The sequence below is a fragment of the Esox lucius genome, chromosome 17 (assembly GCF_011004845.1).
Source record: "Esox lucius isolate fEsoLuc1 chromosome 17, fEsoLuc1.pri, whole genome shotgun sequence".
Taxonomy (NCBI): Eukaryota; Metazoa; Chordata; class Actinopteri; order Esociformes; family Esocidae; genus Esox; species Esox lucius.
The window spans coordinates 8,211,042-8,271,143 of record NC_047585.1 but is presented as its reverse complement, the minus strand read 5'-3'; the positions used below and the strand labels follow the sequence as shown (position 1 = coordinate 8,271,143).

Sequence of the window (60,102 nt, the reverse complement as noted above, 5' to 3'; positions counted from 1 at the left end):
GCAGCAGCGCCACCGTGCCATATTTCCACAAGTTCCCATATTCTCACGAACACATCCCGGACTGTCACATGTTTCCCATCTTCCACACCAGGTCCCAATCTAGCTCGTTTGTATGTGTATATATGTTTCCCCTCTGCTCCCCACATTGTGGATCATTGTTGCTGTCGCTGTCATTGTTGCTGTTTGTTAGTTAATCGGTGAGTGTTGTTTAATGTACTGTTTGAATGTTTATTGCTAAGACGCATGTTGCGCACTTTTATTTCATTCAGTCATTAGTATTGTTTTCTGTTCGTGTTTGGTTTGTTTGTTGAGTATTAAACCCACAAACGAGATTACTGCCTGCGCCTGGTTCCTAACCAACACTACACCACGACAAGTGTTACAACATTTATATTTTGATTAGCATTAAGAGCATTCTGAGCAACTTTGAAAAATAAAATGTCAACTCACTCGACTATGCTGTGAAAGGAAAACATTTAATATTTTATCAATTCTGTAAGACGTCAGATATTCCATCTTATGGAGTTGACATCTATGCTGACAGAGGTGACATAACACTCAGTTCTCTTTAATAATTGAATAATATGTTTGTAATTAGTACTTTATTTTCAAATAAGTTATAAGTTAAGTTATCAAAGACTAAGAAGGCTGTTTACTTCAAAAGGTTCCAGGGACAAATGGTTAAACATAACCTCTCATTATAGGTGAAGAGGGACAGAAACATCAGAGTATCAGAGAAAGAGAAGGGACAGGATAAATAATCGGCCTGACAGAAATGTGGAAGAACTACAAAGGGAAAGAGACAGGTGGAGAAAAAGGGTTGTAGAGGGAAAATAAAATAAGTAGGAGACATGACTGAGCAAGCAAGAAGATTAAAGAGGAGGACATGGAGATGTTCTTAGAGGAGGTAAAGAAAACGCAAGGAAGACATTCACACATTCACACTTTTGGCCTTCCACCAGGTAGTCCATTAGATGAGGGCCTTGATGAGGCAGGTGTTAGCAGACAGTCCCTTGCAGGAGAGAGAAGTCTTGTTGCCCATTCCAGCCTTGTGTAGGTCTACAATCTTCCCAATCGTCCCTGACATCCTTGGACAACTCTTTGGTTTTGGCCTTGGTGGAGAGTTTGGAATCTGATTGATTGATTGCTTCTGTGGATAGGTGTCTGTTATACAGGTCACACTCAGATTAGGAGCACTCCCTTTAAGAGTGTGCTCCTAATCTCCGAACGTTACCTGAATAAAAGACACCTGGGAGCCAGAAATCTTTCTGATTGAGATGGGATCAGATATCACTCATTAAAATGCAAATCAATTTATAAAATGTTTTACATGCGTTTTTCTGGATTCTTTTGTTGTTATTCTGTCTCTCACTGTTCAAATAAACCTACCATTAAAATGATGGACTGATCAATTCTTTGTCATTGGGCAAACATAAAAAATCAGCAGGGGATCAAATACATTTTTCCCCTCACTGTATATACTAAGTAATGCCAAACCTGGAATCAAAAATACATGCCTAAGGGCATTCACTTCTCTAAACATTCTGATTGACCTATGTTATACAGTGGGGAGAACAAGTATTTGATACACTGACGATTTTGCAGGTTTTCCTACTTACAAAACATTTAGAGGTCTGTAATTTTTATCATAGGTACACTCCGACTGTGAGAGACGGAATCTAAAACAAAAATCCAGAAAATCACATTGTATGATTTTTAAGTACAGAAACCTTTGTTTGCAAGTACAAAGATCATATGTTTCCTGTAGTTCTTGACCAGGTTTGCACACACTGCAGCAGGGATTTTGGCCCACTCCTCCATACAGACCTTCTCCAGATCCTTCAGGTTTCGGGGCTGTCGCTGGGCAATACAGACTTTCAGCTCCCACCAAAGATTTTCTATTGGGTTCAGGTCTGGAGACTGGCTAGGCCGGTCAGTTCGTGTTGGAAAAAGGATGGTTAATATTCAAGAGAAGAAAATATCCAATCAGAATATTTCTTTGTTAGTATCTTGGTAGACATTATCTAGCTGTGGCTCATTGGCTAGGCGCTGAGGTTTGAATAGTTGGATTTCAATTCAAAGCCTGGGGTCATTGACAAGTTCAATAAGAGCAGCATTTTGGAATGACAGTAGAATCAATCAATCACAATTGTCCCACGTATTACAATACGATGTTTACTTTCATAAATCCAGTTCTATGAGTGGAGCGTCACCCATAGGGGCTTCGCTCCTATTGGTTTACCCCTCTGCCAATAGGCAGGCACTGAAAATTTTAATATGCAAATCACACCTCTCATGGCCATCTGCCCCATGGCTATAAAAGAGGTGGTCATACCCCATTCTGTCTCCCGACATACCTTTCTTCATGAGAAAGGCAGTCAGTGACTGGTCAGGGTATGAACCCTATGGGCAACGCTCCACTCATAGAACTGGAGTTACGAAAGTAACCATCGTTCTATATCGTGAAGCTTTACCCATAGGGGCTTCGCTCCTATTGGTTTAGGGCAAAGCGAGTGAGCCAAGATGTACTCCCTGCCGGTCTCCTACCTCACCAATGAGATAAGTGCCAAACAGGATGGCAGAGGCGTGGAATAACCACGACACAGAGCCGCTTCCATCCCACTCACACCAAGCACAAACATTTGCGCACTGACACACAGCCCCAAACAAATGTACACACGGCACCAACCCAACCGGTACCTCCTCAATCAGCCTTGACTGAATCGGAGCGTCCAGGGCCAGCCCAGAGAACACGCCAATACCCGGACTCAGCGCACAAGTAGATGCTCAAGCACACCCAATGCGAGCGTCACAAACAAAACCACACAGGCACACCGGAGCAACGGATGGACCCATGTCAAATGCACCGTCCCAGTAGCTCAACAGACCCAACTCACACCCCAGACTCAGCCACACTGAGCACAGAGTGAGCCAACGTGCCCCCAGCCATGTCACTCAAGTAAAATACCTCCACCCCCACGCCTCTAAACAGAGCGGCCGAGGCCGCCACCCCACGCATGGAGTGGGCCCCAAACCCCGTCGGCATAGGAGTGCCACGTCACTTGTAGGCCAGATCAATCGTCTCACACAACCAGTCAGACAGACGCTGTTTCCATAACGGCTGGCCCACCTTGGGGACACAGTGACACACAAAGAGCTGGGGCGCGGTCTGCCACGCAACTGTGCGCTGCACATACTGTGCCAAAGCTCGCACCGGACACAAATGATGCAACCTCCCCTCCCTCACTCCTGCATGGGGAAGAGGATTAAACACCCACAACGAAACAACGCCTTGATCACCTTGGACAGAAAGGCCGGATTAGGGAGCAACACAGCCCTACTACCATCACGGTTGATGGCGAGACAGCCAGGCTGTCTTAGCAATCAATCAATCAAATGTATTTATAAAGCCCTTTTTAGCACAGCGGTTGTCACAAAGTGCTTTACAGAGACACCCGGCCTTAATTTAGAAATGTATCTGGGCTAAATCCAGAGTCTATTTGATTTTAGACTAGGTCAGAAGTATGACCAGATGGACAAGGACAGGGACAGTAACGGTCCCCCCAAACCAGGTACTCCGCAAGTGTGGAACAGGACCTCATCTCCTCCTAAAATGTTAAACTGGAGGAGACTGAGAAAAGTTAGAAAGTACATTCCTCATACCCCCCCAGCACAATAATATAGCAGCGTAACACCTTGGAACTGAGACGGGAATTCTTAGCAGAGGTCAGAGCCAACAACAGCGCCGTTTTAAGGGACAGCATCCTCAACTGTATCTGATCAATCGGTTTGAACAGCACGTCACACAGTGCCCCCAGAACCAAAGCTAAATCCCACTGAGGCAACGTCTGCCGGGCCACCGTGACCTGGCCATAAAAAGTTTCACCAAGGAATTACTAAATACAGACACTCCATTGAACCCTTCATGACACGCTGAGATCGCACATGCGTATACCTTGAGCGTGCCAGGGGATCTTTGCTGCTCAAACAGACGCTGCAGGAATGACAGGACACTGCCCCAACGGGACTAGGGACACCGCCTCCTTTTCCAGAAGGTCCGCAATCTCTTCCTGTAGGGCAGCAACCTCCAAAGGAGACACCATTACGGTCTCTACGACCCGTGTGAATGGGGGAGGCTGGCAGTGGAACTGCAGCGCGTACCCCTTCTTCAGCGTCTTGTCTAACCAGCCCGGCAGCGCATATTGCCAACGCCACTCTGAGTAAAACAGAGAGAGCGGGCAAGCACACAGCTGGGGAGCTGTGGCCAGCCACTGACTGAACGCGTCCATGGTTTACATCTGAACTACGCCAGATCAAAGTAAAAGATTGTCGCTTGGAACGCCTTTACAAGAAACCTGGAGTCATTATGCACAAAGAAATGTATAAGGACTACATTCTAATAACTCCTATACTTAAGAAACCTGGTGCCGACCCCAACAATTTCAATAACCTCTGTCCTATTTCTAACATGTCTTTTCTAACCTAAAATCCTAGAAAAAACTGTTGCATCTCAGGTTCATGCACACTTGTCTGACAATAACATCTATGAAGAATTCCAATCTGGCTTCCGCCCCTGCCATAGCACTGAAACAGCACTGGTAAAAATCACTAATGATCTTCTCATTGCAGGTGACTCTGGACAATTAACCACTCTCATCCTCCTTGATTTGAGTGCGGCCTTTGACACCATCTATCATAACATCCTCCTTGACAGACTAGTCTCTATTGGTATAACCAACACACCTTTGGACTGGTCGAAATTCTATCTCTCTGGCCGCACTCAATTCATTCAACTTTTGAATCACATCCATCTCCTGTCATTACCGGTGTTCCCCAGGGGTCTGTCTTGGGGCCCCTTCTGTTTATTATCTATCTACTTCCTCTTGGTCATATCAAAACTGATGTTCTCCTCATTGGTACCAAATCCACTCTGACAAAAATGACAGTTTTTCGCTTTCCATTGATAACTCCTCAGTTTCTCCCTCCCCTCAGGTTAAGAGTCTGGGCTTCATCCTCGACAGCTAACATATTAATAATGTCACCCTGTCTGTAAACTTCCATTTACTTAACATCAGTCGTCTCCGTCCGTCTCTCACACCCACTAGTACAGTCATTCTCGTTCCCACCCTGCTTACATCCCTTATTGATTACTGTAACTCTCTTCTCTTCAGTCTTCCTCTCAAACTTATAGAAAAACTTCAACTGGTTCAGAACTCTGCCGCTCGTATCATCACCAGAACATCTTCTATTAATCACATCACCCCTGTTCTTCAGCAGTTACATTGGATCCCAGTAAAATACTGCACTAATTTTAAGATTCTGCTCCTCACCTTCAAGACCATTCACAACCTTGCTCCTCTGTACCTCACTGACGTCATTCATATCAGCATACCAACCCGTACTCTCAGGTCTTCTTCTTCTATTTACCTCACTGTACCTCCTGCCCGTTTGACCACTATGGGGTTTAGAGCCTTCAGCCGCTCTGCCCCTCGCCTCTGGAATTCTCTTCCACCAGACATCCGTAACAACAACTCACTTTCCATTTTCAAAACCTGTCTGAAAACATCTTTTCACACTGGCATATCCAACATGATCACTTTTCATCTACTTAAAGCAATGTTCATCGTCACGATTCATTCTGCTTTCAGAATTGTTCTTTATTTTTGTCTTTATTGTGATTTGTGTCTGGTATGGTGACCTTGAGTGCTTAGAAAGGCACCTAAAAAATGTAATGTATTATTATTATTACAACTTGTCTCTCTCTGACAGTATAGACTGTCTGCGGTCGTGAAACAATGTGAATAGTTGTGTGTTTGAATTTATTCTGCCACTATTTGAGTGACAAATGTTTCTTTGAAACGGCACAACCGAGTGTTAATATAATGTGGTTCCTGCTATCAATATTTGCAATTGTTGAGTAGCCTACGTTTGCTGCTTCTGTGAGCCACAGCCGAGGCGTGGCTTAGGACCGTTTGACACTGTTATCAAGGAATTTCTTCTCTTATTTAGGTCTGCAAAAGAAAGGTCTCAAGTCATGCTCTGTACACTACCAGTGTACAGATAAAAGCAATTTTGAGCGTGGCATGGTTGTTGGTCCCAGACCGGGCCGGTTTGAGTATTTCACAATCTGCTCAGTTACTGGGATTTTCATGCACAACCATTTCTAGGGTTTACAAAGAATGGTGTGAAAAGGGAAAAACATCCAGTATGCGGCAGTCCTGTGGGCGAAAATGCCTTGTTGATGCTAGAGGTCAGAGGAGAATGGGCCGACTGATTCAAGCTGACAGAAGAGCAACTTTGACTGAAATAACTACTTGTTACAACCAAGGTATGCAGCAAAGCATTTGTGAAGCCACAACACGCACAACCTTGAGGTGGATGGGCTACAACAGCAGAAGACCCCACCGGGTACCACTCATCTCCACTACAAATAGGAAAAGAGGCTACAATTTGCACAAGCTCACCAAAATTGGACAGTTGAAGACTGGAAGAATATTGCCTGGTCTGATGAGTCTCGATTTCTGTTGAGACATTCAGATGGTAGAGTCAGAATTTGGCGTAAACAGAATGAGAACATGGATCCATCATGTGCAGGCTGGTGGTGTAATGGTGTGGGGGATGTTTTCTTGGCACACTTTAGACCCCTTAGTGCCAATTGGGCATCGTTTAAATGCCACGGCCTACCTGAGCATTGTTTCTGACCATGTCCATCCCTTTATGACCACCATGTACCCATCCTCTGATGGCTACTTCCAGCAGGATAATGCACCATGTCACAAAGCTCGAATCATTTCAAATTGGTTTCTTGAACATGACAATGAGTTCACTGTACTGAAATGGCCCCCACAGTCACCAGATCTCAACCCAATAGAGCATCTTTGGGATGTGGTGGAACGGGAGCTTCGTGCCCTGGATGTGCATCCCACAAATCTCCATCAACTGCAAGATGCTATCCTATCAATATGGGCCAACATTTCTAAAGAATGCTTTCAGCACCTTGTTGAATCAATGCCACATAGAATTAAGGCAGTTCTGAAGGCGAAAGGGGGTCAAACACAGTATTAGTATGGTGTTCCTAATAATCCTTTAGGTGAGTGTATATATAAAGTAATCCCTTGCTCTGGTCAAGATGCCGAGCCATAACCAAGCCTCGCATAAACCCCCCGGAGAAGAGCTAAGTGTTTCCCGGGTCGGCTCACCGCAGTCCAATTCATCTGATTTGTCTGCGCAGTTGGCCTGGCCATCACACACCAGGTGTTCCTAATAACCCTTTAGGTGAGTGTATGTAATCTACATTTCAGAGTTATGTAAAGGCATTTTTTCAGGGAACATGAAATGGGTGAACAAAAACTGTGTTGGAACAGACTGTGTTACTACACCCTCGTAAGTATTATTTGGACAGTTTTGCTAAGACGGTAGTATATTGCTATCATAATGGTGAGAAAAAGGTTATTAACTAGATAAGACAGACATAACCCATAAAAGTGTAGGTAAAAATTTATTTTAGAGAAATTGCAAAGAAAGCCAAGGTGTCAGTGAATGCAGTTTCCTGTGCCATCAAAAGAAACTCTGGCAGGAAGAGGTCTGGAAGATTTTAGTCTGGAAGATTTTGAGCTGCAGGTTTGATAGGTTGGTTGGCAGTAATCAAGTCATTGCAAAGATGGCAAAGTAAGAACATTAGGCTGAAGACTGGAAGATGGTCTTATGGACCTAATAATCAAATTTCATCATGCAGGGTTTTTGTACGCGGTCAAGTAGGGTAAAAGGACGGTTTCTAAGTGTGTGACAAGGCTGTGTGCTGAGCCCTCTCTTGTACTCTCTCTTCACCCACGACTGCGTTCCTGTACACCATTCAAAAACCATCGCCAAGTTTGCAGACGACACCACTGTGGTAGGCCTGATAAGTGACAATGACAAGTCAGCCTATTGGGAGCAGGTCGAACGCCTTGCAGCATGGTGCACTGACAACAACGTGGTCCTCAAACACCAAGGAGCTCATTGTAGATTACAAGAAGTCTAAAGGCTGTAGTCACACCCTAGTTCTCTTCGATGGCATTGAAGTGGAGCATTTGTCAAGCTTCAAAATTCTGGGTGTCCACATCTCAGAGGACCTCTCCTGGACCCTCAACATCTCAGCCCTGGTCAAAAAGGAGCAACGCCTGTATTTATTGAGGAGACTGAAGAAAGCCCATCAGTCCTCCAAGATACTTGTGAACTTTTACCGCTGCACAATCAAGAGCATTCTGACTAACTGCGCCACAGTGTGCTTTGGTGGTTGCTCCGTAGTCGATCGGAAGAACCTGCAACGGGTGGTGAAAACCGCCCAGCATATCAATGGTACCCATCTTCCTGCCATCATAGACCTCCAGCGCAAGCGGTGTCTGGGCAGGGCATGTAGGATCATCAAGGTCTATGTCTGGGCCAGGATCATTGTCACGTCTATCCCAAAAACTGTTTGCCGTCTCCAGACCCCATGGAGCTAGTTTGGGATGATTTGCGCAGAAGGGTGAAAGCAAAGCAACCAACAAGTGCAAAACATTTGTGAGAACTTCTTCTACAGTGTTGAATGGAAGAACTTTCCGAACAGTATTTGGTTTCCATTGTAGAAAGAATGCCATAATTGTATTGGGCTGTTATATTTCCAAAAGGTAGCTACTTTGATTAGTCAAAAGTTTAGATAAAATGTTGTTAAACAAAATAATTCCATAATTTTTTTGTCTCCAATTGTTTATTTGTTCTGTTTTAATTTCTGAGTAAATTAAGATATTAAACTGTGTATATTTAAATAAGAACTGGGAAAAAAAAAATGTACAATGAGTTATTAAGTCAGACATTTTACGAGTTCCTTTATAGATTTACATTCAATATTTACCTTCATACTATCTTGTATAGAAAGATACAGGTTCAGTGTACATTGCATAGTGTTGGGCTGAACTTGCATGCATGTAAATGTAGCTAAGAAAATGAACAGACACTGATGCTTAAAAATAACAGATTTTAAAGCTAAATAAGCACACTTAAAAATGTAATACCCCTTCCTCAGACAAGCAAAGTACAAAACAGAAATTTCCACCTGATGAGAACAGTAAACTCTTCAAACTGAAAGTGATCTCTGCCTGACAGATTATAGGGGGCTAGTTAACAAATCTGCTCTGATGTAGGCCCTGCAATCTGTTAGATCATGCTCCACACTGTTTTGGGATGGCCGTCATTACCCTATATCATGAAATTCATCAAAGCACTGCCATTTAAAATATGTAAATATATGTTTGCATTTTTGGCCATTCAAAAACAATGTTGGACCTCGAGGCAGTAAGTGAGACTTTCATAGTTAATGATGTATTTGTCGGGCACCCAGTCCCAAAATGACCCCTTGTCCAGTTCTCCAGTTATGTCCCTGTCAGCCCACTTGGCTATTCTGACGGTAGAGGTCATATTCCCGGTAAAGTATGTAGTCTTTGAGTCGATCAGGTAGAGGCAGGAAATTCATAAACACTGGGGCCCTGAGTCGCAGTCGGCCCAGGCAGCTTCGGATCTTCAGACGACAGAGATGCTGAAGACTGCGAGCATTCTCTGTGGGGGACAATTAGGTGATAGGCTCTGTCGAATATGACCTAGTCAGTTTCTAGACTGTGAAGCAGGCCCAATTCCTGAGTGACATGTTTTAGGGCCCTGTGTACCTCCTGGTGGATTGCATGTATATTGACAATAATTACAACTCAAAAGTTTTCCCCTGGTTGCACGGTGAGAAAAACAACAATTCCTTAGCCTAATCAGTCATGCACGATGTAGAGAAATGACTGTGAACATAAATAACAGCTTTGACAGCATAAATAACTAGTTTTGCTTTGTTTAATGCTATCCACCAACCTTGGATTTTGCAGATATCAGTCCACTGTTTAGTTTCCATAAGGGTAGCCTTGAGTTTCGAACAGAAGGTGACATGATCAAGGTAATCCATCAGGATGCGCACCACGTGTCCTGAGTGTTCCTTCAACCAGAACACTGAGATTACTTCACAAAACTGCAAGGAGAAGCATATTTAATATATCTCATTGTTTATCATGAGGCATTAGAAATGTTCCTATCCAATTTGAGACAAACTGCTAAACATACTGGCATTCCATTAACCCCCCTACCATGCTATCTTTAATGACAGCATTACTCCAGCCTTCATAATCATCAGGCACATGGGGCATTTCCCCGTAGTTGCAATCGAAGCAGCGCTTCACATCATAGCCGTAGTTACACAGCATGCGTAGAATGATCTCGTCCTTTAGGGCGTACTGCAAGGCGGAGGGGAAATGGGTGGTGTTGATGCGGGAGAAGTAGTTGACATTGGCTCCGAACCTCAGCAGAATATTGATCATTTCCAGGTTGCCTGACCTCAGAGCCACCTGTAGAAAAAATTCAAATTAAACCCTACTAGCACAAGATTAGATTAGATTCAATTTTATTGTCATTGAAGAAGTACAGTACATCAAAATGCTGTTAGCATCTAACCAGAAGTGCAAATAGAATAGAGCAGAAATGTACAAGTGTTAAGTATATGTATATTACAAGTGGAATGTATAGATGTGCAATGAAGGCAAATGCAGTATGAATGGGAATAATAAATGTGCCATTAAGGAAAATAGAGGAGGGCAGAATGTTTACATGTATTGAGTGTGGTGTATGTTACAAGTGGGATAATAGTTGTGGGTGTACAAGTGGCATTGGGTACAAGACATTGAAAAGATATCTTTCTATGATTTTGCTCAGTGGGAAGAGTCTGTTGATGAGTGAACTTTATTACTAATGTGAATGAACAGGGATATACAGAGACAAACAATGGATCATGCCTCTGCATAGCTTCATGCTATGTTTCTCAACTTGATCAGGGTATTTAACAAAGTAAGCCACCTGTCTGACCACTACGGAAAAGTATCCAAAAGTATGCACGCGTTAACGTAAGCTGCTGTGAATAAAAACATTGGCAAAATTAGTTCAATGTAAATCACCTGCAGGCACTTGACAGGGTCCTGGTTAGGCATGGCCCCAGCCTCCAGCAACATCTTGACCGACGGGACGTCATCATTGGACACTGCAAAGTATAGGGCAGATTTCCGCTCGTCTTCATAGTTACGTCGGACCCAGGGGTGCAACATGAAGTTGGGGTCATAACCTGCCTTCAGCAGGGCCTGGAGACACTGGGTGTGGCCGCCGGCAGCGGCGGAGTGTAGGGGACTCATTCCACTCTCATACACGGCATCACAGGTGGTCACAGGGAGAAGAAGCTCCAGAGCTCTGAAACAGAGAAAGTATGAGATGACAGATGAAAAAAAAAGATAAATGTTAAGAAAGGCAAATGGTTCGGAAATTTGACTGACTTTTAAGCTTCACACAGAACATCCATGGAAATGTACATATAGCAGTTACGCTAGAAATCGCCTATCAATTTGACAGACAAGTCAGCCTAAAAAGATCAAGGCAAAGAGTTGAGTTCTGGGTCCACCTACTTTAGGTGGCCCCTGTGGGAGACTCTGTGGATGGGGAGGTGCCCGGTGTGTTTGGGGATGTTGGCGTCCGCTCCGTACTCCAACAGCAGAGAGATAATTTCAGAGTTGCCAGAGGCAGATGCCTCAAACAAGATGGAGGCATTATCCTGGGCCATAGACTCCACGTTGGCCCCTGATTCAAACAGTAAACAACAATACAATACATCTGTATTGCTTGTATGGAGCAGCAAAAAACGATGTCCTCAAAACTAGTTGACTAATTCTAACCCTATTTGGCCTCATGCTTGCTGTATGCTTCCTACTGTACCTTTCTTGAGGAGGACTTGGACTACTTCCAGATACCCGCACTGAGCGGCAAGGGCCAGAGGTGTAAGTCCATAGTCAAATCTAGGGTCTGCCCCTGCCCCGGATCTGAGGAGCAGCCTAACTAAGCGGTCACGTCCCAGTTTGGCAGCCTCATGTAAAGCGGTCCTGCAGTGACATCCTTCCAGGTTCACGTTGCTGCCGAATGCCAGCAGGAGCTTAGCCAGGTCCCGACGGTCGTTTCTAACAGCTGAAGGAGCAAAGTGGAGCTCTGTAAGGTCAGCTTCCGCTGTCAGGACTACATAGAGTTAAATTTGGACTGTCTACTTCAGTCAATCTAGGAACTTGGACCAAACTACCTGTCTACTGGGTTAAGAAAAAATTGCCTTCATGATGTTCTCAGTGTATAAATGACACAGTAAGCAAACAGGTTTACCTACGATTAGTGGTGAGTCCTCTTCGTCATCCTGGCAGTCAGGGCTGGAGCCATTCTCTAGCAGGAAGGTGGCGTTCTCTATCAGACCCTGCTCCACCGCCAGGAACAGAGGGGTCTTCCCCCGCAGGGTTCGACACTCCACTGCATTCTCAGTAGATGCTGAGAAATCAGGGAAATTGAGTCTCTTTGACTACTTTTGAGGTCTACAAAGTAAACTTGTTAACTGTAACATGTCTAATCTGTTAACTGTAACACGTCAACCTACTAGTCCAGGAACCACTATTGCATCTATTAAGCTGGCTTTACTTAATATCAGATCTCTCGCCAACAAACCATTCTTGGTAAATGACATTATAATATTCTACAACCTAGATTTAGTTTCTCACTGAAATGTGGCTAACAGAAGATTGTAGTGCTATTATTCTAAATGAGACAGCACCTGATAAAGGTGGTTATATGAATACGTGTCAAAATGGTAGGAAAGGAGGAGTGGCTGCCCGATTCAAAGAAACATTCCATTGCAAAGAAAATACACTAGGCAATTTTATTTCTTTTGAATACCTCTGTTTTACATTGAAGGGTACCCCCAAAATTTTGTTTTTAACCATTTACAGACCTCCATGATATTCAGCAAATTTTATTGATGATTTTGCTGAACTACTCTCTGTTATCTCAGTTCATTATAACTTGTTTATTATTACAGGGGATTTTAACATCCACATAGATAGTAATACGGACAATAATGCCAAATAACTTTTTGCACCACTTGACACTTCTGATCTCACTCAACATGTGAAAGAGCGTACACACACTCAAGGCCTCATTCTAGATCTGGTTATTTCAAAAGGTCTCGATATTTCCTGTTATGGTTAAAGACTTGGCCCCTGTTTGATAATTTCTGTGTCTTTTTTGAATCTCTTTTCTTTAGTGAAAATATAAGTATTCACTATAAGACTTTAAGAACTACACAGTCTAACAAGGACTCTACCGTCACAACGACCACAAAGACATAACTTGGTTATTATGTCACAATTTAATACAATTGATCAAAAATCCCTAGAAGAAACAGTTTGACATCTTAAAGCTTCCAGTTGCTGTCTTGACACACTGCCCTCAGACTTAAAAAAAAACAATGGACCTGGAGCAAATAGTTAATAGCTCTCTGCAATCAGGCATTTTCTCAACGTCTCTAAAAACAGCTGCCATTAAGCCCCTATTAAAAAAGAGAACACTGGATGGATCTATAATGAACAACTATAGACCTGTATCAAATCTCCCTTTTATAGCCAAGATCATTGAGAAGGCTGTTTTCAATCAACTCAGCAATTTTGTGACCTCAAGGGGGCTCTTAGACAAATGTCAGTCAGGCTTCCGACCTCACCACAGTACTGAAACGGCCCTGATTAAAGTAAATGATATACGACTGAATACTGATTCAGATAAAATAACAGTTCTGGTTCTATTAGATCTCAGTGCAGCATTTGACACTGTAGATCATAGAACACTTATAGAAAATTGGAAAATAGTTTAGGACTCTCCGGGACAGTCCTTGATTGGTTCAGATCTTATCTAGATGGCCGGAGTTACTTTGTCACCATCATGAATCTGATAAGGTGGCTATGACATGTGGAGTTCCACAGGGATCAGTTCTCTAAATGCTACCTCGGGGCCAAATTCTACAAAACAACAATATTAACTACCATAGCTATGCAGATGATACTCAAATATATAGGGCTCTCGAACCGTATGACAACAGCTCAATAGATTCACTGTGTCACTGTATAGAGCACATAAATACCTGTATGAACCAAATTTTTCTACAATTAAACCAAGATAAAACAATTATATTGTTTGGCAACAAAAATAAAAGAATAAGTATTAGTAAAGAGCTGGATTCTCAGGCCCTTAAAACCAGGGATCAAGTGCATAATATTGGTGTTCTGATAGACTAAGACCTCACATTTAACAGTCATATTAAATCGGTCACCAAAACGGCATTCTATAATGTAAAACATATAGCCAGAATCAAAGGCCTGTGTGCCAAAAAAGACCAAAAGAAGCTCATCCATGCTTTTATCTCTCGTAGGATTGACTACAGTAATGGCCTCTTAACTGGACTCCCCAAAAAGACTGTAAAACAGCTGCAGCTCATTCAGAATGCAGCTGCTAGAATGTTACCCAAGAGAACAGAGCACATCACTTCTGGTTCTAAAATGTTTGCATTGGCTTCTAGTCAGTTACAGAACAGATTTCAAAGTGGTGCTTTTAGTTTATAAATCTCTGAATGGTTTAGGACCCGAATACATTTCAGATATGTTGGAAGAATATAAACTGAGCAGGGCTCTTATATCCATGAACACAGGTTAGCTAGTAGAGCCCAGAGTCCAAATTAAACATGGAGAAGCTGCGTTTAGCAGGTATGCTGCACACAACTGGAATAAACTACCAGAAGATCTTAGATGTGCCCCAAACTTATAAATTTTTAAATCCAGGTTAAAAACACTTATCTTTTCACATGCCTATGACTGAGCTCTTAAACTCACTTAAACTTAAACGCTCTGTTTAGTCTTACAGCTTTTATAGCTTCCTATGTTTTTATCACGTTTTATTTTGTTTCATTCTATTATTCTATTTTCTTATTCTGTTTTCTTATTATGCTGTATTTTATATTTCTGTTCTTGATTTTTTTGGTTATTAAATGTAAATTTTGCTATCTTTGACCAATCATAATGCAAGTTCTGGTGCTATCAGAGGAATAACCTTTGTGTAAATGTACCAATCTGAAGATTACGGATAATGCAAGTTCTTGTGCTGCTGTTTAGACATCGATGTAGGGTATTTTCTCACAAAAGGACTGACTAGTTTATCCAAGCGCTGGATTGCAAGGAATGAGATTCCGGGGTGGTACAGTAAACAGTTATGGTATCTGTAATTCATTGAGGATGAATATAAAATGCATGTACAGATATGGCATAAATGTCCCCCTGGAGAGAGACAAGTAGACATTGATGCAATGATTATCTCACAAAGGGACTGACTGGTTCATCCCAGCATTGGAATGTGAGGATTGAGATACCGGGGTGTTGAAGTTCATGCAGTCCCTCTGGAGACAATTGAGATGGAGAATTGTCCATTGCATTTTGTATTTTTATTTTCACTGTAAAGCACATTGAATTGCTTCTATGTATGAATTGTGCTATATAAATAAACATGCCTGCTTGCTACAAAACATCCACAATTCTTTTATTTATTTTGGATATTGTCTCTTGTTGTTTGTATGTTCCCTAAAGCGATACATTATTTAATAAAGGAGAAGATGTACACACCTTCAAAGGTGACTTTTAGAATATCTTGGTTCTTCTGGCTAGCAGCCTCATGCAGGGGTATCCAGCCTCTGTTGTCGGCTTCAGAGAAAGCCCTCTGATTTACAGACAGCAGATGAAGTGTCGCTTCATCACCTAGTAATTAAACAAGAAGCAGTACATCAGTGATGTAATAGTGATGTAGACATATAGCACTGAATCAGTAGGTCTGAAAATTACTCACCTTTTCTTATGGCGGAGAAGATTTTGACATTATCTTTTGTGTTTTGACTGTAGAAGAAAAAGGTGAATATAGTAATTTGGTGGCTCATTCTATTTTTCCAATTTCATGTGTTTTTTGCATCCTACTCTAGCCATGGCATGCTCAGAGAGTGGGGTCTCAGCAAACAAAATGTCAAATGTTAATCGGCCTAGATCTAAAATGCAATCAACGGTTCACATGGGTAAAGAAAAAAGCAGTGTACCTGAACACGTCTTTTGGGGAGGAATCCCGAGTTTCAATTTCCTTGTTACATCCCAGAAGACTCTGTTCAATCATTTTCTGGGTGTCCACATCGTCAAAGTCATCCCCTCCATATTCTACTTCCTCAAAGTGCATATCCAAGCCAAATGCTGTCTCTTTTCCAGCTCTCAGTGACAAGAACGAAATCAAGACACATCATCACATTACCTATCCAAGTCAGACCCTTGCTCTTATTCACTGCTCTCTTGCCATACCCTCAAAAGTGTTGTTGATATGCCTGCCAATTTAATACAAAATATTATTTATCCAGATCAGAATGTATACAGATACACCCATGCAACTGTAGAACACAAATGCCTAGGTCATGGCCCTTTGCTATGAAATGTTGAGCCAATTTTCAACAACTCACGAGTCAGTAAACTGCATGTTTCACATTTAAAGGATCCATGTGTAAAAACACAACAGAGTCTTCATCTTTTTGAATATGAATAAGGGTTATGGGTAACAAGTTAATGGATTTGTTGGATAATAATAAAAAAAGTTTATACATTTTCATGAACATATTTTAATGATGTAAAAGAGCCTTTCAGATTTACCTACCTGAAGCCAAAACTCTTGGAGAGAAATTAGTGTGTTTTCTTTTGCCATTCGTAATCAAGCTCTAAGGTGGCTATGTCATCCTCTGTGGTTTCAAGGATCTTTTTTCCATTTTGGGGCTATTTATACCTCCAGCTATTAATATATGATCATGAGACGAACTAGCAACCAGTGTTACTCTTTACCTCTGTCGCACCAAACAACACCTACTGAGACTTTCTTTTTACAACAGATGCTCTTTCTAACTGAATTCATGGTAAAAAAATAAAATAAAAAGACTAAAGAAATTGAATATGTGTGAAAGATGTGCATGACCATTCCTCCTTTGACATTCTCAATTAAAGTTACGTTTTCGAAGTGGAAATAGAACATGCAATAACTTGTCAATGCATTGGTGTATATGTATGATAACTGACCTTACTTAACATGTGGAATGTAATCAAGAGTCGGTTCATCATTTGTCACTCGCAGCACCACACAGGGAGCAATACCATAAACAGTTTCTCTAATAAGTTCCAGTTGTCTGATGGTCACCATGCTGCGCCTGGTGGCATGGATGGATGGCTGCTGCAATCCAGTCCCTACCACCCACCTCTCAACACTCACCAGACACCTCTGATATGATGAACCTTATTAGCTTGTAAAAAAATAGACCAATAGGCTAGGTGGATGTGGAGTTTGTTTTCAACCGATTTATAGAAAATATGACAAATGTCTAATAGTATAGAAAGTAGTTAGTGTATTGTTTTAGTACTAATCCATAATTAATTATTGGTTTGATAAGTGCCCAACCAGTGTCTAAGGGACTCAATGAGTTTGACATATTCTCCACTAGGTGGCAGTAATATAAAAAGTACAGATTATTCACAGCAGAAATATTTTCTGGAAAAGTACTGAAATAGCCAAGAGCATTTCTTCACTTCTCATTCTGTCAACAAACCACTAATCTTGATTCAGCATCCACTTTATATACTGTTATTTTTCTTAAGCATATTACTCAAATCTGCCACAAATCCAATCATTTGTCATTCAGGGTTAACACTGACTGACACCATAGTGTAGTCATTGCAACACAAATAATCAGTTAACTGATGGACAATTATGACAAAACAAGTTACAAACTATGTAAAATGTCAGAAAAAAAACTTCGAACATACTAAATCCTGATCCTTTGCATTAAGTCTTAAAGTGTATTGTTCCACCTGACACCTCAGAATCAAAAGCAGCATTCTGTTGATAGAAGGCTTTCACCCTGGCAAATAGATATGGCCAAGTAGTGTTATTTACATGAAACATGCCTCTCCACTACATTCTACATAGGTAAATGACCAGCAACGGTCTGTGGCAAACATGTTTCAACAAACTGAAGAGCAAAACTCAGGTACAGGCTTTTTGAAGAGTCCCCTAAGCAACAGCAAACATTACAAAAGGGCACTGGAACACACCTGTAACTAAACAAATACGAGTAGCAGAATGCCATTACACATCAGGCATAAGCAAACACCAGATTAAATACCAATTTTCGATACCCATTAAAGAAACCATGCTATAAATTGTACTGATAAAACTGGACACAAGTGAATCAGAAGTGTGGTTATTAAAATAACCCTAACAGCCAGGACTGGGCAAAATCAGTGATTGTTTGTGTTCATAGTATCCCTGGTCAAAAAAATCTAATGGTTTAGAAAAAATAACCTCTATTAAAAACTAGCATAGATCCATGGTCCAGTTGTAACCCTCCTGGCTCCATGGACATATGGCACCACTCGGCTGAGACAAATGATCAATACTCTGCTTCACCCTTCAAAACTGTCTGATTCTGTCAAAAATCACAAAATGAACAACAAACCAACAGGAATTGTGAAAACATTTTATTGAGTTCTCGGTCAGAGCTGTTTAAGATCTGGGTCTCTCCTTCTTGCCTTTGTAGAGGGCCAGCAAGGAGACGTTGGCCACTTTGACCACCTTAAAGCGGACACCAGGAATATCACCAACGGCGTGTCCTTTACGACCGAATCCTGCCACCAGAACCTCGTCGTTTTCCTGAAGGACCAATGGTAAGACTTTATAGAAAAGGCGGCAATTGGCCGACACGCAATTGCGTTAACCAGTTAACAATGAATACAAGGACTGTCACTGAAGACTACCTACACATTCTGTAAATACATTTGGGGAGTCCTACTGTATAGGGTATCAGAGTGTACAACAGGGGTTTATGTGGCTACCTAGTTGCCAGTCAGATTTTTGTTTCTGGCACACCTGCAATTGTTTTAGGAATGTTACGGAAATTCCTTTAAATTTGAGGCTATCTTTAACATACTACCAATAACAATTGATACACTACTTTGGGAAGATAAATGCATTGGTGATTTTACACAGACGTTCATCCTTACCTCAATAAAGTTCAGGCAACCGTCATTGGGGACGAAAGCAGTGATCTTCTTGCCATTCTTGATCAGCTGTACCCTGACACATTTCCTAATGGCAGAGTTGGGCTGCTTAGCTTCCACACCACTAAGGAAAGAGGGTGGAAAGGTTTAACAGACAGACATCCATTATTTGAGGTACATAACTTATTTTACAGCATTTAACCTTTTTCACTGGAACAAAATTAGCAAATAAAGCGCACATATTAGGGGTGTTGTGATGTACTTAGCAGCTTACACTTTCTCAAGTACGATTCCCTTCGCGTGGGAAGCGCCTCCGAAGGGGTTAGCCTTCAGGGCAGTACCAAGATGGGCCTTCTTGTATTGTTTATCATGCCATCTCTGCTCGCGACGATGGTTACGCAGCTTCCTGGCTGTACGCAGACCGCGACACTTTCCTAAGAAAATACGTAGAAATTATTGTTAATATTAATTAAATCAACAATACATCAGAACTCACACAAAGTTTAACTAGCAAGATACCAAGGCTAACACGTTAGCAATAATAGCCAAATAAGGTTACGGAGTCAGGGTCTGACCAGCTTACGATCCAGTAAATTCATAAATTTTAGATAAGCCCGATTGCTTTTTCACAATTAACTGCATGAATCATTTTAAACCAACTCTCGGTAACTGTCTAAAATGCGACACATAGCATTGGTGGAGCAATGCTGGATGACTCAAATGCCATGTTCTTATGGCCGTCTCCACGTTGCGAACTCGCGCTAGCTGGCAGTAAAGTTTTATTTACAAAATAGGACTAAAAATAAATATTACTTTTCCCGATGAAACTTCAAATAGTTAAGCGAACATTCACATTCTATGTGAACATAAGAACCATGCATATATATTATGTTCTGTCTATTAAAAGACGAAAATATTTCGTACCCATGTTTGCAGATTACGAGCCCAGGCTAGAAAGGAAGAATCCCAGAGTTCTCAGCGTCAATGTCTCTCCCAAGGACCCCAAATGTGACTATATACTGCCTGTTTATGTTTGATTTTCTCTTTATTAAATCATTTTAAATATAGCAACAATTTAGAAAAATGGATTTTAAAACACATAATTTAATCCAATTGCACACGTGAGGTATACATTGCATTAAAAAACATTGCCTGATTCAAATTACGAAGGGATCTTCCGCCAACGAGTGACGATTTTGGCCGCGTTCCTCTACTATGGTTTTGCTTACACCTGACATATCTCAGTTTTAAATGTGTAGATCACTAACCAAATCATATGTTATACCCTGTGAAAATCCTGCTACCTGGATGGATTCTCGTTTTGTAGGTTAAGAACGACTGAAACAAATTTTGAGATGGGGAAAATGTCAGCCTAATTCCTTAAGGAATAGCGCCATAGACTTTTTCCCAGTGGGGATTGAAAAATACCTTTTCTTGTTCTTCATTCTTCTTATTTGGTGGATTTTCTGTGGCGGACAACATTTCAACATGGCCTATAATCCCAATTATTTCTGTTGATTTATGTGAATAAATAAAGGTACAAAACGCAGACTGAAAACTGAAAGCAGGAAAAGATTTACTCCATAACAAAGGTTAGGGAAAAAAACACAAAACATATAAACCCTTTGAACAACCCTATACAGACACAACAATAAAATATTAATCAAATTTAGGCTACCAACAACAAAAATAACCTATTCTTTGTTCGAAATTGCAATCGTATAGCAGTTGCAATAATCTGGCTTGCACCCTCAAATTACTATTTAGAATTTTTTGAATATAACCAATCCCATTAATTTATGCATTAATATATATATATATATTCTTGCCGTTTTACGGGAAAGGAAATTGTGCCCCAGTGATTAAATGACCTAGATACTACAATCCTATATATTGAACTTAATTTAAAGGGTGTTTATTTATCTGAAGAAGACAAGCTCCGCATAAAAATAAGATCGTAGTTAATTAATCACTATGGAATATGACGAAAGACACCTTAAATATATATAAAAACTGTAGTACAATCTCATCATCCACATTTCACTAATGTAGACCAATCTATGTCAGCTGAATTCTACTGAAGGTGATATCAATTTAGTGATTTAAGGTGTCTTTCGTCATATTCCATAGTGATTAATTAACTACGATCTTATTTTTATGCGGAGCTTGTCTTCTTCAGATAAATAAACACCCTTTAAATTAAGTTCAATATATAGGATTGTAGTATCTAGGTCATTTAATCACTGGGGCACAATTTCCTTTCCCCTAAAACGGCAAGAATATACAGACCTTCAACATTCTAAATTATTAACTGTGTATTTATGAATCCATATTTGGGGGGGGGGGGGGGGGGGGGGTTTTGAGCGTAGGTGTGCCCCTGTCGCAGAAGTGCCCTCCCTCTAGATTCCTATTGGCTGCTGCCGATATCAATCAGTAGGTTTAAGCTCCGGCTATTTTTCAAGCAGATTATGAAGCGGACATCATCTGTGGTATAGTCTCATCTAGCTGGCTCCATGGCAAAACAAGACCTCTTTATGTGTTTTTATATATTCTCTGTCGTTTTTCTGCAGCTCTGTTTATCTGTTGATGACGAGCCTGCTGTTGTGCAAAAAAGGTAGGTGTGTAAGGCAATATTTCAACTCTCTAGGCTCGTGGCAGGCGAGGGGGGAGGGGGTGGATGCTGTGCTGACATGTGGGGGGGGGGGTGTATGTGTCTCTTTCATAGTATGATGGAGACTGTGGGAATGACAAACCAGCAATTTTAGAATGTATTTGTATTAAATTTGTATTACTCTTTCTACTCAATATCTTTTATTATATCAAACCACTGTGAATTTGTATTTTACATTTCATTTGCATAGGACTGTGTACTATATTGTACACTATATTGTACACATCAGCATTGAAAATTCACTAGAAATCTTGTCAGTGAAAAACAAGAAAATATCCATCAGTGCTACTCTGAAGGCATCAGTTTACAGGGCAAATCCATTAATGTACTACAAAAATGGGCAAATATGAAAATCTGCTATATCTCACTGTGTATGTTTTATATCACAGAGCTTGCTTCTTTGGTGAATGTGACCATTTGAGTACAAATCCAAGATGCTATATTTTCTGTTTGTATCAGCTCTAATGCTGCCAACACACTATGAAAATGTATGAAAATTGGAACCGGTTTAAAAGTAAATTATAATGAGTAATTTCTGACATTTCTGTAGTTATATATAATAAATAAAATATGATGATGAAAAAGGTCTAGATTTGTTTTTTGATAGTGATTTATTTTGGCGGCATCACTGCAGTTCAAGGTAGTTCATGAACATGGAAATTATCTCTTTAACTTCAAGGCATATAATAGATGGAACAAGTTTAGTTGAAAGATAAGATGGCAGATAGGAATGATATGCATAAAGAAAACAGTATTCAATTTAACTTTAATGATTACAGTTGAGATCCTAGATTCTCCATATAAGGACTGAAAGATGACAGTGTAGATTTCCCAGTTGATGATTATAGTAGATGCCTGAGGTTTGGAATTCTCACCGTCTGCCACTGCTGACTTTGTAGTCATACTGTTTCGACAAATCCCATGTTGTCATGACCCTGACACTTACCCCAGCTGCTGAATACACGTTACATCAGTCTCCTTTCAGCATGTCCTGAATAGACAGCTCAGAGGATTTATATCTTAACGTAAGATATAATGTTGTAGGCTAAAGCACCAATTCCCGGCAGCGTTGTATTGATACTTCAATTCAGCAGCACAGGCTACCGACTCCTATCAACTTGTTCTGAGAGCAGGTCTTCTGATGCTTTCTGTTGGAGACCAGATGAGGATTGTATTTAATAGAATTTACCAAGAAACCTGAGGGAAAAAAAGTAGAGGATTGTTGTAATTAGAATGAACAAGGAAACGATCAATGAACAATTTCAAGTGATTTTATTTTCTTTGCTTACTAAAGTTAATATTATCTGCCCTGTGTACAAGCACATGTGAAACATATGCACTTTGGGCTCATCTGTCAAATGTTCATAAAAAAGCAAATGTGTAATTGGAAACATGTTGCCTTAAGGGAATTAAGCTATTTAGCCCATCTGCATTCATGCCTGCACAGATGGGGCTTGGTGGCAACATGTAGGGCAGCACTGGCTTTAGTCTTAGTGCAGATTTGATTTTTGCCAGGCCCAAGTCTGCTGTGCTCAACACAGGAGAAAGTATGAAAAGCAACCCATAGCAATCTTCCTCTGCCAGGCATTGTGAAGAGAGAGACATGATCTAGGGGTAACATTTATTATATAATTGTTGGTATGCAAAATGTTCAGGTGCAGCCAGTCAGTTACTTAAGCAGGCTAGAGGACAGAGTGAGGTGGGGACAGAGAGGAGATATTTCTCTCTACCAGCCTGGCAATTTTAGAACCTCAGTTTTTTCCAGGCACCTTTACTTTAATTTTGACTATAATCACAATTGATTCAGTCGTTTGTATCAAAGCAACACCTTTGCTTGGATTAGGGATTTTGGGCAGGCTGCGTTAGTCTGTGTAGCAAATTCAGGTTGACACTTGCATTCAGTTAAATGATTACGCAGTGTTTTGTCACTTTTTATTATGTAAGAATAGCATCTGCTGGCGATCAAGAAGCAGAGCACTCTCTCCTGTTCAACTCCCAAACGTCTAGTTACATCACTAAACCAGGCCATCACAGCAGATAAACCAAAGACAGTCATTTAACAAACATCAGAGAATAACACTTTTACACTGAACTGAAATGACACATGCCATTTCTGGTCAGGAGAATTCCATTTTGATAAAGGAAAGTAACGGGCAATCCAATTCCAAATAGACTGACTAAAAAAAGAGCTAACACCCTATATGATATTATGTACCGTAGATGCTGAGATCCCCAAACTCTTTGCAATTTTACTTTGAGAAAATAATTTCTTTTAAATGTTTTACTTTGAAATTATTATTGTTATTATCCCCAAACTCTTTGCAATTTTATATTCAGAAAATAATTTCTTAAAATTATTCTTGCCTGCGCAGTCTTTCACAGAGTGGTGACCCCTCCCCATCTTTACTTCTGAAAGACTCATCCTCACTGGGATGCTCTTTTTATACCCAATCATGTTACTGACCTGTTGCCATTTAACCTAATTAGTTGTAAGATGTTCCACCTAGAAACAATAATAATTTCTCTGTTTCAATATTTGAGATGTTGTCTTTGTACTATTTTCTATTGAATATAAGGTTTAAATTATTTGCACATCATTGCATAATATTTTTTATCTACATTTTACCCAGCATCCCAACTTTTTTGGAAGCCGGGTTTTTTTAAATGTTGACTTTTCATTTAACTAAACCTATTTATATGTATGATAAACTGCAATATACCTAATGGTTGAAAAATATTTGATTGTATATGGTATAAGCCTAGGTTACAACCTACAAACATCTCTTTAAAAAGTGATATCAAAGCTTTACATGTACACTACATGCCAAAAGTTTTAGAACACCCCCATTTTTCCAATCTTTTATTAAAATGTAAGTAGTTCAAGTCCAGTGAATAACCTGAAATGGCACAAAAGTAAGCTGTAAATTGCCAGAGGTTCTGAAAAAAAAAAAAAAGTTACAAAAAACAGAAGAATTATGTACATTTCAGAGTTATAAAAAGGCCCTTTTTAGGGAATAAGTACTGTCTAATAATAACTTGCAATGGAAGTAAATTAAGCCTTGAATAATGACGCTAACAATTCTTACAGGTGTATCAACTTTTGCTGATTACTTTCTCTGTCTGTATAAAATCAGTATTGAAACAGACTATAATTACACCCTCTTAAGCATTATTTGGACAGTATTGTACTGCAGGAAGTAGTATATTGTTATTATAATGGCGAGTAATATGCTGACCATTATAACCATTAAAATTGTAGGCCTTTTCTTTAGAGAAATTGCAAAGAAAGCCAAGGTGTCAGTGAGTACAGTGTCCTACACCATTAAAAGGCACAACTGGAGGTCTGGGAGCCCCATAGCCACAACAGAATCAGATGATACATTTCTGAGAGTCAACTGCTTGCGTGATGTGCGGCTCACAGGACAACAGCTTCAAGAATAGCTTAATACTGGTCAAAGTAAGCAAGTCTCAGTTAAAACTGTGAAGAGAAGACTTCGAGCTGCAGGTTTGACACAGTTCAAGTGGTAGTAAGAAAGCCATTGCTAAGATGGCAAAATAAGAAAAAGTAGCTTGCCTGAGCCATGAAATGTTCAGTTCATCATGCATGGATTTTGTACACCATTGAGTTGTCGAAAGGATGGTTCCTCAGTGTGTGGCACCAACTGTCTAACATGGAGGAGGAAGCATGATGGTCTGGTGCTCAGATTTGGCGACTTGCATGGAGTGAATGGCACCCTCAACCAAAACAACTACCACAGCACTTTGCAGCGCCATGCGCCATGGCAGGTGTTCGTCCTACAGCAAGATAATAACCCAAAACACACCTCCAGGCCTGACCATGTCTGAACTACCATAGAAGAATCAAACAAGACAGTAGGCTTCCAATAATGGAATGGCCAGCACAGTCTCCAGACTTAATTAAACCCCATCAAGCTGATTTGTAAAGAACTGGGCAAAAGGGTGAAAGCAAAGCAACCAAGAAGTGCAACACATTTGTGGGAACTTCTGCAACAGTTTTGGGAAACAATATTTGACATTGTAGAAAGACTACCGCATTTATGTTTAGCTTTTATGTCTGCAAAAGGTGGCTACTTTGATAAGTTTTGATTAGATTACATTTCGTTAAACAATTAAACCAATTGATTAATTGTTCTATGCTTTAATTTCAGAGTACATTAAGACAATTTACTGGGTGCATTTCAATAAAAACTGGAAAAATATATGTGTTCTAAAACCTTTGACTGTGTATGTCTCTGTACCTCATAGGCAACCTACTCATCATCTGAAATCTTTTTTTAAATCATCTTTACAGTTTAGGGGGACACACATCCCAAGATATGATTCAAAACAGTGAGTTATTTTTGCTTTTTGTTCTATGATAATGTGAATGTTTTGAATGTTGCTTTGATGATATTCTCATATAAACCACGCTGGATTCCTTGGTAACACTGTGGCTTCTCTACTTCTGTAGTAGGAACACAGTAATTGCGGCAGTACTAATATTGTGTTAAACATAGTAAATACACAGTATTTCCACGATTACTTTGACATAGTTTGACAAGTTTGACATAGAAATTAATATCATTGTTATATATCTCTCATTGTACACAGATGAATTAGCTACCCAGAGCCGAAGTACTGATTTTGATGAGGAGAGTTCTTTGCTTGCTGTGGAGCACCCTCTTAGAAGAGTGCTGCAGGTAGACAAACTCCATTTCTTAATTATCTATCTTCACTGACTTCAAAGGACATTACTTTTACAACAAATATTTTGGAAAGTTCCACTACCAATTGCCTACACCCACCCATTGCCTACACCCACCCATTGCCTACACCCACCCATTGCCTACACCCACCCATTGCTTTTAGATTAGCAGAAAGCCAAGAGCGAGGGCACACGTAGGAGAAAGGAGATATACTGTTATCAGAGTGACTGCGGACTAGACGTTTCTAGAAATCCAATATGACCTTGTCCATGAGAATAGCTTTTATTCCCAGCCATCTGAAATTAATCCGAGGCAGAAGGCATAGTCTCAGTGAGATAAACCATGAGTTTGATTTGTAGTCTTTTTTTAAAAACAGATTATTCATAAAAACAATTCTCTTACACAATGTGTTATTGGCCAATGACCATCCACAATGACATGATAAAGGACTATCTGTAATAATCCTTCAAATGACTGTTTTTCTCCGTAGTTGTATTTTATGAGGTTTGTTATTCACTGATATAGTCCTTCACGCTACGGTTGTTCATTTGAATAAAATTGCAGGTAGATTTTGTTTACTATAATAGTCCTTCAACTGACTCTAGTCCACTGGGAAAGTCTTTCAGATTATTTTTTTAACTGTAATAGTTCTTAATTTAACTGTTGTACACTTTAATTATCCTTTATTTGACTGTTATTCACTGTAATATCTGCTCAGGTGACTGCTGTACAGTATAGTAGTCCTTCAGGTGAATGTTCTCAGTAATAGTTATTCAGGCTACTGTTATTCCAGGTTATTTTCCTTTAGGCAACCGTGTTCACTACAAAAGTTCTTCAGGTGACTGTTCTTTACTGAACGAGATATCATCTTACTCTCTTCCCTTTCTCCTTCTTGTACTTTCTTTCTGTTTTGAATTCTTTCTTCTGTGGCACAGCGGTCAAAGCTGTTGTCTTCGCTTCTAATGTTCTAATGTTCTAATACAGACCAGTTTTTTCAGGAAACTCTTCCATTGATCTAATCCGTCTGTCTTTATTGAATGAAGCATAACTGATTAAGAAAATACACATTTTTATTAAAACATTTTTTTCTTTCTTACCCTCAGCCGTACAGGTGGCAGCTGGACTCACCACATAGAACCAAACGGAGGCTACTGCAGACATCAAACTCTCTGATGTACTCTCCTCTGAACGTGGTTTACAACGGTAAAACATGTATCCTGTTTAGGGCCAGGAAGCTTGCCGTCAGGTTTACGAACAGCACCTTAGTGGATCTTACAGAGAAGACTTTTGGCCCTGATGCACAGGTGGACACCAAAGGATCTACTTGCAGCAAAGACAAAGCTATGTAAGTCTGCTTAGCAGCTATGAATATCCCTCCAGGACTTTTTTAAGGGTTAAGTAATGACACTGCTTACTGAATGTTGTTTTTCCACCAGGCTTATACTACGTTTTGGAGATGTGGAGGATTTGAGAGGACTTGCCATAAGGTTTGCTTCTGATATATTTTTATAGCCATTATAGCCAAGCCATTTTAGGCTTGAAAGAAATAGAGCAATTGGTCTGAGGTAAATAGTTTGGGGTATATTTAGGTTGCAATACTTGATATTTATATATATTCTGCATATTGTGCACTGACGGCAATTCTGTTATCATTAGATTATTAGCAAAATGACTGAAGTGTCAATGAAAAATAAATTCATGCAATGTTCCAACAGACTACAGATGTCCAACACTTTCTATGAGTCAGCAGGGCAAAACTGGTTCACTCTGGACAGCGTACACATCCACTACAACTGGACCCATGAGGCCACGTTTAATGCCACAAACGTGTATGCTCCTAGCACCTACTCCTATCATTGTCAACACGTCAGCAGCCTACAGAAGTATGACACGCTGCTCATCCCCAGCTCCATCACTGACAACTCTGCAAACTGGCACATCACCTTCACAGACTTCCAGGTTTGCACTTATTATTTTTATGAATAAACTTAATTTAATAGCTGGAAGGGGTGGGGTGTCCGTTCAAATATTTGTTTTCTGATTCAAAAAAAATAATGAATGATTGTGAAAGCTGAACAGGACGGCAAATTCATCAAACTCTCCATAGTCATCAGTTCCTAGTCAAACCATCAGGAGGCACTATTGTTATACCATAAAATATGGTGGGTTGGAGTGGTGCACTGTAGTTGATGAATTATACGCTGGCTTGAATAGGAGTGTTGCCACTGTGTCCTGACTGAAGTAGGAGTGTTGCCACTGTGTCCTGACTGAAGTAGGAGTGTTGCCACTGTGTCCTGACTGAAGTAGGAGTGTTGCCACTGTGTCCTGACTGAAGTAGGAGTGTTGCCACTGTGTCCTGACTGAAGTAGGAGTGTTGCCACTGTGTCCTGACTGAAGTAGGAGTGTTGCCACTGTGTCCTGACTGAAGTAGGAGTGTTGCCACTGTGTCCTGACTGAAGTAGGAGTGTTGCCACTGTGTCCTGACTGAAGTAGGAGTGTTGCCACTGTGTCCTGACTGAAGTAGGAGTGTTGCCACTGTGTCCTGACTGAAGTAGGAGTGTTGCCACTGTGTCCTGACTGAAGTAGGAGTGTTGCCACTGTGTCCTGACTGAAGTAGGAGTGTTGCCACTGTGTCCTGACTGAAGTAGGAGTGTTGCCACTGTGTCCTGACTGAAGTAGGAGTGTTGCCACTGTGTCCTGACTGAAGTAGGAGTGTTGCCACTGTGTCCTGACTGAAGTAGGAGTGTTGCCACTGTGTTCTGACTGAAGTAGGAGTGTTGCCACTGTGTCCTGACTGAAGTAGGAGTGTTGCCACTGTGTCCTGACTGAAGTACGAGTGTTGCCACTGTGTTCTGACTGAAGTACGAGTGTTGCCACTGTGTTCTGACTGAAGTAGGAGTGTTGCCACTGTGTCCTGACTGAAGTAGGAGTGTTGCCACTGTGTCCTGACTCAGCCTGACGTTGGATGTCCACTGGTCCGGCGCGCCCGCTGCCTCGGACGGATACAATTAATTTCCTATGAACAGCATCAAGGCATTGACAGTTGCGCAAAGCATCTCGGGAAGGCAGCACAGCCTTTTGAGCTGTCTATAAGCTGCCATCTGGGGCAAGGCGGCGCGTTTGCAGGCAAATTCGCGCCGGAACAGTGGACATCCATCTTAATTCCTGGATAACCAAAAATGGGTAAAGAGGTTGGGTGTGGATTTGCCTGACACCTGTTCTCTCTCCCTTGAGCAGGCGCTTTCACTTCCCTAACAATGCGTGTGTTCCGTATTCGGTCTGTTGCATGCAGAATCCTAGAATATTTATTGATGATAGGCCCTACTTTTGATCTCTTTTGTTTTTTTATCAACTGAAAAATATGTTTTAGTTTTAACAGAGTTATCTACCTAATATAGAAATCCATAAAAACCTGGATTTGCTTTTTGGAAATAATATATAGAAATTTACAAAAACCTCCCATTAATTTTCTCTTTGCTGGATAGATACAAGCATTCAACGTGCTGTCCAACAAGTTTGCCTCGGCCAGTGACTGCGCTACGTTCTTCACTCCGGCTATCCTCATGGGGCTGATCACCTCCCTCATCCTTCTCCTGGTCCTGGCTTACGCTCTGCACATGGTGGTCCACCTGAAGCACATTGACACCTATGAAGAACACAAGTCCACTGTCTACTTCCCCCGAGGCACAGAGACTGCAGAATGCACCAGCACCACTGGCTCAGCCCTCACTGAGAAAAACAGCTTGTAGGGGTCCATTACTCAGGATAAACAACACTAAGAAAATCGAGTTTCTGCAGTTTTCATTGCGTGACGGTGCAGGGATTCAGACTGACAACCCTGATGGAAGATTTTCTGACTAACTGAACTTTAATTATAAAATTGATTTGGAGAAATATGGAATGTAATTACCGTAAATGGGGTTACAAGCTTTTGACAATTCACTGTTAAAGTATTGTGAAAGTATCAATACACCAAACCAGATCTAACCAAAACAAATATTTATCTCATCCTAAATGTTGCCAGTATTAATAATTAATTCCAAGGTTCTTAAAATGAAAATACTAATCTACATTCCTTGTCCATAATATCATTGTAGCCAAGGTGGACTTGCCAGCTACCTACAGGATTTGAGTCTTCTTGGCTGTTGACTAATAAAACAGCTTAGATAGCCTATGCAAAGTGCTTGTTTATTCGCAATGGTGGCCATGATAGCTAGCATGCTAGCTAGATCTGGCTAGGCTCAGGAGCAGACAATGGCCTTGTGCCTTCTCACAATGCTGTTATGTGTTAATGCTTACTTATAAAGCAACCTGCCATATTGAAGGGACAGAAATACATATAGTTGTACTTTGGCATCACTGGGCTCAGGCAGTGACAGATCCAGTTTCTTGTGGTTCAGCAACATCTGTATTTGGACACAGCTTTGGATGACACTGATTCTGAATCACGTTTTGGGCATTGAAAGTGAAAATGAAAGTACTATGTACTCTTGAAAGAAATTTTACTGATTAAAGCACAAAAAATTATTTCATAACATGTCAGTACTATACATCCTGACATGTATATTGGATAAAGTTTCATTTTAATATCCTTACCTTACATTATAGGGTATAATGGGTATGCAGTACCGTGTTTATTTTCCTGTAAATCATTAACAATACTCTTTTGAATAGTTAGCCGTTTAGATTCTGACTTTTCAGACCTGCAGTAAATGAATTTTCAAGAACTTGTGTTATTACAAGCTCTTGTAAAAAATAAATACTGTATGTGAATTTAAATTTTGTATATTTTTTGTTGGTGTTTTTAATTTCTCTAATATATATTCTTCTTTCAAGATGGGCCTTCAATAGTTTAAAAACTATTTTGTTAACATTGGTCTTTAAAAAAACAGCTGCCAGAACCACATCAACCATTACGTGTAGCATGTCCGTGGCTAGAAAATACAGTACATTTGCTAACAGTACAGTAGCCCCTTCGATGGGTAGGGATGTGCAATTTTTATAGGAACCTATTGTTATGTACTTTTCATTTATGTATAAGCTATGTGTTTGGAAAATGAACCCAAGTCTAAAATGTGTCCATTGCAATTTATGGAAATGGAACAGTAAATGTCTTAACCCTAGTTAATGCAATAACCTTATCCATTTGTAATAAATGCAATGTAGTATTGCAGGAATTATGTACATATGTAACTATTTTGGAAAATGTGATAACATTCAATATAACCTGATGCTATTGGTCCTAGATGACTCGTAATGTAGTTTAGGGCCAACATATGTGCCGTTTACCTACCACTGGAAAACGGCTGCTGGGAGCAGTTGTGAGGATAGTCATATTTAAATAGAGTGGCTGTTTGCTACAGTGTTGGCATCGGGGATGGTGGGTGGTCATTTCTTCAAAATAATTTTTTGGGGCAATTGTGTTTTGTTACCTTACCCTTAACCTTCATCCTAACCCTAACCTCAGTACTGTGATGCCTAAACTTAACAGTAACCTAATCCTAACCATAGTCCTAACCCTAACCTCAGTACTGTGATGCCTAACCTTAACAGTAACCTAATCCTAACCATAGTCCTAACCCCTAACATCAGTACTGTGATGCCTAACCTTAACAGTAACCTAATCATAACCATATTCCTTACCCTAACGTCAGTACTGTCATGCATAACCTCAAGTTAACATTAAACCTACATGTTATTTGTAAAAAGTCATTTTTCATTTTATATTGATTACATTAAGGACCAACATTATAGTGAAATGTTAAGGAGCAATGTAATAGAGAGTCATTAAGAATCAATAGCACTGGGGATGTGTTGATAGTGAACAAAATTGCAATGCTTTATGTTCATACTTAATATAATTGGGGTTTACAAAATAGATCCATATGAACGTAATTCCTGAGAGGTACGGCTGATAACTATGACACTTTTTATATAATAAAACTGTTAATGTTATACATTTCTGGTTAATGTAATAAATCTTGAACTGTTAACTTTTTCGGCTAGAAGTACTGTTTTAACATTAACCAGTGGATATTACATACAGTGGGGAGAACAAGTATTTGATACACTGCAGATTTTGCAGGTTTTCCTACTTACAAAGCATGTAGAGGTCTGTAATTTTTATCATAGGTACACCTCAACTGTGAGAGATGGAATCTAAAACAAAAATCCAGAAAATCACATTGTATGATTTTAAAATAATTTATTTGCATTTTATTGCATGACATAAGTATTTGATCACCTACCAACCAGTAAGAATTCCAGCTCTCACAGACCTGTTAGTTTTTCTTTAAGAAGCACTCCTGTTCTCCACTCATTACCTGTATTAACTGCACCTGTTTGAACTCGTTACCTGTATAAAAGACACCTGTCCACACAATCAAACAGACTCCAACCTCTCCACAATGGCCAAGACCAGAGAGCTGTGTAAGGACATCAGGGATAAAATTGTAGACCTGCACAAGGCTGGGATGGGCTACAGGACAATAGGTAAGCAGCTTGGTGAGAATCAACAACTGTTGGCGCAATTATTAGAAAATGGAAGAAGTTCAAGATGACGTCAATCTCCCTCGGTCTGGGGCTCCATACAAGATCTCACCTCGTGGGGCATCAATGGTCATGAGGAAGGTGAGGGATCAGCCCAGAACTACATGGCAGGACCTGGTCAATTACCTGAAGAGAGCTAGGACCAAAGTCTCAAAGAAAACCATTAGTAACACACTACGCCGTCATGGATTAAAATCCTGCAGCGCACGCAAGATCCCCCTGCTCAAGCCAACGCATGTCCAGGCCCGTCTGAAGTTTGCCAATGACCATCTGGATGATCCAGAGGAGGAATGGGAGAAGGTCATGTGGTCTGATGAAACAAAAATAGAGCTTTTTGGTCTAAACTCCACTTGCTGTGTTTGGTGGAAAAAGAAGGATGAGTACAACCCCAAGAACACCATCCCAACCGTGAAGCATGGAGGTGGAAACATCATTCTTTGGGGATGCTTTTCTGCAAGGGGACAGGACGACTGTCCTGCATTGAAGATGGGTCGTGGCTGGGTCTTCCAGTATTACAATGACCCGAAACACACAGCCAGGGTAACTAAGGAGTGGCTCCGTAAGAAGCATCTCAAGGTCCTGGAGTGGCCTAGCCAGTCTCCAGACCTGAACCCAATAGAAAATCTTTGGAGGGATCTGAAAGCCCGTATTGCCCAGCGACAGCCCCGAAACCTGAAGGATCTGGAGAAGCTCTGTATGGAGGAGTGGGCCAATATCCCTGCTGCAGTGTGTGCAAACCTGGTCAAGAACTACAGGAAACATATGATCTCTGTAATTGCAAACAAAGGTTTCTGTACCAAATATTAAGTTCTGCTTTTCTGATGTATCAAATACTTTTGTCATGCAATAAAATGCAAATTAATTACTTAAAAATCATACAATGTGATTTTCTGGATTTTATTTTTAGATTCCGTCACTCACAGTTGAAGAGTACCTATGATAAAAATTTTACTTGTACATGCTTTGTAAGTGGGAAAACCTGCAAAATCGGCAGTGTATCAGGAAATGGCTGATTTCCAATGGAATATCTACATAGGCATACAGAGGCCCTTTATCAGCAACCATTACTCCTTCCAATGGCATGTTGTGTTTGCGAATCCAAGTTTATAATTTTATAAGGCAAATGAATCATTAGAAAACCCTTTTGCAATTATGTTAGTAATGCAGAGAGCTGTTGTTCTGATTAAAAATGTAATGAAACTGGCCTTCTTTTAGGCTAGTTCAGTATTTATGCATTACTGGTTGTGGCATAGGTGTCATTTACACTGGGGACATGTCCCCACCACTTTCTGAAATGGCTGATTTAGTCCCCACCACATTCTGAAATGGCTGATTTTGTCCCCACCACTTTCTGAAATGGCTGATTTTGTCCCCACCACTTTCTGAAATGGCTGATTTTGTCCCCACCACTTTTTGAAATGGCTTATTTTGTCCCCACCACTTTTTGAAATGGCTGATTTTGTCTCCACCACTTTTTGAAATGGTTAATTTTGTCCCCACCACTTTTTGAAATGGTTGATTTTGTCCCCACCACTTTTTGAAAGCATTTGGTTAAAATGTTCTGAAAAATCAAGCGAACCCGGCTGCAGAATGAAATGACTGAGGGGGCATTTGAAATCGTTAAGGGGGCTTTACTTAATACCATCATTTAACAATACACACTGATAACTTGCTTAATAAAAAGATAAGCCAGCGTAATTTATTATGCATATATTAACCCTTTCACCATACCATCATCTTCCGCTTATCCGGGGCCGGGTCGCGGGGGCAGCAGTCTAAGCAGGGATGTAACGAGGACGCGCATGGAGGACGCGCGCCACCCCTCCCGACGTGGTGTTCGGTGCGCGTCATCGCCGGCCTTCTAGCCACGCCGCTCCTCCTCCCACGGCACTGTCCTGTCTTGTTATTGCACACACCTGGTGTCCATTCCCTCATTAGGTTGCCTATATTAGTTCCCTTGTTTCTGGGCGTCTTTGTGTGGTATTGTTCTATGTTTGGTGTTGTATTGCAAGACTATTGCACGCTCTTGCGCTCTTGTTGTTACGCGTGCCATTTTTTCGTTTAAGAAAGAAAGAAGATTAACTACCTCCCTGCGTTTGGCTCCTTTATTCACACACCCTGACACACCGTTGACAAGGGATGCCCAGACTTCCCTCTCCCCAGACACTTCCTCCAGCTCTTCCGGGGGGACACCGAGGCGTTCCCAGGCCAGCCGGGAGACATAGTCCCTCTAACCCTTTCACGTTTAATTTTAATATTCTAACTGACTCCCAGAGTGAGTTTTTTCAAGGCGACTTTTATTTTAGAACGTTCCCCCTTAATGTTTCCATGGCGACGCGTCATATTTGTCACGTGACACACCGCATCCACAATAACGCTGTATGACAGATATCGCTTTTATTTCCTTTTTCCTTTTTTATTCAAAATATTCACAAACTTGCATACCATGTCATCAACTATCTGATATTCTGATTCTCAAATACATGTAAGTGAGTGTGTTTGGTCTTTTAAAAACCTTTATAAATTATCTTGATCTATAACGTGAGATGGGTGCCGCAATGTTGTCCTGTCAGTCGGATTTAGAGCACGTAATTCATCAGTTTCTCACGAAATACATACAAGAAAGTGGCCGGTGAACTGTGAGAAGAATAGAATAAACTTAATAGTTACTTCCACCTATGTTTGTCTGATATGAATAACACTTCGGCAAATGATATTTGAATAGATTGTTATTGCTGCTTCCACAGCCATCAGTGTGTATTTGACAAACTCGAAATGTATTATTTTACTTGTGCTTACGTGTATTGAAATGTCTGAAACCTAAAATAAATAAAAATGATGAGGTTGAAAACACTGCATAGCTGTGATATATGACAGCGCTGAACGTGTCTGACTCTGGCCAGCCTACGTGCGAAAGCACAGTTTGAATCTGGCAGTTAAGCGACGTCACTGAACATTCTAAATACAATGTGGGACCGTACTCTCAGGGGCACAGAAGTAAAAATCCCATATATGCGACCATAACGGTCATTTTTTATGCTGAGTATTTTTGTGTTGTTGACTGGCCTACGCTATGCCCATTTTTGATTCCCGGTGCCGTTATTCAATATTTTGTAATGTTTTTTTCATCTGATCTTTTGTCCCCACCACTTTTCAACACAAACTAACGCCCCTGGTTTGTGGGTTCAATTACAGACTCAAAATGGTCAAAAACAAATAATTTTCTTCTGAAACTCTATGCCTTTTCTGATAAAAGAAGGTTATTCCATTCAATAAATTGCCTTGAAACTGAAGATCTTGTACAACAATGTGTAGTACTCCCTTCACAGAAAGAAAAAATTTACAAAAGTCTGCATACCCTTAGTTCTTAATACTGTGTATTGCCCCTTTAGCATCAATGACAGCGTGCAGTCTTTTGTAATAGTTGTCTATGAGGTCCCGAATTCTCGCAGGTGGTATAGCTGCCCATTCGTCTTGGCAAAATGCCTCCAGGTCATGCAAAGTCTTGCATGACCCGCCCCAGAGTGGCTTGATGATATTAAGGTCAGGAGACTATGTTGGCCACTCCAGAACCTTCACCTTTTTCTGCTGTAACCACTGGTTGGTCAACTTGGCCTTGTGCTTAGGGTCATTGTCGTGCTGGAATGTCGAAGAGCGTCCCACGTGCAGCTTTTCTTTGTATCCCGAACAATTCTTCTGGCAGTTTTGGCTGAAATCTTTCTTGGTCTACCTGACCTTGGATCAAGAGATCCTCGAAATGTCCACTTCTTAGTAAGTGATTGAACAGTACTGACTGGCATTTGCAAGGCTTTGGATATCTTTTTATATAATTTTTCAGTTTTATAAAGTTCCATTACCTTGTTATACAAGTCTTTTGTCAGTTATTTTCTGCTTCCCATGGCTCAGTATCTAGCCTGCTCAGTGCATCCACGTGAGAGCTAAAAAAGTCATTGACTATTTATACACAGACACTAATTGCAATATAAAAAGCCACAGGTGTGGGAAATTCATCTTTAATTGCCATTTTCACCTGTGTATGTCACCTTGTGTGTCTGTATCAAGGTCAAACCTTCAAGGGTATGTAAACTTTTTATCAGGGCCATTTGAGTGATTTCTTTTATCATTATGATTTAAAAAGGAGCCAAACAACTATGTGATAATAAATGGCTTCGTATGATCACTATCCTTAAATAAAATATTTTCAAAATCAATGCCAAAATTTCACAATTTTTGGCAGGGTATGCAAACTTATGAACACAACTGTACATATTAGTTTACTATGTTTATGAATGGCACGTCTACCAGATGGCAGCAGTGTGAACAGACCATAGCCTGGGTGGCTGTGTCTTTGATGATGTTCTGTGCTTTCCTCAGGCATCATGTATGGTAGATGCCTTGCACGGAGGGGAGATTGCAGCCGATGACGTGCTCCACAGACTTTACCACCATCTGGGGGAACTTTGAGTCCGCAATGGAGCAGATGCCATACCAGGCAATAATCTAGCCTGAGAGGATGCTCTCAATGGTGCACCTGTAGAAGTTGGTGAGAGTTTTTACAGACATGCCGAACATTTTGAGTCTCCTCAGGAAGTAAAGCAAACTGCTGAGTTCGCTTGCCTGGACCAAGTGAGATCATCTTTGATGATGAGGATCATGAATTCGGAGACTCTCTCCACTTCAGCTCCACTGATTTGTATGGGGGCATGACTCCCCCGCCGCTTCCTGAAGTCCAAGATCTTCTCCTTAGTCTTGCAGATGTCGAGAAACAGGTTGTTGTCCTGGCACCATGTAGCCAGTTTCATTACCTCCTCTCTGTAAGTGGTCTCATCATTGTTGGAGATGAGACCCAGGATGGTTGTGTCGTCTGCTTACTTAAGGATTGGTGTTGGAGCTGTGTGCGGCCACGCAGTCATGCGTGAACATGGAGTACAGGAGGGGTCTGAGTATGCAAGACCTGCAGGGCTGTGGTGTTCAGGGTCAGTGTAGAAGAGGTGAGGTTGCCCATTCTGTCAGGAAGTCCATGATCCAGTTGCAGAGGGAGGTGTTAAGTACCAGGGTCCTGAGCTTAGGGACAAGCTTAGGGCACAATAGTGTTGAATGCTGAGCGGTAGTCCACAAACAGCATCTTCATCTAGGTGTTGCCTTTTTCCAGGAGGGAGAGGGTGGTGTGTCGTCAGGGCGATGGCATCGTCCGTAGATCTATTGGGGCGGTATGCAAATTGAAAGGGGTCCAAGGTGTCAGGAAGGGTGAAGCAGATGTGGGTTCTGACCAGCCACTCAAAGCACTTCATGAGGATGGAGGTCAGTGCTTCAGGGCGGTAGTCATTCAGGCAGGTGATGGAAGGTTTTTTGGGTACAGTGATGATGCACAAATATGTTGATCAATCAGCCTGTAATCGGAAGTCATATGATATTTGCTTAAAACAGGCGATCAGGAATTGACTGATATCCCTTTCTCATGGCCGATTGAGAGAACCGATCAATGATGCACAACATTAGCCAAAGAAACTAAATTTACTCTTTTTGAGTCCTTATATAGATTTAGTTATCCTATGTAATTTCTTTTGAAACAAAATGTTCTAACAACAGACCTTCAGCAAAATTACAGTAAAGCTATTTTTTATATTTTTACAGATACCCATTTCGTATGATAATATTTACATTAAAGACATTTTAAGACATTTCGGAGATGCTCTTATCCAGAGCAACTTGTTGATAAATACAGTGGGGAGAACAAGTATTTGATACACTGCTGGTTTTGCAGGTTTTCCTACTTACAAAGCATGTAGAAGTCTGTCATTTTTATTAGAGGTATTCTTCAACTGTGAGTGACAGAATCTAAAACAAAAATCCAGAAAATCACAATGTATGATTTTTAAGTAATTAATTTGCGATCGAATCTCCTTACAGTCAAAACAAAGTATGCATTTAGATTTGTTCCGCATAAACAAAACTTTGCTGGCTATAACCTTCATTATCTACATTATAGTAAGCCTAAAATAACTGTTTCTGATAGATTTTCAAAGTACGCATCCATGCATGCTTTTTGGGTCAGGATAGACAAGAACTTAGCTGGCTACAACATTCAGTAGCTACGTTATAGTAAGCCTCAAATAAAAGTGTTTACGGTTATATTGCAACTGTTTCTGGTGGATTTTCAAAGGTACACATCTGTGCATGCTTTTGGGGTTAATAATATAGGCTTTTTCAAAACCCCTTGGGCAGTAAAGGAGTTGTGGTATTCACAATTCTCTCGTCTTTTCACTTGACGAGAAAGTCAGTTAGTGTCACCTATAGTTATTGTATCAATGTCATTCACGAATGAAAGAAAGAAAAACTATTGTTTTTTTCCCATGAAACGAAAAGCTTTGGCAGGGAAAATGTAATCTTCAGTCTTGCTAGCAATTGCTCAATTATTATGACTATTCCTGGGAAGTTAGTAGATACTAGTAAGCCTATTACTGGCTGTTAAAACAGCCAGTGGCAAAAGCCATAGTTCATAGATACTATTTGTGGTGGAGGTAAACTTAATAAGAAACGTTAGTCAGTTTAACACAATGCTTAATGGTGTCTAGCGACTAGACAAATGTGTAGCACCTTGGTGTAGTGGTGAAAAACAGTGCTGCTCACATGGGAGAAAAAAGTTCTAATCTAGTCGTTGGAATCTAGAGGATGGCATTATTTAATCATTTTAATTGCAGGCCGCAATAAAACTGTTTACGGTTATAGTGCGACTATTTCTTGTGGATTTCATGCTTTTTGGGTCAGGATAGACAAAATCCTAGCTTGCTACAACATTCAGTAGCTATGTTATAGTAAGCCTCAAATAAAACTGTTTAAGGTTATACAGTATTACGACAATTTCTGGTGGATTCCATGATTCTCTCGTCTTTTCACTTGATGAAAAAGTCAGTTATCGTCACCTAGTGATGGCTTCATTAGTTTTATTTTAGCAGGATATTATGCTGGCAGCACTCAGATTTTCTTTGTCACAGTAAAAGCCATAATGGAATTGTATAGTTATCAATCTACTCTGTGAAAAAGAACAGACAAGAATAACATTGGAACGGACATAAAATGTACAGACTAGATTGTTAACTATATTATATATTTCAATGATGGCTTTTATTTTGAAAAAGAAAATCTGAGTTAGCACTGTTAGCATAATATCCTGCTGCTAGAAGAACGGTAATGAAGTCTCGAATGGCCATCACTATCGTCACCTATATTGATAGATACTGTATCAATGTCATTCACGAATGGCTAATTAGCTGTTAAAACGGCCAGTGGCAAAAGAGGATTTGTTCAGGATATACAAAAACGTAGCTGGTTAAAACCTCCCGTAGCTAGGTTAATAAGCCTAAAATGAAACTGTTTACTGCTATATTGCAACTATTTCTGGTGGATTTGCGAATTATGTCATAGGATTTGTTCAGGATAGACAAACACTTTGCTGACTACACAATTCTCTCGTCTTTTCACTCGACGAAAAAGTCAGTAATCGTCACCTATATTTATACAGTAGTTATTGTGTCAATTTCATTCACAAATGGCTAATAAGCTGTTAAAACGGCAAGTGGCAAAAGCCATACAGTTCATAGATGCTATTTGTGGTGGAAGAAAACTTAATAAGAAATGTTACTCAGTTTGACACCATGGTTATGGTGTCTAAAGAATTATTCAAACTTGACGTGATGTTAATGCGTGACAGAATTATATAATGTCAAGAGGTTATACCGACACTCAGCAGATGTATAGCTTGGTGGCATAATAAGACACAGCCTTTCACGTGGGTGATCCGGGTTCGAATCTCAGGAGGGCAACAACGATCAACGATTTTTTATTGCGGGCCGGCTGAACTTGCCTGGTTTCTTGTTTCTTTATTGCCATGTTTTGATTTCTGATTGTGCTGTTCTCTTATGACCTACAGTTGAATGTGAATCACATAATAAAGGACATGTGTTTTATCTGCTCACTCATGTTTTCTTTACAAATGGTACATATACTAATTCTCCAAGGGTATGCAAACTTTTGAGCACAACTTTATTTATAAGTGGACCTATTTTCTTGATACATCTGAGATAATTAATCATCAGATGATGATTTGGGATCAGATCTTATCTGTAAAAATCTACTTATGGTCAGAAATTAAGTGCTTCAAACAGTAAGTCATACCACCTGTTATGATTGGTGAGAATACAATGTTGTTTATCTAAATCAAAAGTAAAATCACGTTCCAATAACTGTTGTTCTAGTCAACTAAATCTCCAAAAATCAAGGGAGTATTGCACAGGATGTACCTTGACTGAATAGCATTGAGACCAAAGTCATTGCTAGCACCATTAACTTTGACTGCACTGGGTCTGTTCTTTCTCTCATTGTACCCATAGTTAAAGCTCTGAATCCTTTGTGAAAGGGTGTTTAAACACATTAAGTCCTTCATTAAGTACTGCAAAAGAAGCTTGTACTGTACAACACCTTCCAGTAGGTTGTGCATTATATCCACTGTTTAATTGTCTGAGGAATGAAAAAACTGCAGTGCATTCAAAGGACAGGTTCTCTTAACACCAAATGAGTTAACTACAGTGGGATCGTGTGCCAATGCATTGCAGTTTTCTGAGTAGAGCTCCTTTGTGCAAATAATTAAGTCTGGGTCAACCTCACTAAAGGCCGACCGCAAACTTGTTTTGTCAGTTAAACAAAATCAACAATAACAATTCCCTTCAATTGTGTATCTGAAAAGGGCACTTGGATTCCCAGTGTGTCCAAAACCTTTAAGTCATCAACAAGAGGCTGTAGGATTGGACCAAAACCGTATTTCTTTAAGTCATCTGAAAGAAAAAGTGCCCCAAGATGAATGTTCATCAAAACCGAATTCAGCTTTGTTGGCAAATTTCTTAAAATTAAGTAAACACAGCTATGATTTTGTATTCCCTTTTTAGATCCTAGCAGTTTTGAAATCATCATAATGAAGCTGAATTTGAAGTGCATGTATTTGCTATGAAAATAATGTATTTGTTCTGAAATATGAACCATCATTAATGTCAGTTGCTGAGTTCCTGGTTGGTAAACATTGACTCAAGAGTACCCAAAATAGGTACATACATGAATTTCTCTGTATACACCAGTAATTCTATCTTTGCGTATATGATAACGCAGACCAAGGACATGCTTTACTGGTTCAACGATTTTAAATTTTTTCTCAAAATGTCGTTGCCTCTTAATTTCAAGCTGCTCAAAACAGTCTTTAACTTTATCTAGAGCATCTTCAGTTACCTCAGATCAAAGACATTTAAGAACAGCATCCTGTGCTTGGACATGGACGTCATTTACAAGTTCCTCCATTGAACCAACAAAAAGACTGCACAGTACTTTCAGAGACTCCATATGCTTGTACTTGAGTGATAATAGAGCTACTCATATCCAGTAATTGCCTTTTTTTAAAAGGCGCTGGGTGGGTAACAGGAGGATCTGCACTTGGCAGTGAATAAGTAACACAAACATTATTGTCAACATTGTCCAAATAATCAACAGAACCTGGAGCTACAGTCTCCATTTACTCTCAATAAATATTTCTTGAATCCACAACACGTGTAAAAAAACAGATGAACACCCACTGTCCCCACATACCAGGTGATAGTTTTCATACCTCAATGTTATCAACTCTTGCTCAGATGTCCTTGAACCTTGGGCTCTGTTTTGCAGTGCCCACGTCAATGTCAAACACAGTTGTTTGGATAAATATGTAGAAGTTGAACAAGGCCTCATCATAGTTTACAGCACAGAAAGTGCGCCTTAAACAGTTTGTCGAAGGCAGCCACAGCTGTCTATGCCATGCAGGGAATGGCCTTCAGTTGTTAGTGTAGGGTATAATGTGTCAGAATGGTGATTTATGGCCCTGGAGGGCGGGGCTTCCATATTGATGTCACAGGTGGGCGGGACATCCGGTTTGTAGGGTGGGACTTCGTGTATGACGTATGTTAGGGCGGGACTTCCTGTATGACGTATGTTAGGGCGGGACTTCAGGAGTGACGTATGCATGTCCGGTGACTTTGTAATTTATGATTACAGTGATATGTTAGTGTTTGATGTTTTACAACGTCTGATGAGCAAAACAGACTAGTGTTATAACAGGAGGGTTATGTTTGATTATTAACAAATGGGGCTTAGGGTTCCGGAATGTTAAATTCACAGGCAATAAATAAGTGATGTGTCAGCGGTAAGCTGTTTGATGTTCAACAAATGGTGTTCGTCAGATCTAAAACCCCCGGTGTTTAATCTTCTGACAAGTGGTGCAGCAGATGGCCTACAACCGGTGGTTGTTAACCTTTCATGTTTTATGGGTTGATTGGCATGGTCTGTGTATTTAAATTACGCAGACATCGGTGATGGTCATTCAGTCTTGCCTGAGCAAACTTACCTACACAATACAAAACATGGAGGATTGTGCGGCGATCAATGTTTTGGGTGAAACACCGGTGAAAGCTAACATCTTAATGATGGTCGGATCGGTGGATACATTTTCAACCCAGAGCTACCGGAGGTGGCATTTTATGAATTATCTGAAGGCCATGTGTTTAAGGCTGGTGTGACCGATCAAATGGTTTTTAATGCCGGATTATGGGGCACCTTTCGAAAAGTGTTTTATTTGGGTCTGATACAAGGCCCAGATAATACAGTAGATGTACTGTTTAAAGTTGTCGAGGGGCTGAAAGAGTATGACTGTTAGATTGGAACTATTTCCGGAAAATGTCAGCGGGGGCGATTGTGACTGCAGACATTTCGACTGACGTAAGACCCTGAAGCCCCGCCTTACGTTAACACCATCCTCAACACAGCATAAAAACAGACAGACCGCCTGTGACTATCAAGCAGTCAGAAGAATTTAAGAAACATGTCTCAAGATTACAACCAAGCGGAGATTGAAGAACCCAAGGCTGAGGACTGGCTGTGTGACACCTGGGATGACAACGCTGAAGCCTTCTATGGAACCCCCGACCCCGAAAACTTGATTCCACCGGCATACCCAGCAAGAAACTACCACTGGATTGCCCGGATTGGTGATCAGCTAGGTCCTCTTAATCTGTCATACATTTCTAATGCTAACAAGAGTTATCACAAAATGGACAAACACCAAAAGTTTTAAAGATCATCTAAGCAACAATGGGTATGATTCTGGAAAACGTTGTTGGGGCTATTCTACACAAAGCATGCATCGGATGTGAAGTGGACCACCCGAGCCAGACAAGACATTCATGTCTCGAACCGCCTGAGTATTTTTTGATGACATTGTGGCGACAGTTTTAACACCACGACTGAAACATGTGTTGGTCAAGGCTTTCAACGCATCAGGTTTTCACACACAGATGACTGCTGTTCACGAGGCCGATGAGAACTTTCTGCAGGAGCTGAAGCTGGAGCTGAACATCACACAGAGATTGAGTGAGAACAGGGATGAATACATGGACAAAATTAATGAGGACGCTGTATGCGACGCAGCGGCGTCATGGTGCGACGAAAGCAAAGAGCCTGTTGTCTAAGGCATGGTAACTTCAGTTCTCATGTTAACATGTATATAAACAAACACTGTGTGAAATCTGAATGTTTGTGTAACTTTTCTGAATATCTTGGTTGTGAAAACTCAAATAAAACGATGTTAAACATGTATTAATTCTCATTATTGCTCGAACGCTCTACGATGTCTGAACAGGTTATGAAAAGTATTTACTATGACCCGGCAAACCCTGGTGCTTATGTGGGTAGACAAGGTTTGAAAAGAGCATACTTGGAGAAAACCGGCGAGATCCTCAAAAATGGCGAGGCCGATGACTGGCTGCTCGGCCAGGATCGGCCAGGATGCATACACGTAGCGTGTATGCATCCTGGCCGAGCAGCCAGTCATCGGCCTCGCCATTTTTGAGGATCTCGCCGGTTTTCTCCAAGTATGCTCTTTTCAAACCTTGTCTACCCACATAAGCACAGGCCTGTAGCTATACATTTTAAAAATAAATTGAGTTATTGTTTCTGATATAAATTCACAATTTCAGCTGGATTTGGTTGACATGAGTGCTTATAGTGTGGAAAACGATAACATGAAATTTATGTTAACATGCATAGATGTATTAAGCAAATACACATGGATTTGCGTGCTGAGAAATAAAAGTGCTATCAAGGTAAAGAGAGCATTTGAAGACATTAAAAGAAGGAAGAACACCGCAAAAAGTCCAAACAGATAAGGGGAAGGAGTTTTTTAATTCACATTTTGAAATGTTAATGAAGAAGTACAACATAAAACATTTTGCTACAGGAAATTATGTCAAAGCGAGTATCGTTGAGAGGTTTAATAAAACTATTAAATCACGAATGTGGAGGTATCTCACAGCTGCCAACACTCCTCCCTATGTTGAAGTTATTCAAGATTTAGTTCACGGATACAACCATAGCTACCATCGGTCTATTAAGATGAAGCCTGCTGACGTTTGTGAAGAAAATGTTAGATTAGTTCTCAAGAACTTGTATGGTACAACATTAACGAGAAATGTTTACCAGGGTATCATGGTAGCGCTGCAATGTATGGGGCTGGTCTAGGGGCCTTTTCCGAGGGCTTTTCCGGATGGCAATACCTTTGTTGAAACGAAGGTTCTCAATAGCAAAACCACATCTGAAGAATGCGGCTAGGAATATAGTTGGCGATGTTGTCAGCGGTGTTATGTCACGAAAAACAAAGGATGGTTCTGGATTGATGGTTATGACTCGAGGTGTTAGAAAGAGACCAACTGGTAGGAGGAGCCTACCAAAGAGTAAAAACACAAGAATCAAAAACAAAAGCCACGGTTAAAAGAAGACATAACGCTCGGAGGACACTCAAAGGGAACACTGCAAAGTTGATTAAGAATATATTTTGGAAAGATGTCACTCCTACACCGTATGTCTGGTGAATGTATGAAAACAGTTGGATTTATTTACAGTTCCTTTCACACAGACATCTATTGAGAAAAATACATACATTGAAATACCGACCCTATCAGCAATATCAGACGCAGCCCCTCTGGAGTTCTATATTTGCCGGGAATGGCGAAGACTATGTTGATCTAAACAATACTTTGTTGTACCTACTTGTAAAAGTCACTAAACTGGACGGAACTAATATTGATGCCGGAGCACGTGTTGGGGTTATCAACTATCCGATAGCCACCCTATTTTCACAAGTGGATGTCTCCTTGGGTGATCGTTTAATTAGTCAGATTAGCAACACATACCCCTACAGAGCCGTTATAGAGAGCATTCTGAATTATGGATGTGATACATAAAGACAGTTTTCAGCTGATTTGTTTTACAAAGACACCGCAGGTCACATGGATGTTACGGACCCTGCAGGCGAGAACGATGGACTCACGAAAAGGGCTGCCTATAGTACAACGGATAGTACAACATTTGAAATGATTGGCCCTGTTCATAGCGATATCTTCTTTCAAGAGAAACTTATGTTAAACGGCGTTGATATAAAGGTTGGGATGGTACACGGTAAAGATGAGTTCTGCCTTATGGGGGTCGGGGATGTGCGTTATCGTTTGCATATATTATCAGCGTCACTATTTGTCAAGAAAGTGTCTGTTTTGCCAGCCATGAAACTTGGACACGCAAGTTTCAAGCACTACTCTCAACCAATGCCAAGTACCCAATTGAAAGAGTGTGTATGAAGACATTTAGTTTACCGGCTGGGGGTCGCGTTTGCAACCAGGAAAACCTATTTTTAGGACCACTGCCAAAATGTATTGTCATCGGATTGGTGGACAATGACAGTTTTACTGGAAGTTACACAAAAAATCTATTTAATTTCAAAAATTATAATTTGGAGTTTATGGCTATGTATGTAGATGGTCAGCAATTTCCTAGCAAACCATTCCAACCAAATTACACAACAGGGTCAGCCGTACGTGAATTTTACCAATTGGCCTTAGCTTCAGGAAAACAAATAAAGGACCAAGCCTTGGCTATTGACAGGTCGTACTTCTTACACGTGTCACGATTGTAGATATGGAGACGGAGGCAAGCGCAGAAGTTCGAGGGTTTCCCCCTTTTATTAAACAAAAATAACGAAAAAACTAAACTGAGTGCCGGGCACTACGATAAGTCCCAAAAGTTCAATGGGTCCGTGGCGTAGGCGCACAGGAGCATGACAGGTGTACATACACATATACACGCAATGACCAACGATGACAAGGAAAAAAGGGCTGAACTAAATACACTGAGAAACGAGGAGAACAGAAACAGGTGGGGGCTAAACACAGGTGAACTGAATATACCGATTAACAGAAACAAGAACAGGAAAGACCATACAAGGACAAGACAAGGACACACAGAAAACACGAAGTGGAATGGTCCCTTCCGGAAGGGGCCATTACAACACGGCTATGCCCTTTATGCATTCAACTGCGCACCTGACGAGGAGTGTGGTCAGCACCTATCCTTGATCAAGTCAGGGAATGTACGACTTGAGATGAGGTTCAGACAACCAATACCCCACACAATTAATTTAGTTGTTTATTCAATCTTTGATTCCATTATCGAAGTGTCAAACCGGCGACAAGTCATGGTTGACTACTATTAGGAAAACGGTGTGGAAATGAATACCGCAGAGTTGACTAGTGTGGTGAACCAATTTTCATCTAGGACCCATTTCTATGGTGTGCTGGCAAGCGACCAACTACCTAGAGGGCCAGTCCGAGATGTTGCATCAAACATGATTGTTAATACACACCCAAGCAATCACCCCAGGGAGCACTGGCTGGCTATTTACATAACGGACGATGGCATTGGAAGGTTTTATGACAGTTTTGGAAACCCCCCCGATTTTGCATATTTTCCCAAGTCAATCAATACCTTTCTGAAAACCTGTGAGAATGTGGAATACAGTTCAAAACAAGTACAAGACCTGGTTTCAACCACATGTGGACAACATTGTGTGTTCTTTCTCTATCTAATGACAAAAGGTCCGAGTTATAAAGATGTTATGTCTTTTTATGTTGATGATTTACGAGAAAATGATGCCCTAGTCACAAAGTTTGTAGCTAAGATGTACCAGAGTAATCGTGATAAGCAAATATTTAATTGCAGACAACATGCTCAATCTTGTGAATCGTTTAATTTGTGCCATTGTTGTTGAAGAAATTGAAAAGCAAATCACGTGTTTGTCAAACCGGTGCATTCTATTAAAAATATATTCAACATTCTTTCTACGCCTCGCAGGCACATTATCCAAAATTTCAACAAGGTCAACATTTCGGTCAACAGTTAGTCTCAGTCACGTTTAATACTTCAGACCCAGCCTCAGACCCAGGTAGACTTAAAGTCAGTGTGTTTGTATCAAAATCCCCCTGTCGCACAAAAGTCAAAAATATTTGTAAAATGGCAGAGTAACTTTTAGCTTTCTCATGTAAATCCATATCAGGCTTCAACAGTATATTGCGAATCGATGAGTCCAAATCATTTTCAACAGACTGTCTTACATCGGTGCTAGTCGTTTTGGATTCTCGCAGTTTTTCTAACTGATGTTGTGGCACCAGAAAAATTTTCTGAGCATGATCCATGTTGTTTAACCGTGTCTCGATGCAATCAGACTGGTTAGGAATGGAACTGCAACGCTTAGTAACGGCAGTAGAAAACCTCCAGATTGGTTGATGGTTTTTCTTTTCCTTGCGACTGAAGTGTTCTTTCTAGACATGAATATAATTTTACTTTTTATTACTCTTTACTTTTCGGAGCTGTGATTCTGTTTAAGGGTATATTTACGCGCCTTAGATTAAGAGCTATTTCACAGAGTGATAGAATGAGGTCAGTGGATGCTGATTCTAAAATAACTTTTCGTTGACTTGCCGGTGCCTTAAATATCATCTTCAAAAGTGGTAAATTTCTACGAATCCGTTTAGACATGATCAAACTTTGTTAGGAAGGTGCACGACAGGCCAATACCCTGAAAATAACCCCGTTCTCAGACGGTAGTCTTCTGGTGTTGTAGCTTTAAAGTCAGTAAGTTAATAACCAAAAGGCGGATGTGTTGCATTTTTAAAACTCTCCATGAAGAATCGAGAAAGACCGGGGTATATCTGTCTGTCTAAAATGCTAATCTGCTGATTGTCTCTGGGGTTTTTAAACAAGATGAAGTAATTTGTGTTCAAGTTAATAGTTCTACTAGATTTGCCTTTAACAAACATGTTTTGGACAAGGTAATTTGGACTCAGGTTATGGTAGTGTGAATATTGTGTGAAAACTCTCCATCTCCAAACTCTCTGATACACTTTTCATTAAATCATCAATAATTAAAAGGTTATTTTTCTGAATCGGTAGCAGATTGTCATCACACAGCGATGTTGGTAGACCTTCTATAAAAGTCTCCCTCAACGTCAACATTTCATACAGCGGTTGCCAACATGAATAAACCCAGACGATATTCTGAATTTCTTTGGAGAAAACAACATCAGCATTATCCAGCAAGATCTTCACAAAATATGTTTTACCAGAGTTACTGGTGCCACTAATGACACAGCTGAACGGGTTTTGTAGCCGTGGGTCAAAACCGCTATCCATCCTAGACTGTGGTTTAGTACCCATAAGGCCTTGTGCTGTAATCAGGGAACAGTACACGCTTGTTGTACACAACTCTGAAACGCTTAGACACTACTCGGTTTTTCAACGTGAATGTTCTTTTATCTCTAGCAATTGTGTCTGCATTAGCAAGGATGTGATCATCATCACCACCCTCGCCGCATACAAAGTTATCAACCAGTCTTGTCAGTGTCTCCAAATTAACAATGGTTGTGTTGTAGCTGTTGAGCGTAATGCCTTTTGCTTTGAGACAGGTCAGACCTTTAACGGTTTTGTAACCGTATGTCTTTGACCCACCACTAACAAATTGTGTGTCACCAATTATGCTGTCACCATCCGGTAACTCATCGTCAAGTCACCCAAGAGCGGACCCAGTGGGGGCACCCAATCCCCAAGGCGTGTGACAAAGATCACGGAATCCGTGTCTGTGTAGAGTACACGTCTTTCCAACTTTTCCAAGAGTGAATACAACTCGAGTCTAGAATAAGCGGTTGTGAACGCGGCATTAAAATGTTTGCCGTTACGTGGTTTGATTGGTGTCTGTTTTGTGTAACGCCACTGTACCATCGCAACAGTGTCTGAGATGAACGAGAAATAACCAACATCTATTTCACTGGAAAAAAGGTAGTGGCTAAACTCCTCCGGATCTGTAATTAACATTGTGTTCATAAGCTTAGTCTGCTCACCCATCTTCGCCCAAAGACTATTCATTGCCAATTTAGCTAAAGATCGCCTAGCACTGTTTACAACAATGTTTTCTTTGTCAAGATGCACACCCTCCTTTTCATGATATTCATGGATATACTGGTCTTTAGCTTCATCGTCAACCACAGATGGTGGGAAGCCGCTAGCTTCCTGCTTGTATGTGAACAATCAGTTACCTGGTTTTCAGACTCTGCACATAATCTACACAATGGAAAGAACAGCTTACCACCGACCCTGTGTGGTAAAACAGGGTAATAAAGGCCTTTCGGTGGACACACTGTAGCCTTAACAATACCAAAGTAGGTGTTTAGTGGTTTGAAATCTCGAAAGATTATGTCTGGATGCCCAATCGGATAAGTCTTTGTCTTGTTGCAGAATGGGTAAAGACTACAGACATCGTGATACTGAATAGTCTCCCCTTCTCGAGCCGTAAACTTCAGATGAATCGCATTAGTACGACCGCCAAAAAGAGCATCCCGAGAGTCAAGGCTGCGGATGTGTTTTAAAGCTGATTCCACTCACACTCCCATATGTATTGAACATGTACGTTGTGTTGATCTTTCAAAGCCTCTAGCTTTGTCAACCATTGCTGGTGCATCAACCCGTACTGAATCTTTGTCACTGGATTGATGCTTGTTGAACAATGACACTTTGGGTGACCGTGCCAGAAACAACATAGAAATTCATAGACCGTGCTCAACCCATCGCGTTCAGCATATCCATCAACGCAGTAGGCACCGTTTTTCACTTCACCCTTGTTCAGGGCGTGCTGTATTGATATATTCTCATCGGAGGCCACATATTCAAGCCACTGGATTGAGCTGTTTGAGAATGTCTTCTGACAACGGTTGTAGTTGTCTGAGGGGACCAATGCAATGGTGTCCTTGGTGAGGAATCTGTTGCAAAAGACTTTCATGCAAGCCGAAGCAATCGTAATTAACCGGAATGGGACAACACCACCACACTCCAGGAACTTGAGTCTGTAGCGCATACAACCCTCTCTCAAGATGACCACATCATTCACGCAGTAAGCCTTTATTTTATTCTGCATGACAAAGGGGTCTGCGGAAACCGTTGCATACCATTGCAAAAACTCATCTTTTTCTTTAGCCATCATGGTATTCACACCATAGTAATGCGGTTCCGGAACATAGTTCTCATTCTCCTTGATGTTAAACTTGTAAAGAAAGTAGCCTTTTTTCAAATCCTTAAAACCCATAGCACGTGGCAAGGCTGACAGCTTGGTAGGAAGCAATGACTATCAATGTATCTCTGATTGAATGTTGTGTGCTATAAATGTGTAGTCATTATATTTCTGTTGCCTAAACTTTTGGAAAAAAGCAGTGACACAACCATCTCCGGCTGAACACCACGTCTTGTTATCAAAGCTAATTGCGCATACAAAATTTGCAATCAACAATCAAAGTATCCAAGCCTGCCATAATACTTGCGTAGAATGTGCCAAAATCACCAACTTCACCAGTATTTTGTACGTGTATCAACTGTCGTAATTCAACATTGTCAAACGCATTACGTTGTATAACTCGAACATCGCCATCACTGCACTGAGTTTGCATCAGAGAGCTCGAAGGAGAGTCAACTAGATCGTGTGAAAAATGGGGGCTACTAAGCTTGGTTAACAAGCCTTGTATCTGAGAATTATTGTGCGCATCGCTGTGTAACAAAGTAATGGTTGGTTCATTTGTATTTTGGGGTGTGCTCGATTGATTGTGTGTAGATGTTGTTGGATGTTCCATGTCTGGTCTGTTGTTAGCATTATCTTTTGCAATTTCTCTGGCTTAACGTGTAAATAACAATCCACTTTTCAGGTTTAAATATTCTAGCTCAAACATACATTTACATACAGCGCAGTTTTGAAGAGTTGGCTGTATTATCTTCAGCTTTCAAGCATAAAAGTAAACAATGAAACAAAAATCCCCTCATGCTGTGCAGCCACAAGGTAGGGTGTCCGTAACTGAATCCATTGTGGTAATGTACTCTGCATCATCACCGAGCTGTCCTCAATCTGTTGGAATAAAGAATGTTGTACCAAGGTTCAGTATGCATATTGTCATAATTGTTAATAACACTTAAGAACAAGACTAAAAATGTCTGTAAATAATTAAACTTACACAAAAAGTATCTGTTCAGGTTGTGTAAGATCACAACCGCCCAGTCCAACTGACGCAGATGCTGGTCACTTGGTCTAAATACAAATAGAATTAACAAGCGTATACAGGTAATTAAAGCTGATTAACAATAATGTCAAAAGTCTACTTACCAAGATTTGAAGGCCCAAAAATGTGTTTACCAAACACGGCCGGTGTTTAATTCCGCTCAACCTAAACCGGAGATTTAAACAGGCAATATGAAAGACAGCTAAAAATGCATGGTTTGCGCAATCGTAAAATTGATTTGCACATTCTTAAAAAGTTTAAATGTCTCGTTTGTTAGCTTTTGTAATTGCAGCACAATTCAAATAAATTATGTAATAAAATAACTTGTACTTACTACAGAAACGATATACTCCACGCTTGAAACAACAGCTGATTTCTGTGGACACATCGCAGCCGGGGGCGTTTCCAGCAAGTCACGCCTCTTAAATTTGTCATTGGTTATATGTCATCGTTCTTCACGTTAGATTCAAATTGTGCTAGAATTATACAGGCTGCAATGATAAAAATTCAGGATAAAATGTAACTATTTAGTTCTGATTGTTGCCTTTTGACAACCAAATATATTGATACTTCCTGTCTGGTAGAAACCCCATTCTCGTTAATTTTCACGGCTCAGCCGTGACATTGCGTCATATAATTTTATATATTAACGATAAACTAATCTGCTTATATATAAACGCTGGCGATTGTCACCATATTGTCATTAATCTGTTCAACATTTAACAAACACAAGACCGTAATACAACAATCCAAAATCAGATTTCAAGAGTTGGTAATTACGAGAATGCAGATACTACAGTATTTTTTTTTTAACCAACGTTGCCGATTATTAAACATTTCTACCAATGTGTGGATAACAATCTCGCGTTGATCCCCGTTGTAGAATTTCAAAAGACGCCTTTCCGAATGTTTTAATTACCTGAAATAACATATCCTGACCTGTCAACGATTCGACGTTGTTCATGCAAATCTGTACGCTACCTGGCGGGTAACTTTGTAACGTTTTGCCCTATAGTGCAACTTAAAAGTTAATGCTTACTTAAAACAACAATTTTTATTACAAAACTCAGCATTGCTCATATATACACATGTGCCTAAATCCATGTTTTTATTTAGAACAATATTTTAAAAGCCAAACCGCAACACAATCCACCTTTGCGTAATGTGTGGTTGGCCCTGGCCATGACTCTTCCTTCCAAATAATAGCATTGCTCTGTCATGGTGCGTTGAGCAGCAGCGCCACCGTGCCATATTTTCACAAGTTCCCATATTCTCACGAACACATCCCGGACTGTCACATGTTTTCAATCCTTCACACCAGGTCCCAATTTGAATCGTTTGTATGTGTATATATGTTTCCCCTCTGCTCCCCACATTGTGGCTCATTGTGCTTGTCATGTTTGGATGTCGTGTATGTTGCCGTTATTGTAAGTACTTGTGTTATTTCATATTGTCGTTTTTTGCTGCTTTAGTCAGCCCTTTACTTTGTGTGTTTTGTGCTCGGTGTTTGTTTATTTCTTATCAATTAAAGAATCCACACCGACTACCCCTGCCTGCACCTGGTTCCTTGTCCATGCAACACTGCACTACACCACCGTTTGTGACAGAATGAGCCACCTAAACTGGAACCAGCAGGCTATGACGGAGGAGGACCACCTTTGGAATCGCCGCCTCCTCTCATGCATGCTCGGCACGTTCCTCTACCGGGACATGGAGCGGGAAGCTCCCTTTACCGTGGAGCGTGTCGAGCGTGTACTCGCGGAGGCGTGCAGACAACGGGCCTTCACCAGCACGAAGGAGCTGCTGGCCCGGTACCCATTCCGTCTGCGGAGGGACATCTTCCCTTCATCTGGGAAAGTGCAGCAGAAGAGGGCGAGGTGCCCAACGCTCGGCCCGAGGTCCCCCCAGGAAAATTTTAGGGGGGGGCTGAGTGGGTGCCCGAGGGAAGCCCCGAAGGCGCCCCCTCTATGTCCGGGGCCTCCTCGACCCCGTGCAGGCTGGCCAGGCTGTAGGCTGGCAATTAGGCGCACACCGCTTCCTGCTCCGCGGCCTTCCACCGCCCATGTCCCTGCGCCACGGCGCCGATTGCCCCTGCTACATTGGAGCAGCAGCCAGCGCCTCCTACCTGCCAGCAGCGGCAGTCAGTGCCCCCTGCTGCATTGGAGCAGCAGCCAGCGCCTCCTACCTGCCAGCAGCGGCAGTCAGCGCCCCCTGCTGCATTGGAGCAGCAGCCAGCGCCTCCTTCCTGCCAGCGGCAGCAGCCTGCACCGCCTGAGGCCGGGGAGGAGTGGCCTGCACCGCCTGAGGCCGGGGAGGAGTGGCCTGCACCGCCTGAGGCCGGGGAGGAGTGGCCTGCACCGCCTGAGGCCGGGGAGGAGTGGCCTGCACCGGGGAGGAGTGAGGCCGGGGAGGAGTGGCCTGCACCGCCTGAGGCCGGGGAGGAGTGGCCTGCACCGGGGAGGAGTGAGGCCGGGGAGGAGTGGCCTGCACCGCCTGAGGCCGGGGAGGAGTGGCCTGCACCGCCTGAGGCCGGGGAGGAGTGGCCTGCACCGCCTGAGGCCGGGGAGGAGTGGCCTGCACCGCCTGAGGCCGGGGAGGAGTGGCCTGCACCGCCTGAGGCCGGGGAGGAGTGGCCTGAGCTTGAGCTTGCCGGGGTTTGGCTGCCACCGCCCTCTCCTGTCCCGGCCGCCCCAACGCCCTCTCCTGTCCCGGCCGCCCCAACGCCCTCTCCTGTCCCGGCCGCCCCAACGCCCTCTCCTGTCCCGGCCGCCCCAACGCCCTCTCCTGTCCCGGCCGCCCTGGCCCCTCCTTCGGCTCTTCCGGCTACCGACCCACCGTCGGCTCTTCCGGCTACCGACCCACCGTCGGCTCTTCCGGCTACCGACCCACCGTCGGCTCTTCCGGCTACCGACCCACCGTCGGCTCTTCCGGCTACCGACCCACCGTCGGCTCTTCCGGCTACCGACCCACCGTCGGCTCTTCCGGCTACCGACCCACCGTCGGCTCTTCCGGCTACCGACCCACCGTCGGCTCTTCCGGCTACCGACCCACCGTCGGCTCTTCCGGCTACCGACCCTCCGTCGGCTCTCCCGGCCTCGGACCCTCCGCCGGCTACCGACCCTCCGTCGGCTCTTCCGGCTACCGACCCTCCGTCGGCTCTCCCGGCCTCGGACCCTCCGCCGGCTCCCGACCCTCCGTCGGCTCTCCCGGCCTCGGACCCTCCGCCGGCTACCGACCCTCCGTCGGCTCTCCCGGCCTCGGACCCTCCGCCGGCTACCGACCCTCCGTCGGCTCTCCCGGCCTCGGACCCTCCGCCGGCTACCGACCCTCCGACGGCTCTCCCGGCCTCGGACCCTCCGCCGGCTACCGACCCTCCGACGGCTCTCCCGGCCTCGGACCCTCCGCCGGCTACCGACCCTCCGACGGCTCTCCCGGCCTCGGACCCTCCGCCGGCTACCGACCCTCCGTCGGCTCTCCCGGCCTCTGACCCTCCGCCGGCTACCGACCCTCCGACGGCTCTCCCGGCCTCGGACCCTCCGCCGGCTACCGACCCTCCGACGGCTCTCCCGGCCTCGGACCCTCCGCCGGCTACCGACCCTCCGTCGGCTCTCCCGGCCTCTGACCCTCCGCCGGCTACCGACCCTCCGCCGGCTCTCCCGGCCTCTGACCCTCCGCCGGCTCCCGACCCTCCGTCGGCTCTCCCGGCCTCTGACCCTCCGCCGGCTCCTGATCTTCAGCCGGTTCTGCCTCCCCGGCCTGTCCCGACGGCTCCGCCACCCTGGTTAGTCTCGGCTGTTCCGCCCCCCCCGGCGGGTTTGTGCCGATGGGGGTACTGCGCTGCCCTGCCGTGCCATAGTTAGGGTACTGTCATGGTGCGGTGAGCAGCAGCGCCACCGTGCCATAGTTTCTCAGTTTCCATATCTCACGAACACATCCCGGACTGTCACATGTTTCCAATCTTCCACACCAGGTCCCTATCTAGCTAATTTGTATGTGTATATATGTTTCCCCTCTGCACCCCACATTGTGGCTCATTGTGCTTGTCATGTTTGGATGTTGTGTGTGTTGCTGTTTATTGTAAGTACTTGTACCATTTCTTATAGTCGTTTTTGCTGCTTTAGTCAGCCCTTTGCTTTTGTGTGTTTTGTGCTCGGTGTTTGTTTATTTTCTTATAAATTAAAGACTCAACACCGACTACATCTGCCTGCACCTGGTTCCTTGCACTTGCAACACTGCACTACACCACCTGTTGTGACATGCTCATGCGATGTTAGTTTGTTGTAGTGCTTTGTTGGACTACAAACCGTGAAACACAGGATGGTTTTCCACCTGCATATACTACAGTTTGTAATAGTGGTTATTAAGGGACCATTACTACAGGGCAGATATCATCTTAAGGCCCATCTCTTTTTTAGATTAAATATGGGCTGAAACTATCCAAATCGTAAGTCCCTACCACCCTTCTTTAAATCTTACACAAAAAGCATGTCTCTCACGTGTAACTCTGTGCTTTGTAAAACATGGAAGTTTACATCTGTTGTACCACATGGCAGTGGAACCCTGGCACCCTTTTGTTGAACACCAAACAACCGCTGACACAACACTTATTTATTGCCTAGGAATGTAACATTCCGGAACCCTAAGCCCGGAATGGAAATATTAATCATCAAACATTACCCTCCTGTTAGAACACTAGTCTGTTTTGCTCATCAGGCGTTGTAAAACATCAAACACTAACACATCACTGTAATCATAAATTACAAAGTCACCGGACATGCATACATCACTCCTGAAGTCCCGCCCTAACATACGTCATAGAGGAAGTCTACAAACCGGATGTCCCGCCCACCTGTCACATCAATATGGAAGCACCATCCCTCCAGGGCCATAAATCACCATTCTGACACATTATACCCTACACTAACTACTGCCTTCTGGTCCAGGATGATGTAAAACTTCTGGATACTATTCTTCTTTTCTCCAATGCAGAGGAGGAAGGGCTGTGCTGTGCTGATCCACTTTTTCAAGGAATGTCACCATGCTCGTCCCCACCCCTAAGAGAAAGGGAGGAGAAATTAGCAGAGATGGGGACAAGTCACACATGGTCAAGTCCAAGCAAGTCTCAAGTCTTAACCATCAAGTCTCGAGTCAAGTCTCAAGTCACAGTTCAGATAAATCAAGCAAGTCAAGTCAAGGGTTCACCCTAAGCAAGTCAAGTCGAGTCCTTATAAGTTTCAAGTCAAGTCACAGTACTAAAGAGATGAACACACACAGACTGTCCTCTGTTTCTGACGTGCGCTCGGTGCGAAGCTCGATTTCAAAATCAAAAATTTTTTGGGGGGACGAAGCGGAGGGATCTTGAATCAGCCTGAAGGGGTTGTATTCGCTATAACAACCGCCTCGCTATACCTTATCCCGCTTATTACATGGCTACCTACCAAATAAATCTATAATTTGACACAAAATATTGATTTCAAAAGGAATTTATTGATTTAAAAACGATTGTATTGCTTCCTCTAAAGAAAATAGTCCGTTCCGTCTCTGGTTAGAATCCTGCTGCGTCCATAGCAACGTGCTGTTTTTCATGGCAACGGTCTGTTATCAAGAAATAACAAGCATTCTGCACTGGAATTCAGCCAATCCATGTAATAAGGGCTAATAATAACAACCTTATAAACTAATTATTGTGACTGAAAAACTGCCTAATATGTAATTACGCTGTAATTATTCTTTAAAAAAAAAAACTATTCGAAATGTTTAGGTGCTAGTAATCACATCAGCGCCTCCATGTTAGCCTTTCATGCAGTAAAGTTAACTGTTATGGAGTAAGCACAATGCTTTTTAGTTTCCACACGCAGTCCACAAACACTTGAAAATGCCCACATTTAATACAGACATTATAGCCTACATGTAATAATATACATGCCCGCTCATTTTAAGATGCCCATCAACATTAAAATTCAGACTATGCCACTGTTATAGTCAAATTCCCTTACATCTATTTACCAGACCTATTCAGTAATGATAATGGTCACATTTCTAACAAGAAAAAAATATATATATAATATGCAACCAAGGCCAAATTATGACAAACAAAAGGTTAATTAATTACATTAGTAACTTAATCGTTATAGATCTTAGTGAAACTGAATATAAAGAGATTACTTTCTTACCTTTCCTTGTGGTTCTTAAAATAACGAATGAAATTTGACATTGTTGCATATTTTGCATCTGGCAAATCTTTTTTTATTCACACGGTTCAGTTCAAAGTCCTTGTATCCAAACGATACTATTTGTGGAGCTCGACTAACGTTACTGTCTGCCATGTTTGGCGCGGTTTGAATTGTGCAGCGTTAAAGGCACATACGCTGATTAGTGGTGCTGATGTCACAACATATAAAATAATTTTATTGCTGTTTGTTTATTATAAGTTCAAGTCATTGTCGAGTCTTCCACTTCAAGTCAAGTCTCAAGTAACTTGTTCTCAAGTCAAAGTCAAGTCAAGTCATTTTCATACTTTAATCAAGCAAGTCCTGAAAATTGTGACTCGAGTCAGACTCGAGTCAAGTCATGTGACTCGAGTCCCCCACCTCTGGAAATTAGGAACAGTATTTTGTGTTTGTTCACACACAAGAGACATAATATATTTTCCACCTTCCTTTAGCTGGACAGGCATCTAAACACCTCTAAATGAGATATACATTGCATAATGAAGGCAGAGTTTTTTGTAATCTGGAGTGGGCTGGCATTAATCTTTTTAGTATGGACCATGTCTATTAAAACATTTGAGGGCAAGGTACATTTACAAAAAAAACATTTTAAGTAATCTCTCTCATATAATCTTGGCCTCTTCTATGATTACAATGCCACAACTGTAGTGAATAAAATATCACCAAATTATTTCATGAGCATTGTTTTATGTGAATCATGTACTTGAATCATTTGGTCACCAGATTACAGCCTGGTGTATCCAAGAATCAGGGGAAGGGATCTATGATGAGTGAAGACTGGTCTGGATCATGTAGCATATTCTGACGGTGCTTGAACATGGCCTTCATTTTCTCCTTTACAACTGGTCAGTCTGCTGAATGCTTTATTACGGACATTGCTTCTCTACATTCATCACCTGACAGCAGCCCAGATGTTGATGTCTCACAGAAGGTCTTAGGGCCATTTTGATAAGCAGATTTGGAGCTCCTCTTGGAGTCACTTGAAATGTTGTGCATTGAACCATTTTCATTCTGTAGGCCAAGTAACCACTATGAGGATTATAGTAATGTTCTTGTCAGAAAAGATAGACAAGATGCACTGTCAATACTAAAATCCATGAAAGTTGATTTTTGTATCAGGACCTTGAAATAAGGCTTGTGTCTGTACATTACTAAATTAAGTAAATGATGGGTTCCTGTTACGTAACACTCACATAACCAGTGGGTGAAGCCTTATCCTTCAAATTGGGGAAAAGGGTGACTATTCCAAGGGCATAGGTACTGCGGACACTGACTTTTGGGACACCATAACAAGACACAGATGATAAGGTCAGTTTGAAATCTTGTTCAAATAAGTTTAAACTGGCTAGTGTAAAAGGTTAAGAACAGAGGATGGATATTTAACAAGTATTTCAGTTTATGAAGTAGACTATATTTTATTGGTCACTGACCCATGACTCTCGATCATAT

The 60,102-nt window shown here is 41.6% G+C and overlaps 3 protein-coding genes across 9 annotated transcripts; 1 reads left to right on the top strand and 2 right to left on the bottom strand.

The window, feature by feature from the left end:
- Positions 1-8,826: 8,826 nt before the first annotated feature.
- asb14a (ankyrin repeat and SOCS box containing 14a) lies at positions 8,827-18,380 on the bottom strand. Of its 5 annotated transcripts, none has more exons than XM_010882097.4 (11): positions 17,042-18,380; positions 16,025-16,189; positions 15,784-15,830; positions 15,564-15,695; positions 12,238-12,396; positions 11,806-12,051; positions 11,499-11,670; positions 11,001-11,286; positions 10,140-10,397; positions 9,871-9,991; positions 8,827-9,573 (listed from the first exon to the last, which is right to left on the bottom strand). In XM_010882097.4, exons 1-11 carry the CDS (start codon positions 17,155-17,157, stop codon positions 9,401-9,403), a joined length of 1,875 nt encoding a protein of 624 aa, XP_010880399.3. In that variant the 5' UTR covers positions 17,158-18,380; the 3' UTR covers positions 8,827-9,400. The 5 variants fall into 5 exon arrangements, with proteins under 5 accessions (XP_010880399.3, XP_010880397.2, XP_034142922.1 ...); XM_010882095.3 differs by having other exon boundaries at positions 9,871-10,024; positions 17,037-17,102; XM_034287031.1 differs by having other exon boundaries at positions 9,871-10,024; positions 16,025-16,300; positions 17,037-17,081.
- Positions 18,381-18,477: 97 nt separating this feature from the next.
- rps23 (ribosomal protein S23) lies at positions 18,478-19,969 on the bottom strand. Its single transcript, NM_001303899.1, has 4 exons — positions 19,935-19,969; positions 19,285-19,444; positions 19,014-19,134; positions 18,478-18,663 (listed from the first exon to the last, which is right to left on the bottom strand). The coding sequence occupies exons 1-4, from the start codon at positions 19,936-19,938 to the stop codon at positions 18,517-18,519; spliced, it is 432 nt and encodes a 143-aa protein (NP_001290828.1). The 5' UTR covers positions 19,939-19,969; the 3' UTR covers positions 18,478-18,516.
- A 1,500-nt stretch (positions 19,970-21,469) lies between these two features.
- Positions 21,470-32,380, top strand: atp6ap1la (ATPase H+ transporting accessory protein 1 like a). Of its 3 annotated transcripts, none has more exons than XM_034287048.1 (7): positions 21,470-21,624; positions 25,994-26,031; positions 26,293-26,381; positions 27,613-27,732; positions 27,824-27,874; positions 28,103-28,346; positions 29,873-32,380. In XM_034287048.1, exons 3-7 carry the CDS (start codon positions 26,329-26,331, stop codon positions 30,134-30,136), a joined length of 732 nt encoding a protein of 243 aa, XP_034142939.1. In that variant the 5' UTR covers positions 21,470-21,624; positions 25,994-26,031; positions 26,293-26,328; the 3' UTR covers positions 30,137-32,380. The 3 variants fall into 3 exon arrangements, with proteins under 3 accessions (XP_034142939.1, XP_010880402.1, XP_034142940.1); XM_010882100.3 differs by having other exon boundaries at positions 27,491-27,732; XM_034287049.1 differs by having other exon boundaries at positions 21,470-21,628.
- Positions 32,381-60,102: the final 27,722 nt, after the last annotated feature.

Coding starts and splice junctions, on each gene's coding strand:
- asb14a (XM_010882097.4), bottom strand. CDS start 17,157: ATGGTGACCATCAGACAACTGGAACTTATTAGAGAAACTGTTTATGGT. Junction 16,190..17,041: donor GATTACATTCCACATGTTAA/GTAAGGTCAGTT, acceptor CTTGTCACTGAG/AGCTGGAAAAGAGACAGCAT. Junction 15,831..16,024: donor TCCCCAAAAGACGTGTTCAG/GTACACTGCTTT, acceptor TTTCTTCTACAG/TCAAAACACAAAAGATAATG.
- rps23 (NM_001303899.1), bottom strand. Junction 19,135..19,284: donor GGAATCGTACTTGAGAAAGT/GTAAGCTGCTAA, acceptor CTCTTTCCTTAG/TGGTGTGGAAGCTAAGCAGC. Junction 18,664..19,013: donor GTTGCCTGAACTTTATTGAG/GTAAGGATGAAC, acceptor TTGGTCCTTCAG/GAAAACGACGAGGTTCTGGT.
- atp6ap1la (XM_010882100.3), top strand. CDS start 21,524: ATGGCAAAACAAGACCTCTTTATGTGTTTTTATATATTCTCTGTCGTT. Junction 21,625..25,993: donor CCTGCTGTTGTGCAAAAAAG/GTAGGTGTGTAA, acceptor TCATCTTTACAG/TTTAGGGGGACACACATCCC. Junction 26,032..26,292: donor CCAAGATATGATTCAAAACA/GTGAGTTATTTT, acceptor CATTGTACACAG/ATGAATTAGCTACCCAGAGC.